This window comes from Zerene cesonia, chromosome 18, assembly GCF_012273895.1.
Source record: "Zerene cesonia ecotype Mississippi chromosome 18, Zerene_cesonia_1.1, whole genome shotgun sequence".
Taxonomy (NCBI): domain Eukaryota; kingdom Metazoa; phylum Arthropoda; class Insecta; order Lepidoptera; family Pieridae; genus Zerene; species Zerene cesonia.
This window is the reverse complement of record NC_052119.1, coordinates 2,682,616-2,754,704: the sequence shown is the minus strand read 5'-3', so window position 1 is coordinate 2,754,704 and position 72,089 is coordinate 2,682,616. Positions and strand designations below refer to the sequence as shown.

Below are 72,089 nucleotides of genomic sequence, written 5' to 3'. Positions count from 1 at the left end.
TCATAATTAAAAAACATTTTTTAAACAAATTACTTCATTTACGTTACAACAGTTACTAGGTTACAACTAGATAAATATTTTATTTATAAGTTCTAGTTATAAGAATTAAAATGCATAATTGCAAGAAGGGTACGAATTTCAACGCCTTTTAAGAGTGTAACGTTTATAATTGCAAACGTACCTCATAATTGTGCACTCCGTAGGTGTATGTTGTACTAAAATAACATTGAAATGGTTCTAACGAGGCATATAATATGAACGTTAAAGTGCCTACTGACTAGTAGAGTGACTTGTACAAAATCGCTCTTCCTGATCGAATAAGTAATGTGTGTGAGGTAATCGGGAAAAGCATACCTACGCTAGAAACTATTTCCGTGTTCCATAAGTCTTGTTTCCACACATGTTGGTAGCTTTTTTCTAAGTAATCGAATATTATGTAATATAAATCAGTGAAACTGAGTGATATACCTTTCAATGCACCTTTTGAATGTTTACTTAAATAACTAGTAAATTAGTAGTAGTAGTTAATTAATTACTGATCATTATATTATTATTGAGACATAACAATAAGGATATTTGGAAAAATTCTATCGATCCGATACTATCTTCGGAGCCACTTAAAATTTGTAAAATGATTATATTCCACGATTTACAATTTATTATTAATATTTATGATTTTCCTACATTTAGTAGGTACCTAATAGAATCATAAAAGACCGAACATCCTATGAAAAGCTTATATTTTTTACTAAACTAGGCTACAATTTCATTCATAAAAAATTAACACTAAAAAGCGTGCTAATCAGTTCCACTGTATTATTTTTCCCACGGTTTTTGAATTTGAAACACTAAAGAGTAAGGAGCATCAACGCAATATTGCGATAAACAGTAAAAATAAGTACTTAAATAAACCAAATTATAATTGTTCTACAGTGCCAAGCAAAATGAGGTAATATAGTTAATGTGACCAATGTGACCTTATCTTTTCACGCTTCTATGAGTATCGATGGAAACAATTATTTATGATCTTAAAATTCATTGGCTTAAAACGGTAGGCTAGTGCATTCTTATACAAAACGACTGTGAAGTGGAAATCCAATTTACATTTTATACATTCACCTAGATACTTTTAGGGTCAAAGGTTAAGAGATGCTTGATGTTTTTATATGAGTTTTTTTATTACAAAAGCTTATTTGTGTTGTTCGTTGAACCGTTTATATCAGAGGAATATTTACAATATTCGCCAAGTGTTTAATTGGTTTTGCTCACCACTTATTTATGACGATCAATCAATCAAAAACTCTTTATTGTGCATATTTATAAGAAGAGTAAAAACAAGAAAATAAATAAGTCAGAAGAGCACAACAGGCGATCTTATCGCTTGAGCAACGATGTCTTCCAGACAACCTGGTGGACAAGAAAAAGCAGTGTATATTAATGAAAAACAGGGACTGTATATGCCTTAACACAAGTAATTCTATTTTAAAATGAAATGAAAAAATACCAGTCTAAACAGATCAAATGATATTTTAAGGCAAGTTCTTACCATTCATTATTTCAGTAGCATTCTAAAGATTGTTGCATGTCTAGCTAATCAAAAAACAAACAATTATACTTAATTCCGTTACTTTTATTTGATTATGTCTTACTATTACGTAGATATTACGTGTGTGACCGCGGTTTCCGTTTGTATACTTTGTCTCGCCATATACGTGTTTAGTTCTGCGCTGATTATGTCACATGAAACATTATTTAAAACTAAGATATAAGAGTATACGATACAAAAAAGCTTAAAAAAGAGTTTCTCATAAAGTAATTTTCCATTTAAACACGTTAGTTATACCTTATATTCTTGTCTGTCTATTACCATTAGTAGATATCGGCATTTGATTTATTATGATTAATAGTAAATCATTAGATTCATCAACGTATTATCACAGTGTTATTGACGCTATTCTTAAGAGTAGTACCCATTATGCATGTTAAAAAAGAAGAAATAGTTGTTAAAAATAACATTCATAAAATGAATCTATATAAATAAGTTTTATAATTATTTATTTGAAAATATTATAAATAATTGATTTATTTTTAATTATATATATTCCTTGACCTCTATATAATTATTTTCATCCTAAGTCAATAATATTACTTAAATTTTGACTTTTAAAAATTCATAATTTTATCCATAAGTAGATAAATGTTATACGTGATGGTGTGACGATAATCTGGGCAATAGTAATGAAGAGGGATGGAAATATTTTAGAAACATTTCATCCGATAGTTATAGTAAAAGTTGAGAGATTTTTTAGCAATAATTAAGTAGCTCTTTGTTGCGAGATATACCCATTATCAAACTATTAGTTACGTGTATTTGTAACACATAGTTGCGTTTGTATAATCTGCGTATTATGTATTTGGCTAACCTTTGTAACCTCCGGCCTACAATCATCCGAATATTCATTAAAAATGTGCATTTTTATCGAAAACCACCATGTCAGTTTTGAAACTGTGTCAAAGGTGAGGAGAAAGTTTGGGGTTACCGTAAATAATGAGGATTTGTATTTCGTATTGCAATACGTGACTTATCTGTGAAGTTTTACGATTTTGGTCACGTCTTCTATGAATTGTTTAGGGCTAATTGGATGGGTCGCCTCGTAAGTCATCAGAGTTTTGTGTCATGATACGAAAATCATTCCTTGTAAGAGCTTTGAAAGGTTGCAAAAGCTCATTTGTTTGTGGTTATTAATTTGCTTCGTGAGATAGTTGCTTTTGATGAAGCATATGGTGAAGCTGTAAAATCTAAAATAAATACAACGAATATTTTCCTCTTAAAAAGACTTTATTTTAGAAACACTCCTTCCGAAGGCTTTCCGCCCGTGGCTTCCACCGCGTAATCAAAGAAAAAAAAAAACGAAAACAATCGAAAATGCAGTCCGAGGCACCTGCATATTTCCCGTTCTATTAGGAGTTCCGACATAAAAAACTCTATGTTATTTTACGTCTCAATCTATCTCTAGCTTAGTAGCTTTGCTTTTGCTCCTTTCAATATGAATGTTATGTTTGATAATTTTTCTGATTGCAGCGGTATTTGGTGCGTAAAATTTATTTGTAAAAATATCATAATTTTTACAAATTTATTATATTAATTTTTACAAATAATTTTAAATGTAATTGCTATTATGTAAAGCTTTCTACTGGTTACTCTTATTTTTTCTGGTAAGTATAGACTGACTTTTCAACACATTTTACATAGAGTGAAAGCTAGATCATGTTCGTAAATCAACGCCTATGTCATAAAAGTTGGTAATAGTGGCTATCCGAGGTTACATAATGCTTTTAGAACTTATAAAATATGTGAAAAATGTTTTGCAATATTTTCTCTTTTCGGATTATGTTTATATTATATTGCGTTATAAGTTTTCTGAGATGAATCCTTCACTCGTTTCCTATTAAGAAAAAAGTGCACTGTAACATATTATAACATTTTCACTATTCATTAACAACTAAATGATGCTTTTTAAAGCTTTTGGAGAATGATATCCTTTAACGTAATTTCTAAAAAATGAAAGAGTCGACTTAAGACTTCCATGTCGTAATATGATCATCTAAGATAATTATCAAATTGGGCACGCAACTAATATTGTGGTTTACCGATTAAAAAAAAAGAAACACCATGCATTGCGTATAGCCATAATTTTGTGAAGTTACGTCGATAGTATTAAGATGTCCATAGATTGAGTAATAGTAGGGAACTAGACGTTGCCTCCGGGTGCGCTCAATTTTTAAATTCTCCATAACCTTTTTATCTTCAAAATAGTGGAATTCAGGCACAGACAGTCAGTATTTATACATAAGCTACATCTTTGCCTAGTACAAACAGAATCCGTCCTGTGGTTTTCGCGTGATGGAGTAACAAACATACATTCATACATTCTTACATACTTACTTATTAATAGCCTTAGTAGGTTTGAGAACGGAAAAAATATGCAGCTTCCAGCATTGGAAATTTTATTGTAAATTTATGCATAATTATTTTATAATATTGTGATAAATATGTATATGGATGCTACTATAAGTTAAACTTTCGGGTCATCTTTTAGGAAATGTGAAATGTGTTTTGAGAACATCAATAAGTAATGGCGAAATCTTTTATAGATGGAAATCACACTAAACTTCGTTAAATAACAATTTATCAGACATCGATTAAGGAAGAAGAGGATTTCTTTCTATATCATGTAAAATTCCAAAACCTTCATGGAGATTTAGTAAAAATATGCAAACATTTCGGCACATATATTTAAATATAACACATTGAAGTGTCAAGCGACGAATATTTTATCGCAACACAGAAATACGTAATAGGCGATTAAGCTTTCAATACACCATTTGCATTAACCATTCAAGTGAGGATGTAATGTTTTCGTGTTACACATCGTATAGTAAGTGTTGCAATCGATCTATCAATGATATCATATGAATAAAATACTACATTTATGAAAAACTTGCTTTGTATATATTTATATACTTTTACAAGAATTTAATAATATGATCTTTCCTATTTTCTAATTACATAAAAAAACAAACATCTTTATTGTTATAAATTAATGTTTTAGTAGAATATTGCAATTGAAATATGAAATGGAAAATAGTTATTTTTTTTATTTATCTTACTCAGATACCTATTGTTGATATTAAAGGAATTACACACAGCAAACACTAATTCCACGGATACAAGATAATAGCATAAACATTACAATACCTGCTCAACCTGAGGCAGTCAGGAAAACGTTATGACTGAAGGAAGCTATTACTTCGTAAATTATCTAGCTGTACTATGACATTAAACCTATTTTATTTTTGCAGTTACTACAAAACATGTTTTTTATTTCAGTTGTAGCTCAGGTAAGGTTTAATAAAAAATACAAATTATTGTTTAAAAAGGGACTGATAAAGCAAATACAGGTTACTGCCTTGTAGGTAAATCGGCTATATAAGATTAAGTCACGTTTCCTTGTAATTGAAGAAATATCTCAGGCATTTAATGAAGTTACCTCTCTCGTCCAGTATTGTTCCTTTCTTATTGTTATTTCTATCTTTATATTCCATGTCATAAAACATCTAACATATTTCATAAAAAAGCGACAAGCTGTTAATGTGGATGCATTACAAAGCTGTACAATTTGCAAACTTGTAATTGACAAAGGGTGTTACTAGCAACGATCTGTGAACAGAAACGTAATAAATCTTTTATCTTACGAACATTGCGGTTTCTTAACTCATCCCTGTGAATAGTGACGAAATCTAGAGCATGACATCAATTCGCATCTACATTATGTCAACTGAAGCGACTCTTGTGTTGGTAACGAATTTGAAAGCTCGCGTTTGAGTGATTTCTTGTCACGTTCGTAAGACGTATGGTGGTGATAGATAGTTGAAATGTGAATTTCGTATCAGTTACTTGCGGAATTTATATTTGTTAATTGCAGTATATTTTGTATATTACGTAGGTTTACAACTTTTATAGAGTCACGATCTTTTCAATCGTATGTTTTATAATCTATCATTACTAAGACGATATGTACATTGGTTAAAACATCGACCAGTCATGAAGATGTGAAATGTTTAATCATGTGGTATATGAATGAAACTTTCGTCGTTTTGTATTGCTTTACAATATGTAATTTATTTAATTATTTCCTGCAGTGTTAAATTATAACGCACTTTCTACTCTCTGATGTTGCTTTCGCGTATCAGACAGTTATTAAGAGTACAGAGGTAGTACTTATATTTCACGCCATTGAAGTGACTCATCACAATATTATAATAATACTAGCTGCGCCCCGCGGTTTCACCCGCGTAAGTCCGTATCCCGTAGGAATATCGGGATAAAAAGTTGCCAGCATGTTATTCCAGTTGTCCAGCTGTCTACGTAACAAATTTTATTGCAATCGGTTCAGCAGTCTTTGCGTGAAAGAGCAACAAACATACACACATCAACAAACTTTCGTATTTATAATATAAGTAGGATATATAGAATCAATTTGATCTTACGTATTCAATATCTCAATGTTTTCAGTTCAAAGAAACCCGGAACAAATAGATTATGATGTTAATGCATTTATGAGCACATAAATGTAATCGTGACATACGTTTTTAAATGAGGTAATTTAATATAAGGAAGTGAAACATGATAAAAAATAGAGCGGTGTAAACTGTCAAATATGTCGGAGTATGTAAATCATTATTAGACTTTGTTACATTTCAATACCATGATTTATAATCATACTTGACGTATCTTATAGGATAGTTATCAATCACATGTTATACCTTATTTTTTTACGTACACAAGAGCATGCATGTAAGTTCAAATACATAACTTTTAAATACAGCCAAAATAAATTGTTATACTCTAAAATTTGGTTAATGAGTTAGTGTATTATCGTTAGTGTATTAAGCGTAATGTCTTTTTTCTAAAAGCGAGATAATTTTTATTTATTTTTTTATATATTATGCAATAATAGTAAAAAAATGTGATCATGAATAAAAAATATTTTCTTATTCACAGTTATATCATACAGTTACCTAAGAAAATGTTTTTATATTATTTGGGTCACATATCGTGTAGCATAATAATAACTTTGTCTCATCACTTAAATCAGCTTTCACTAAACACTGCCTCAAGCAGAAAGAAAAAAAAAATTAAATATCAAGAACTGACCTAACTGACTAAAAATTGACCTTTATGCCTTTGCTTGATTAACATTTTTCCCATGTCATATAAAAGGTTTATGGGCGTATCAAAACAAATATTTTGTGTTATATAACGCGTAGCATTATGTATATTATATAAGACCTGTGTGATCAACGATTTATTGTTTTACAACAAAGCCCTTCCGGCACGGGAATCTGAATAATTGATTGTTAATTAAATATAATGTAAAATGTACTGACAATGTTTATCAATAACTATGTTGTTTATATTAAACGTGTAGCTTCAGAAATAACTATTTAATTAGACAATTGATGCTTGTTAAATAGAATGTATAAAAATACAAATCCATTTTAAATAGTCGATGACTAGTGTAAATCATACAAATGTAATAAAGTTTCTATTTTACCCTTGGGACTGTCTGTATCGTACATGCATTTCCGTAATTACAGCTATGATTATCATTTTAATAAACGATAATTTTATAATTGCAATGGTTGTAAGATTCTCCTTTTATTTTTCTTTTTTTTTTATATTTATCGTCACTTTGGAATGCAAAGATGACAATATTGGGATAAAGAATTCCGATTCAAATGAAAATGGAAGATGAATCCCTGATTGTGGGATTTTTAAATTTAGTTTTTGTAAATTGATTTCTTACACAGTTTATTAAAATTGGTGCAGTTTATATCCTGAAATGTCACGACCAATCAATGAAAAGTAATACTTTGGAAAAATTTTATAATAGTATATAAGACTATTTCCATACAAATACAACTTCAATCTTGAAGTACAAACTAAATAAAATGAAATCAATGAACAAAATACGATAACATGTAAATGAGCTTTCTAAAGTCCTCTCACGGAAGTACGGGAAGGCTCATTTCTCACGATTTTCCACGCAAATTGAAATATATTCTAAGCAATGACAATATCATTTACGTATAACTGTTATTTACGTTAATAGATAAATGATTATGGAATTACCACGCGCAACTTTTACAGTATTTTTAGACTAGTTAGTAGTAGAAGAATGTCATCATCATCATCAGCCCATATTTGTTCCCACTGCTGGGACACAGGCCTCCTATGAGGGTTCAGGTCATAATCCACCACGCTGGCCAAGTGCGGGTTGGCAGATGTCGCATGTCGTCGAACTATTGATTCTTGGACATGCCGGTTTCCTCACGATGTTTTCCTTCACCGTTTTAAGCAGTGGAGATGTTATCCACATGTGCAGATAAATTGAAAAATCAATTTATTTCCTGCACGCTCGGCCCGGTCTCGAACCTCGGCTTGTCGATTTTGAAGTCCGAGGTTCTCACCACTGAGCCACCACTGCTTTTGAGCCACCACTGCTTTAGTAGAAGAATGTACCAAAGTTTATATCGCAAAAAATACTTTCATTATATCATACATTTGTTTGCCATTTCAGTTAATGGTGGTCTTCATTCATTGAACTTTATTTATCTGACGTTTTGATAAATTAAATGGTACTTACTTTCGAATAAAGTATAAACTTCAGAAGTAAAGAATATTCTATTAATGTTAGGCAAAGTTTTTCAAGTTATCGAAATATATTTATTACTTGCGGTCCGCCTCGTCTTAACCCATGTTTAACACCCATTAAGTTGCGGTTGGAGACCGGGCGAGCGTGCAGGAAATAAAACGATTTTTTAAATTTATCTGCACATGGGGATAACATCACCCCTGCTTAAAACGGTGAAGGAAAACATTGTGAGGAAACCGGCATGTCCAATAATCAAAAGTTTGACATCATGTGACATCTGTCAACCCGCCCTTGGCCAGCGTGGTGGATTATGGCCTGAACCCTCATAGGAGGCCCGTGTCGCAGCAGTGGGAACATGTATGAGTTGATGATGAAGATGATGATGATGAGGATGATGATGATAACCTTCCTTGTGCCTTACAAAAAGAAAACAACGGCAACACATAGGGCGATTAAACATTATTTGTAAATAAAACAAGCCAAGATGAAAATAGTTCAGCGGAAAATAGAAATGTAGTGGTGTTTAGACATAATTAAACTTAAACTTACTTTACAAATGAAAGAGGGTTACCCAACTTTTTGCTTGCACTTCATTTATTCCCAGCCTTAGGAAAATTTACATTGTTACGAAGTGTCTTAACTTTATCAGTGCCAATTTCTTAACAACTAAAGATAACATATTTTCCAAGACCCTTACATAAACATACTTGAATTATTGACCACATATCAGCATAGCACACCCAAAATAAACCCAGAGTATATTTACAATATGTGTTGTTTATATTGCGAAAAACTTAAACATCCATCTAACACAATAAATAGTTTGGAATTTTACACCGGTATTAACAATGCAGTCATCGTTGTTGCAATACATGCTTGTTATCAATTCATCGCAAGCCCATCAAAGCATAACGTTCTTTCAATGTTGAAAATTACACAGTTTCATAGTTCAATGCAACCTTGAATAGTTTCAAATACGACTTGGAATTAAAATAACAATGAAGCGTTACCAAATAAATATTTATGTTTATTCGACTGCTAACCCTTTGGTCATGCATTTCTTAATGTTTATTGGGTCAAGCCGAACAATGAATATTTTTTATTGATATTTAGTGAAAGCTTCTCTCTAGATTACTTAATACAAAAAGCGACGGTGCAACAATAAACAGTTTTTTATTCATATCACGAATTAGCATGCTACTGTATATCTTTCGTACGGAAAGTGGGGGAAACGCGGGCCTGTTTCTTTTTCCTCACCCTTTTTAGTTAATTTCTTCATTCCAGTCTTCCGTTCTTTTCTTATTCCTTACTCTATACAGGCCGGCAGAGCATTTGCAGGAGCATAACCTTTGCGAAAGTTCATGGGCGGTGGTGATCGCTTGCCATCAGGCGAACCACCAGCTCAGTTGCCCGCAATGAAATACAAAAAGACAATAATAGCTGATTTTTTGCCTTAACAAAAAAAAAAATTGAAATGTAGGTATATAGGTTTTAAATAAATATAACTCAACACGTACTCCATATATATATGGAGTACATGTATATATACTCCATCCGATTCACACTTCACGAAAGAAATATCATGATTTCCAACGGGCAACAGGAATTTAACAAACATTGTCCATCTGAGTACATAGAGGTGTAATGTTTGTCATGATCTCCAAACCAATTATGAACTGCTTTCTTTTTATTTTGCTCACTCATGCAGGTTTGCTAATATTTGCAAAAGCGTTTTGTTAGCACTTTCAATGCAGCTAGCTAGCATGCTAATTTAAATTATAAGTATATTGTACATTGTTAGTTTTAAAATGACTTTAAAGCAAGCTTACGGTGTAAAATTAAGGTAAAATAGTGTTGTTTTGACTCAGTTTGGTAATAGTTATAAAATAGTCTATACAAAGCTAAAAAAAATTTAAGGAAGTTTTTATTTTGAAAACCAAATCAAATATTAATAATCATAACGGATTTTGTTTTTGAGCAGTACGTCCGTTGAATTTCTTAATGTGTGGAAATTTAAATTTTAAATTTTTAAATCTTAACGAATATTTACTAAAAAACGATATCGAGACAAATATATTAAATAGCTTCAACACAGTTTCCTTCACATTAATCTTCATATTACATAATACAAAATGAAGTCTTAAGTGATTCTTGGACACCGTATTATCTGTTCTAATTTATCGAATGTTATATAATAAATATTATGTCTTCCGATGATCTTTCATTATTCCAAAAGCCAATTAATGTTTATTTATCTATTTGTAACACAGGTCAATTACGCCACAAAGTGAATTACAATGTGGATGTTAAATAATAATTGCCCTGTGAATGATTTTAGCGATTAATGTATTTTTAAAAAGAACAATACATTCTCAGTATTAAGTTCTTTATTCCCAAGGCTCCCTTCTAGATAATCGTAGAAGATACAAAGAGGTTACATACTTGGTTTAGTTTGAAGTATCATTAGGTACGAGTAAATATTATCAGTCAGTCATGGGGTATTTAATTTCACATTATTATAATTGTCTCAAAAACAAAAGATGTGTCGTTACAACATTCTGTTGATACTTACACCTAAAGAGGTTTTGGTTTGTAATTTTTTTTAATAAAACAATAAGAAATTATAAGAACAGGCAATTCTCACATGATTATGATATAGGATATAGTATTGTTCCTTTTACGTACGAAATCACGTTCAAACCGATTACTAAAGCATTAGCTGACTACTGATGGGAAAATTTGTTTAACATTTATTTCTTGTAATATTACTTATCGGAACAATTGAATAGAGTCATATATCTCGACTAGTTCCCATGAGATTTAATAAAGATCACGAATGACTTTTCGGAAGTTTGTTAGAATACAGGCGTGTACGTGGCTATTGTGCAACTATTTTGCAATCATTATAGCGCTTCCCAGCGCTTTTAATACGACAGCTATTATTCATATCACAACAGTTACAGCGCTCCAGCCGATTGTTAGTTACAAAATGCAGGGTAAGTATAGGTCATGCAGATCCGAATGCCGCGAAGATCACGCCTAACCGTTCAAGAAATACTTCAATTCTACTCATGTAAGGTTAAAAGGTCGTGTCTAATTTAACTAGCCCTGGGGCCTTCAAGATTACTCATGCATGTATTGTATAGTGATCATATTATGCTATTGAACGTTATGGTTTAATCTGTTAACCTTAATTATAAGATTCATAAAAACCCTGAGGTAAATTTACGTTGATTAAGTGGCTTTTTTGTCTATTTATGTTTTATAGTAGATTTTATTACAATACAATTTTGTGCAACATAAAAGACACAAAGAAATTTTGATTTCCCTATAATAAGGATGGATTTGAATATAATAAGATAATAACATTGTTATTGAATCTCCAAAATATCTAACGATAAACGCCTCCTACATTTACGTACAATGATTAATTATGATGTATATGTTATAACATTTTCTACTTTGATCAAGGATTCATAAGCGTATGTATTGTTTTGTGCTCGTTATTCAGTTATTTCTTAATCATCTTGAATGCAGTTATACAGATTTTTTGTTTATTTTAGAACGTTTTAGCACCATTGTCTTATTATTTATAATACTATCTACCGTAATATTTTGAGATCATTATTGTGTGTGTCTAAATCCTGATGATTCGAAATGTTAAAATAATTATGTTTAATAAACATAAATTTATGTACCTTTCGTGTTTCAGTTTTGTAGAATTCAACCTGATTAGTCAAATTATAATTAAATTGTAAACAATTGAAAATTAAAAATATTAAGAAAAAACGCTTCGGTGCTTTTATGCAGAAACAAATTTAATAAGGTTAAAGCAATACAAGCAAAAGCAAACTTATTTTGAATTAGTTGCAATTTCATAGTTTTGCACCGTGCAGGTTTAATATTAATTCCCTCAACGAAATGCTACGATTATCATTGTATAAGTTAATTGGTAATTCGTGACTTGCTACATTAATATCTTTATAAAGTTCCGTTTTATTTTGACAGTGGCAAATATTAATTACTGACGCGATTGCGGAATGACTCGTGCCTAGAAATTCGTTATGCATTTTTTTTTTTTGGTGCTATCTTGTAACCTTGAACTAATTATCCAATAGCTTTCTAATAGCTCAAATTAAGTTCGATTTCGATTTTATTTTAAGGTTAAATGAAATCTTATTGCTAACATAAGTATGTAAATATCGATCGAAATTTCGCATTACAGGATGCGTTACCTATAAATTGAATCAATATGGATAGGTTTCGTAGGTTTTAATTAAACACGGAAGATATGTATCGCAATAAGACATACCTCTTTTAACATGAAAGTGGAAGACCGATTAAGGACTGCACTCAGTACATGTCTGAATCGGAAAGTAACACGATACGCTCTATACTCGTTGATGGAACGATCTAGTGGGCATACATATCGATATAAAAATTAAATATTTTTTTGCCACATACCTTTCTGTTACGGTCATAGGATAATATTATTTTTGTTGTTGTAGTAGAGTCCTTTAGAGGTGAAAAGTTTGTTTATAAGCGAATCTATGGAGATAATACGCTTGTATAAATAGAGTACTTTTTATCAGATCATCTGTTAGTATTGATTCTGATAAAACTGTGCTTCAATCATTTGTGCAACACTGTGTATCATATGATTTATGGTTAGAAATCATTTTAAATAAATAGTTGATGACATATACGTATCTAATGTTGTAAAAAAATGTTATACTGTCTCGTTTTCGAAATCCACGAAGTACAAAAACTTGTACTTCAAGCGAGCGAAACCGTGGGCGGAAAGCTCATGTTAAATAAACATTAACATTTCACATTTTCTTTATAAATATTTAAATAATTTATAATACTGATTTTGTGTACACCTTCACTAAAATGTTTCTATAGTTAACGTCATTTTAAATTCATATATTAAGAGACATTATATTTTGACGATTCCTAATTAATGAACTATTTGACCATTTCATGACAAAGTAGTTTAATTATACAAACACGGCATTAAATACCGTAAGCATAGACAAAAAGCCAATTAATATTAACGTAGAAAGTATACCCGGCTGTCCATTTGATTGATGTAATAACAGCTAATTACAGACAGGTGTCCTTGACCTCAACTAAACAATGGCGTTCAGATCTATAGATCGATGAGTATCTATGAGAATGGGCATACAAAAAATTATGAGTATAGAGTTGTACAAATTGTACGTAATAGCTTACTCATAACAATGTATAATTGAGGCAGAGCTATACAAGGATGTCTCAATAAGTCGACTTTTTTTATTTTTATTTTTTTTATGTCATAGTCGGCAGTGGAGGGCTACCACCGCCCATGAACATTTGGAGAGGTATAAGGTCGATTCCAGACATAACGCCTCTTCAAATGGATTGCCGACTTCAAAGGTATTAGGAAAGAATTGGCGAGAGGAATAAAGGAAAGGAATGGGAAGGGTAGGGAAAAGGATATGGACTTCTTCGGGAATATAAAAAATATGAACATAGGAATTGACAAAATACAGGAACCAAGCGCCCTGTTGTTTATAATTGGGAATGAAAATGTTCCCGAGAGGACATAATTTTAATGTCATACATAGAAATTAAATATATAAAAATAATACATAACATACATAATTATATATGCTATGTATAATACATACATAGTTAAGCGAAACCGTAAAACACTTTCGCTTAACGGTTAATAAACATTCTGAAATAGCTATTAAACATATTTTTGCTTTAATTGAGAAATATACGCCGTGAAATCACCAAAGTAAATCAATTACTACATAGCAATTCATATGAGCGTAATTACAAGCACATTACAAGCGGTACATCTAACTGTTGAACTATTGTATTTTATATTCTATTCAGTACAAATATTGAGGGCCATTCATCAAATGATGGCACAATATTCACTAACAGTATTTTGATATTGAATTAACAGCCGTACCGTAATGTTGATTTATATGTTCCTGGCATTTGTCTATTATGCCGTCCACTATAGTTTTCATTTCTGATTCTTGTTTCTTTATTCCATTCAGTTTTTTTTGTACTGTTCATCAATTTTGCAACAATATAGAAATCTACATAATATTACCATAATTTTTTTGTGTAATCCAATAAGTATTACCTTTCATTAGCAGATCAAATACAAAAAAGGGCCACTATTATTACAAGAACTTTTGGAGTTGTTAACTGATTCACGAGTTGTTCGGAATTAGGACAAGTGTTTGGAAGTGAAGTGTCCCATTGACATAAAAGAACCAGAAATAAATTTATCTTACAGTTAGATACATCTTCCTAATTTAAATAGTAGGGTTGCCACATTAATGGAGCAAAACAAATTATGTAGGTTTTGGCGATTAATTGCTCATGAAAGAAGCATACTGCTACTACTTTTCCTTTGTCATCTACATCAATTTAGAATCTATAAAATTATTATAAAAAATAGTCTACGACAAAACCACAAACCTAAGGACAAAATTAAGAATTAATGACTTCATGCATACATGACAATCGGCTAAAAAATATTTTATTGAAGAATTATCTATAAGTTCAGGCTTGCAATTAAGTTGTCCTGTCAATATTCTGGTAACAGAACGGGCAACTAGCCATGGCGGTTGTACACCTGATAAGAAGCGTTCACCCCCGCCTGATCATGGGCAGTGGTGAACGCTGTAAGTAAGTATAGCAGTTAAGGGATAAGGGATAAGGATAGGAATGACGACGGTAAAAAAGGTATGGAGTGGTAAGGGTGAGAAAAAGGAAATGGTTATTCGGCTCTCTTATTGTACGACACACAGTGGCATTCGCATAAAACTATTTAACGCCGATCTTCTGTAGGAGTTTGATCTCCGGTACTTACTGGCCCAATCCGTGCTGCTGAAGCAAACATTTTGTATCGATATTCTTTTTTGCCGACTGTATTCAGAAGCAACCCTATGTAGACGCGTTATTTATGCAATATTTCTTGACCAAACAATGACTCAGTGCACGTTTTCTGTTTGATTGCTTGTGCGAACATTGACACCGCGAAGTTTATTGCACTCGTTTGTAAATATATGCGAACTTTGGTTTATTGTCCCACTTTTTAAATCCATTGATTATTAATGATTTATCGTTAGGATAAAGAATAGAAAGATAAATTTCAGTTGATAAAGCAATGAACAAGGCAATTTATATTTTTTTAATGTAAAACTCCTAAATAGATATCGAACATTATGAAATTATAATATGTAGGTAATTCATAAAAGTCCACAAAAAATCAAAATTTGTTTTTTTTTTAATTTTTCATTTTTATATAAAATCTTGATGAAAGCAACGTCCAAGTGATCACGAACGCAAAGCGTTGAACGTGGTGTCAAGTTATCAAACAAAACTTCCGACAATTGTTAAAAATGTGTCGAAAAGTCACTGTTCACACGTCTGTATCAATTCTTCCGAGATACATTACGGAAGTGTACAATACGTAACTGGTTATGTCGAGATTCTTTTGGAGATTTATCTTAAGACTCAATTTACATACAGTTAACGCCTTAGCATAATAAGGTGGGTAGCGTAACTAATCACAATAATGGATGATACGTACCTTATGGTATGTTGCTAGTGCGGCTTTGACAGTCGCTTGTTATAATAATTGTTTTGCATACGACTTACGCGACGTGTTCAAGGTTGGGAACAGCAATAACTTTATACAATTTTATTATACTGCATACTACTATAACTTTGTTATAAACAAGATATGACTTTAAGATCGTATTAGTAAAAATAAATAAGATACTTGTACGGGGGGTGTTGGAGCCAAAGCACACATAATACGCGAGGATAAACATATCCCAAGTACCTAATAAGGTAAAACTACAAAAGAATGTAAAAAGAAGGAATGCATGTAGTGGAGAATAGAAAATGAAGCACTCCTTATATAGGTGGAATTAAATATTACTAACCATGCAGTTCCAAATGGAAATAAATTTTTTCCTTAATTAGATATTTTAAACATTTATATTTTTATTTACACATTTATATCTTTTCATTCACGAACCAACCACATAGGCTTGTCATAAGATCTGTTTTCGTTTTTTTTTTAACGTGTTTAAAAATATCCTTGAAATATTCCACAATTAAAAAGCTATTCAGGGAACAGCTGAGTAGGTGCACAATATTCAATGTTCTGTGATCGTTGTTTACTTTGTGCTTTATGCTTTTGTCCGCCATTGCACAAGAAATTGTGAAAATATTCCTATTCAAATTGCGTTTAGTGAAGTTGCGAAAAAAAATGTAAGTTCGTAATTAGTTGTGGCTCGTGTTGTAATTCCATTGTCACGATGCGACGCTCTCTGCTGCATAATGCTGAGCGTGATCTGTTATTGGTTAACATCCAAATATTGTTTTTCTTTGTACCAGTAAATTTATTTCAAAATTGAAATACATAACATACGTAGTTTAGGTTTGGAGCACATACGATATTCATATTCATAAAGGAAAAGAGCTGATTAGTCCGATCAGCATCAATTTTTTTATACCGTACATAAGATATGACTAATACAATACTACTCTTATTTATGATAACCATAAACATGTAAAAACTTATATTTAATTAAACAGACTAGGAAATATCTAGTAATAATAAAACAACTGGGGCTATTTTGAAATAGATTTCAATCCGATAGTTAGTTATAAAAATTTATCTGATGCCTTTTACTTTTATTTAACACCTTCCTTGATAAAGATTGAACGCGTGATATTAAAAATCGTTATTATTTATCGATGCTATCGTTATAATCGAATAAAATGAATCCATGAAAAGAGAATGATTTAATACTTCCTGTTGACAAAATGTTATGGAATTTTGTAATATTGGGCTCTGTTTCTTTTTTTCAATTAAAAATAACCTAAAAATTGAAATATTTTATGATTCATGGATCAATGGATATTAAGAAATAAGCAATTTATTTGGTTCTTTGTTGTAGACGTATTAGTTAAATTATGCTCAATAATGGAGTTATTTTAAAGGAAATCTTTCTGGTTTAATATCATAACCATTATAACAGGTAGAGAAAACTTCATACCCTAGACGTAAAGGAAAATTTGAGACATCACTCATAAGTTATTACATTATTGACAATTTTTTTTATTACAGTTGAACGTTATCACTACTTACAGTGGCTTAACGTCCCAAATGGATGGCAAACTATAAGGGATATGAAGGATTTATGAGCGGAATAAAGGAAAGGATTGTAAAGGATAAATAGTAGAATACGGCTTCTCCACACACCGTTCGAAACATAGTAGCATTCTCATGCTATAGGTAGTTATTATTTTCAATAGTGTCATGAATAAATGCGATTTCCCTTATTTAAACGCTTGTTTTTAGGGCAACGACGTGAAACCGTGACTCGTTTTAAGAATAATTTATTAAGACACGAATTTGTATTGAAGGATGCGATTATTAGATCCGATGTTTGAATTCATGACCAAGCTGCATGAAAATATGTTTGTATAAGAACATATATGAATTTAATACATTGTTAAATCTTATGTTTCATGTACATTTAATTAGTTATTAATGCTACTTTGTTAGTGTTCAAGGTTGTAAAGTTAATTAAACTTGTGCACAGATTATATCTCTTTTAGTTATATATGAGAAATCTTCTGATACAAGATTGTTTATTAATATTTCATAAGGAACAATGATTACTTGTAACAATTAAATACTGGTTTTAGGCGAACGTTTGTAGATTTCCCTTCAAGATATTTGTATGCATATCTTTTATCTATGCGATAATATGTGATTTATTTTAAGTACTTAAACCACAGTTTTTTACGTTTTTAGTTGTAAGTCCTTTAGGGAATTTTTTATAAAAACACACACACTTAACAATATTAATAAGTAAGAAACTGTGTTCATAAAAAAGTACTAAGCAAAAATTAAAAAAATGAGATGTAATAAGGAAATTAAATAGGTTTATAGCGGACACTACATAACATAGAAGTAAGAACCCAAATGATCTTACATAAATTGCCTCATCTAAACTAGGTTTGCAACGCAAATTACCCGCATACAAGCCATTAAGTGATTTATTTACATGCGTATGATAATGTACTTTGAGACGCTACATAGATTGATGATAGGAGAAAATTTTACGGAAGAGATGAGCTTAAGGAAGAATTCAACACAAGCACAGTTACGCGGCAATCTGTAAAAGCAATTACAAAATATTATATAAGTAATGGAAGGAGATAGTTGCGCGCCTTGAGATAGCATCTAGATTCTTTGCAACGCATACAAAAGGTGAACTCGTTCCATCTATTTGTCTAGTTAGGTAAACCGGTCTCAGTACTTTGATTTGCACTTTCAGTCTATGTAGGTTGATGTTAATAATATGTATGTGAGCTTTCGTAGTTCAAGGACGCCATATATAACATTGCTTACCTGATAACCAATGAATTTACTACAACTGTTCACGCGAAAACATCTAAACATACGTATACGACAGATTCACTGGCACAGTTTAATGACACAACTATTATGTTTACAAAGGCGTTATCGATAGGTGACCTTTTTTTTATTTTTAACCGATACGTAATATACGATCGATTGTATGTCTTTTAATATTAATATCAAAATAAAAAATACAACCGCATAATTGCACTGCGAAAGAGGCCTATATATTTTAATAACAATATTGTCCTACATTTTTTACGATAACTGTAATGTTTCATCGTTAATACAGCAAATAAATTACAGATGTATAAATATTTGTCACGAAATTGTGTAAGCCTTATTACTGCCATATACTTGTATGTAAGAAATTGTCATTACATTTAAGCAATAGCAATTTAGATACAATTTCTTAATAATTGTGATCGGCGTGTAAGGTTCCCTTGAAATCGAATTTCTAAATGAACTTCTCATGTTGCTTTTTAGGTCATTTTATTTTTATTTCACACAATGAAGGTAAGCCGTTTTTTATTTATAACGCTTTATTTAAACAACAAGAATGTGACTATGCATTTGGATTTCATTTAATTTTTGCATTCAACCTCGAATATCTCTACTCTGTACTCTTGAATGAATGACTGTGCGTTCATTATAATATATTAATAAGTACAATTTGCACATTACGTGAATACATTCTATATGTTTCTTTGTCTTGCACGCAAAAACTGCTTATCGGAACTATATGGAATTTGGGACAAATATAGATTATTATAGACCAGATTAGCACACAGGCTACTTTAACCGGGTACCACCCGAGTGACGCCGTGAGTTCCAGCATTTTATAATAAATATAATTTTAATTTTAAAATCCTCAGGTCCCCGGAATAAACATTTGCGTCGCGTGAACGGAATATCTCGATTTTCGATGTAGATCCGAATCGATTACATAACCGCGCATCGTGTCGTGTCCAATGCCCATAATAATGTATGGAAGTTTCACTTTCGCATAAGATACAGTTTCACCGCCAGTCGTATGTATTGTTCATTTTTGCACACGTTTAAACGTATTGAATTTATGTACGAAATTAAAAGATGATAATTAATGGCGGCACCTATTTTTTTATCATCAAAATATATCCTAAGATTCAGAGCTAAACTGGGATATTAAATATTAACGAATAATATGCAACGGCAGTTAATTTTTTTGTAATATTTCATTTTTTTTACTCTTATTATCAAATCTGAAAACTATTTGAACATCTCAAAATATTTATAACTAACATTGTGTCAGTATTTAACACAAACGGAAAACCAGTAGGTCGATATTGACATAAGCAATTCGGAACGAGTAACCGATTGCAATTCTTTAACGATTTTAGTGGGCTGATCGAATTCCGATGCTTTATACGGATATTTTACGATATTGTTGTAAGCATTGGATTATATGCATGAGTGAGTGGCTTGTTTATCTGTGTTTATTTCCGTCAATATTGACACTCATAAATTATTCAATTTACATTACGTATGTGGTATGCAATGGTTTCGATATATCGGTTTAATAACTTTCGATGAAGACGATTCTATTATTGAGTGCACAAAACGTATGTTATGCTTGATAAAGCATACAACTAGTTTGTGGTTTAATGGAAAGTTTATATCAAGAGCAAATTGTTACTTCAGGCTAGACAAGAGCAAAGTCAGCAAAGAAAGTCGTTAGACTTCAACGGGTAATTACATAACATAATATTTTATTAACATTAAGTATTCACTTCGTTTCATTTCCGTAATTTATGTGCATAATGATTAATATTATATATTATTTATTTTATTATATTGTATCATTTAAATGGTTTCATTTTGCAACGCTATAATTATTGTGTGCCCTGATTCACTTTATTTTCTTAATAAATACTCATAATCCCTCTATTTTATATAAATGGTCTGTGTTATTGTCATATTTAATTTTTATAATAATCGCCGTAACATTTATAGATATTATTTCATAGTGAAAACTGCTTTCTGAACATACAAATTGTAATAGGGAAACATGATTTAATGAAAATAGAATAATCTCTGACTGTTCAGATAATTAAAAATATGCTTGTGATATAAATTTGCAAGAAAAGAACGCATAACTTATTATTTCATATAAAATTTAAAGTTCTGCAACTTCTGTATTACACCATTTTGTATTGAACTTGTTATAGTAATTATTATTAAGTCCCCATTAAAAAAATAATTTCATAACTCTTCCGGCGTTAGTCGTTATCATATTAATATCTGAATAGATAAGATACAAGATCAATAAACAAACGCTAAAGATCTTTGAACTTATGGCTTTTAAAATCGATTGTTATCATTTTAATTACTTAGAGCTTGTTAATACAATGTCGATGATCTGCAACGTCAAATTAAAGGTCAGACTGGATGTAGAATTTACCTTGACCTAGTTAAATACATAAATGCCAATCCATCACGATTTTACTCGTTTGAATTAGACGATATTATGCAGAGAAAGTGTTGATTCTGTAGTAATTTCAAAAATATCCACGCTATTATACTTCATATCACTGAGGCAAAGATGTCAAAGTTGCATTGAACAATTTGACATCTGATATCGAGTATCGGGTGTATATTATTGGGTGATTGACTTCGACTAAATGCCATTAGACCAAGGTCTTTTAATATTTTACACGACAGTAATTGTTCTAGGTCTTTGCTGCATTTTGAATAGTTTTTTGTTTAGTTAATATTTATTCGATATACAATATAAACTACACAGCTACATACTAAAGCTCTATAGGTTTATGGTATCTTCTACTGCCGAGTAAAATGTGAGGTGCTTGTTCTAATCGTGGTTCTCATTCATAAATGAGTATTAAGATTATTAGGCATAGTTACTAGTCGTTTCGATATTCAATTGTAATATGAATAGGGTTTGCGAAATTGGATAAAGGTTAGTCGTTTATACTATAATACAAGCCACTAGGTTAAAGAAAGCAAAATAATGTTGCGAAACTTTTTAATATCGGTCAGCTTGTTGATCATTATTATTACGTTAGGCCTAGTGTCTGACAACGGAAGGCTAGTAGAAATTTTTTAGTCGGAACGAATGCCTACGCAATATTTGATTGCTTTAAATGTTTTTTATGACTTAAAATTTTTTTAACAAAGGAAAGTAGTATAGTTATTATTTTAGAAGAAAATAGGAACATATTTTAGTTTAACGTTGTATTCGAAAAGTTTTTGTTTGTACAATGTATGAACGATTTCTTATGTGTTCAATAATAAATATAAAATTAGGTACGTTTAACTAAAGTAGAATATAAGATTTACGAAATTACCAAAAAAGCAAATGAAATATTAAATGAGTTTTTTTTTATAAGGTTATACAAATGACGTTGTACATCCGCGTGTTATAGGGTAAGTTATAAGAATAACAATCTTATAAATAATTTAAGGTTTCAAGTTTGGCACGTTTACACAACAAATTAAGATTTAAAACCATAACTATAGTTGCGAAAAATTAAGAGTTTAATTTGTCCTAAAATGATGCGAAGTTATGAGGATCAAAGGCGCCTACAATTTTTTAAATAATAAGCGGTATATTGAGAAATATGTAAGAACGTTGGAGATTATGAAGGCAAGCGTTGAAATGTATGAAGCAATGTACTAGTTTTGGATTAGTACTAAAAATTTCTCGCAAGTGGTTACGTGCGTGAGTAATTGAATCTTTTGCCCTCCTGCGACCTTTTAGTGCTTTAATTTTAGAGTATAATGTAACTAAGTTAGTAATAACATTAAAATTGTTAATAGTTTTACTTGTAATAAGTAACTATTTATTCTATTGTATGGTATTAAGTAATGAAGAATGATTTATTTGCCTCTTTGTATATCTAATTATTATCCCTAACATTAATTATTATTAAAAAAGTGTTAGCCATTTATGTATAACATTCATCCTATGATGCGTAATGGAGGTAATTGGTCATAATCAAATATGAAGCAAATAAGAATTCGAAATACACTAAAATAATTTCTAAATGCAAATTTTCATAAATGCAGAAACACGGAACAATGCTTATCGTATCTTTTAACATTTCCGTATGTTTGCGGTTAGTTTGGTTGTTATTCAATGCAAACAAAATACTAAGTTATTTAATCAGTGCTGAAAACGTAAGCAGTTATCCTGACATAAAGAAAGAAATATTAGTATGCAGTTTTACACGCGAAAATTAAATCAATACAGTATAAACACAAATCTCTATATTGCTGTATCAATTCTAACAGAATAAATGAAAAAGAAATTTATGAAAAAATTTCAATTCCATTCAAACAGTTGAAATAGGTTATAAGATTATAAATCATTAGATATGAAGTTGTTAGAACAGTTAAACAATAATTACATTTAAAATATATTGAAATATTTTTAATCTCCTATTTTCCTTCTATTATTATACATATTATCGTCGTCGTTATATATATTATCGTGTGTGAAACGAAATAGAGATATTAATGGCTGTAAGTGTAGATCAACATGGCTAAACTAAAGTCCAAAAGAATGGAATCTGTACTATCAACATATAACTCTAATTGGGTAGGTCTATCTCTAATTGTTGTTTTCCTGTTTTCATAGTAATTCTTTTTTTATAACCTTGTTACTTGTAACTCGTATGTGTTCTTAACACAAAAGCTTTGCGCAGTAATTAAAGATCTAAGATACTATTATGTCACAATGAAAGATAATGCATTACAATTATTATGAGGCGACCATCGTAACGGCCTTAGGTATAAGGACATGAGACAACAATCAAAAACTTTAATTATATAATTTAGCATTAATGTTTGGCCTTTGCTGTGTTTATTTGCTTGTCTGCTAATGTTACTATAATATAGTATTTTGATTTTTCTAGCTTAAAGCAATATTTTTACTACTTCGTAAATATATTTTAACTTCGGATCAGAAAATTTATTTAAAAAGTCCTGGTTTAAAGAGTTGCTGTAGACATCAATTTGTATTTTTTTGCAATATATGCTTGACATCGATCAAATAATTGTAATATGTATTCAATAGTTATTAGTGATGCAATTGTGCAGAGTCGTAGACACCTTGATGTAACTTATTGGTATTCTTGTACATCATCATAGTACAACAAATACATACATTATGATGGAGATCAAATTGTATCATATCAAGAACCTATTGTTTTGTAAGTGGCGAGTTGATTGAATGAAACTATGAAGCTAATTTTGTTATAACTGTGTTGCAAACTAAATCGAATAATATCAGTTCAAGGTCCTTCTAAAATTTGCAGCTAAACCACTTTTCTTGTTGAGTCATTGCAACTAGCTGCGCTATGGCGTCAATTAATAATCATGTCAATCTTTGTTACAAATTGATATTTGATATGTAAATTTAATTAAAAAGTACTTAACCAACAATGCAAACATAAAAGTATTCAGTTTTAAAATGCCTTTACAATTTTAGATTTAAATTTTTAAGAACGTAAAATATTACAAATGGTGAACATTTGTCATGGTTCTTATCATTGATCTATAGAAAGCTGCGTTATTTCTGAGTGGTATATAAATGTGGCATATTTTAGGTTTTATGTCAGATAAAGGAAGGCGGAGCCAGGGTGTGCGGCGATTCAATAGAATAGCCATACAGTCACTTTCTATGGTTTTTATCTTTCAAGATCTATAGATATGAAATGTGCATTGACCATTGTTCGTCAAATACGATATGAATAACTTTGATGAATTTGCATGTTGACAGATATGACATGATCTACATACAATGACATGCCGACGTTAATATTTAGACAAAATACCCAGTGGTTATGTACTGGGTATATACGCAGGTCACGTTTCAATTCTAGTATGGGTACGCAATTTTTAAGATACTACACCTTTGTGTTATGTAGTAAAAAAGAAAGTAAATTAATTGAAAAAAATACATATCTACATAAATACTTGAATGAGTAATTTAGAATTGCGGTACAGTATAAAAACAAATTAATAAATTGAATGTATTGCAAGATGATAATACAATAGTGACAATAAAGGGAAATATATTTTATTAAACTTATAACCCTATTAAAATACAGAAGAAATTTTATCCGGATATACTGAGAAACTACCATCGACTTAACAATGAACGCCATATTTTTCTCTCTAAGCGCATTGACACAGTTAGAACAACTAAAGCCTGGGAAATTAAGCCGACATGTTTGATGACAATGCTATTGCAGTGCCGTACAATTTTGTTGAAGGCCACAAAACGAATTGTTCTTACCGATTATACTATTCGGGACAATAGTACCCGAGGTGATAATTTTCTATTACATTTCATACGCTTAATAGTTTGTCAAATTGCAGTGATTGTCTCGCGTTGGTAACATCATGTCACGAGTTCTATATGTATTGCAAAAGCTATATAGACAACCTAAATCCATACAATTCTCTAAACAAGCATTTAAAAATAAATAAATAACTATCTGACTCTGTAAACGCTGTTCTGCTTTACTCTTATCATTTACGGGTATGTAAAATGACTGATTCTCAGACCTACCTAATATGCATACAAATTTGTAAGGAATAAGGTAACAAATATTGTGACACGAGACTTTTATATACATATAAAAAAACATATTTCCTTTCTTTAAATGTTTATGGAAATTTCATACGCAACATTTTAAATAGTTATTGTAATAAATTCTAATTAATCTACATATTTGAAATAAGCCTTGAAAGTTCTAATTCCTAACTTTTAGTCTAGCAAAGTCTTTGTTTCTACGTTTTAATTGCAATGCCGAAGTTTATTAATTGTTAAAATTAAGTATATTATAATTTATAATATACCCCCACTTATTGTAGGTAAAGGCTAGACTAAGAACAAATTAAGATAGCTTCTCGCCAAGAATATGTATATAAGAAAGGAAAAGATTCATGTTTTCAGATTTCATAATTTTCCTTATTAGCCTTTTATTATGCCACTAAACAAGACCAAATTTTTACCAGAACACATTTTTGTGCGTCAGAAACAAACTGCTTGTATTATCTTGATGTAATTTTCTTAGAACCGTAATTGCCATATAAGCTAGCTGAATTCCTGATTAGGTATTAAGAATTTCCGGAGAGCCTTTGCATGAAGGACATAAGTGGTCATCAATATTGTATGTTTTAATTACGTGAATATTTATTTCCTCGTTTGCACTTGCGTTGCCACATCCTGACTAATGCATTAAATGTTTTCATATCAATAGCCTTTTATCTCTCTCCCACGCAATACTACGATTACACATCTTGCTTAACGATAATATTGTGTACATAATTGTTATGCCCATACTAATCTGACACCTCATCTATTGTAGTAAAATAAATCATAATCAATTTACTATGTTATTTTCTACTGTTCTTGAGCAAGTTTCTTTTTTAATTAACTATACTGAAAAAAAAAATATGTATAGAGACATATTATTAGATACATTTCTTGGTAGCAGTTTTAACAAACTGACGTAAATTTATCGAGGTACAAAATTCGTGGGAATAATATTGAAGGCATAAAAGTTTTTATGTCCACAAAATCAGCACTGATAGCGCAGCCTTGTACACTATAGAAAACAAACTTATTTGCCTTTTAAATCCGTGTAATGTTAACCAATACAGAGCACTTAAGCACAGATACTTTTCAGCAAGACCGTTTGCGACATAGCTGGCAACACTGACACACGTTGCATTGTGATCGGATGTTGCAACAAAGTGTCATACATTCAGTTCCGACATCGTTCCTTGAAGACCTTTGGTGATGATTGTTCGACGATCATACGTGTTCGTATTTTGACATATTATAGGACCAAAATGCTGGTGTGAAATCAGTAATCACATTATGCCCGAGCAATGAACGCTATGTACAGAATGGGTATAAGTTGTAAGGACAAAATTTATTACTTACACTTTACTGTTTATTGTTGATTTGTGAGCAACATGGTTGATAATCGCATTATGGTACGACAAAATCTAATGTTTTTTGTCGAAGTGATCATAGACTAATTATCTACAAATTGAAAAACACATAAATGTATTTGCTTTTCAAAGACACTTTCGATTTTCGAACTTTCACTTTATCTGTATGTAGGGGCAATGACCCCAGCTTTGACGTAAGCCCTTTCATTAGAGGACACCATAGTACCGAAAGCCTTTATTTCTAATAACTTTTACGACTTCATATATAGCCGGCTTTGCCATAAAACCGATTATATCGTTCAATGTGAATCGTAAAATATATCGGTATAATATCGACAGCTGAATTTATTGCCACTTGGATCAATTAAGTTTAAGCGCAGCGGATTATCATAAAATGTAATGTTTAGTTTTTGCGTACGGAAAAATTTTAAGAACTGTATTATGTATTGGGACAGTTACGACTCCTTTATTTATTTTTAATCATCATTCTTCTGCAATTATCACTGGGGTCCAAAACAAATTTCCGAATGTTAATCGAATTACAGTAAAGCTTACAAAAAAGTCCAGACTGGCATTTACATGTAATGTTACAGATTTATAGAAAAAATAATATAAACATTAACTAGTTGGAAACTGAAAACGTGTGAGTAATTATCGCTGATGGTAAAACCGACGGCCTTAATTTAATTGTAAATGCTATAATTCAGCAAAACAATTTTATAATGTGTCAGCTCTGGGTCGCGTTCTTGATCCCTAACCGTCTAGGTACTAACTACACTTTGGACGCAATTTTCATCAACATTGCTGTATAATTTTGTTGTATATTATGTGACTTGTTAGGGAGATGAAGAGACGAAGTTTGTACGTGTAAATCCGGTGGATGCGCTAAAGTAAATTAAGCCATTATGCTGCACTATGATCTTCATTAAATTTGTTTATATTAAATCGATTTGACCATCTTATGCAAAACTTAACAAAAAATTTGTTTCAATAAATTACCCATAAACACCCACAGTCCTAGATTGTACCATGTAAATTTTTCTATACGCGTGTACATATCGTACTAAATTGAATATTTATATCTATCATTACCCAAAAACTACATTGATTATTTATTTTATAATTGAATTTTAGTAACAATAACAGTATGTCTTGTGTTTTGTTTAAAGCCGTTTTTGTTAAAAATGACTGGAAAGAATTTTGAATTGAAAAGTATTATTTAGAGCATTTACATTAAGAGCTAACACAATTATTATATTAATGCTTCGATCATCACTAAATGTTAAAAAAAAATGCAGATACAAATCGAACGCATCGCAACCATCTCAATTATATAAATCATGCACAATCTAATGTATGTAAAGTGACCATAAATGGGTTTAAAGTTCCAATTACTGTAATTACCTTTACACTCTCACTTTATAAAAAATTAAGTATTCGCCACTAAAACTGATTAGCCTTAATATATAGCATTTATGTAATCTCGATGACTACATGACATAAGTGTAACAGTCAATCGATAATAGTTACACATAATGAAATGTATGATAATTCCATGCAATCATTTCTTTGAAAATACAATATATTATTGCACAGAATTATCGAAACAAATATTGCCAATAGTTGCTGCAAGTAAACCAAAAATGAAGTCGATATAAACACAATCAATATGTACGTGACTTAATTGATTTATCGATATTGGATGTTATCGATGAATCGAGTAAATAGCTCACCTGTTTAACGGTGATAATGAATCATCGTGTTGTGTTTATTACCAAATAGTAGCTTTAGTGTATTTAAATCATTTTAAATTAATTATTATTTTTTTTTATGATTGGAATTCTATATATCTATAATACTATTACAAAAGAGGCAATATACTTATGTATATTTCTTCTCTTGTATGAGGGAAACGTCAAATGTTTGAGTTGATGAAATAGTAATTTAACATTATTAAGTCTTCATTTCAAGATTTCTGTTTCATACATAAATATTTATCACTTATTTGCAATATGTAGGTAAGGATATTACAAGCAAATTAAAGCTTTGGAACTGTATATGCAAACAAAACCGCATTTACCATACATATGCACGAAGGGTTCTTAAGTTGTAAACGTCAGTCAGTATATAAATATTGAATTCAAGATCCGCCCAAGGGTAACGAACTGAAAGACTAAACCGCATTACGAAGCAAAAAGTAATTTCGCATAGCAGTTACAAATTTAAACAGCTTTTCCTTAAAATTCAAATTTGATGGCATCGAAAATTTTAAAAGGCAATTTTCATCGAAATTATAATTATCAATCTCTTTAAAAAATTACGTTTTTGAGATGTAGAGATGAGAAGTTTGATTAAGGAACGCAAAAAACATTGTAGATTAAGTTCATAAATCATTTTATGCATTATCTCGTTATAAGTAGGTATTATTTTCAAAATTTTAATAACATTCACAGGAACAATTAATATTTCAGGATACACTGACGTGTATAAGTCATTGACTGTGATTTCTTTATGCAATCAAAACTGCATGCAATAAATAATAAAGAAGCTTTCAGTTTTTACGTAATTTTAATAACAATGTGAATTCTTTAGGGTCAGATGTTAACAAATTTTGAATAAATCACGTAATCGAAGTAAATTTTTAAGGCGCTTTATCCGATGTGAAAATTGATGGCAATAAATTTTATGTGACAAGTGATGACCCGGAGCAATAAAATTGCGTTTAAAAGAGATTGAAATCGTTATATTATAGGTGCATTAAAATATTCCGTTTTATAATTTCCCTTTATAACTTTTTTATAAAGAGAAATGTATTATTTTATTTTTAAAATTCCAATAAATATGTATGCTGTCAGTGACGAGTTCTATTTTAGGACACACCATGTATAAGGGGATAAAAATCATTGACATTTTCGAAAAGTTCTGAAGAACATTGAACACACTTTTAGACATGTTTAATTAGAATTGCTAAAGCTCTAAATAATTTTCGGCTAATGTATTCTTAGGAAGTGAGGGGTTCCGTTCCATAAAGACAGATTGAACAATGCTTTAAAAATTAACTAGCTGTGAGCATTACCTTGGCTTCCATTGTTGGTTACCGGTTAAAGCAATTAGGCAACGCTAGGAACGAGGGAAAACCTTGGCTGGTGAAAACTTAACTATGCGTAATTTGCTCACTGTTATACATTATGTTACAAATTTGTAGCACACAATATTTTGTAGTAAATTTATGTTAATGTAGCCTTCAATTTTGATGATCACATCAGCTTGGACTAGGCTGCGGTTTTCTTTTAAATATGTACGTAAACTTTAGGTCGATAATTAAATAAACTGTTACAACTTACAAATCATAGTATCATTTTAGAGACGTTTCAAACGTTTTTTTAGGTTTAAAATTACAAATTACTTAAGTCACTATGCTATCCACTAACAACATTAGTCTTTTTATGAAAGTTCCTTTAATCTTAGTCAAGTGAATGATGACCCGGAAAAATAAATAAAATTTTATATAATACATACAATTTGTATGTTAAAAAACAACCTTTATAAAATACTCCATAAATATTAAATGGAAAATGATAGTTGAACGATTTCAACGAACAGTTTAACAGCTAATAGGCCATAAAGTCGCCGTAATATAGTATAACGGGTGGCTTTCAGTGGGTCATTGTCATTGGCAGCACTCGCGACAGATTTCGTTCGCGTGAAATTAACTTGCGCTTTAGTAATTCTTGCAAATTTAACCCCTTTGCGACACTTTGTGCAATTATTTTTTACGATCGTAATGGCTTATTGTTAAATGTTTTTAAATATTATGACGTCTATGGGTAGTATTCATTTTAGGTTTTTGTCTTCATATCATATTTTTCAATAAAGGCATTATGAATTAATAACAAAACAATATTATAAATAAATTACTACTCCTTAAGGAAAAAAAACAAATATACAAATTATGTATGAATGAAATAATGTACATTAGGCAATTAAATTATTAATAATTTTTTAGTTTATTAATTTTACTTTGAAAAAATTAATTAATAATTTGTAATAATATAACTATATCCGTACCATCGATCTTTTCGCTTTTCTCCTTAACAGGAACAGCTGTTATTGCAGAAATCAGAAGAAACGAGGCCACAATCCTGACACTGACACTCATTTTTGCAATGGTTTTTTAGAGTTCTTTTTTGTTTTGTTTTTTTTTTTATTATTCTCTTTTAATGTTAGTACACGAAGACGCAACTATATTCCGCGGGATGCCGGTAACATTTGCGTCGACACCAGCGAGCAACAGCGTCGGTTGTCAACTGTGGGTTACACCAGTATGCGCCGACTTTCTATCAGCTGGCGGAGTGCGGACGCAATGTTGCACCCGCGTCGGCGATATACTGTTATCAATTATCGTACATTCTTTGTTTACGGGAAATTGAAGTAATTGTTCTGGGAGTTTGCGGATTTGATTTCTTTGTTAGATATTTAGCCTTTTATCTTTATATACCTTACGACAAAAAGAAAAGAGCTTTTCCAGGTACGGAAATGAAGTACATGGAAATAAATGATTTTCATAAAATATGGGATAACTATAATATTTATAAAAATTTAACAAGGGAAACATACAATAAAATTATTGGTGATGATTTTTGTGTAATTTCATATACTTATCAAATTGTAATTTATTAAGCGCCTGCGATACCAAAAATCTCAAATACCGGAAGGAGAAAATAATTATAAAATCTGAATTATAAATAACATGATATCAAAATTGTAGATATCACATAATGCATTTTCTAAAGAACAATTAAATGTAAATCCGATGGTTAATAAGTAATAAAATTTTCATAATACTTCACAAATTACAATAAAAATCATAACTGTTTATTTCATTTTATATTTTTATACAATTTATACCTAAATAATGTGGATATGACTTGGTAGCACATAGGCGTTGAAAAGAAATAGAGCGTGCATTCAATGTTTGGAAAAACATCTTTAACCTGATTTTCATGGTTTAATGATCAATGAATATTGAATTTATCATGAAATATTCATAAAAAAGTCTATTTATGATATCTTATGAGTTTTATAATGTTACTATATCAATTTAAGATCGTTTTTGGTGCATGAGCGTGAAAAAAGTTAGAATATCAATGAATGTAAGCTTTGTTTTTCATATTTAACTCAATTAAAGCAATCATAAGAGTTAAGAACACTTAAATTATTCGATCTGAATATGTTTCTATATACAATAGATGGATACTTAGATATATTTATGGCGGTGCAAAAAAATTAAATTGTAATATTTTAATTAGTTTATTATAATAGTTGTGTAAAATGTTAGTAACTACTCACTTATCACGTCTAAAAAATATATACTTTTTGTAGCCTATAGAATCCCATAAGGATTTATCTTCCTAATGATAGAATAATTTCGAATTGTTCATCGATTATGTGATTTTTCACGTCCTGGCTTTGTATTCATAATGTATTTCAGATTCCGTAAACGTTGCGGTGAACATTCTATATTTTTAGGCATTGAAATAAATGATAACAACCTTAAAATGATTATTGTAAATTTGAAATTCAAGTTTCAAATGTTTTTTGTTAATTTTATCGTCGGCCATGTTCATGGCATATTTTACACACCCTTTAAAACATACTGTTTGGTGTGTAAAAGTTGGACAAAAAATGTTGTATAAAGAAATTTAAGCTATTTCCACACGAAGGATCCGCCTTATTATAGAAATTTAAAAGCGAGTAAAATTTCATACATTTATATATATAGCTATTATAGTATAGCTCCTATCATCATCGTTATAATCAATTTAAAAAAACCATTGCCTGCACATACTATTTACAATTATATAAGTATTATCACATATTAATGTACTAACTGTCATTACAGACTAATGATCTGATTATGACCTCAGAGATAATCAGATCATTATAAGACCTACATATACTTTTAATAACTTTATTAGACATTGACTTTGTTCTGCTGAAATTTTTAGATATCTTTAATTCTAATCTTTGTTTTCATGTTACTAAAATCTTTATTTAAATCAAGACAATTTGATACTTAGCGGCTCGGCGCTACGGAGTCGCTTGCAACACAGAATAATTGTCCATATCGACGGAAGGAGCTTGATGAAATACTTCAACTATGAAATATGAAGGCCATTAGCCGATCCGATTTAAACAATGAAAGTACGTTAATTGCTTAAATAATTGTCACTATAATATGCTAGCGATATTTAAAAATAATACCTGATAATATTTGACAGCTATAATCACATACCTTATGATGACCAACCGTCATATTTAATTATATAAAGTATCTTATAACTCAATATTGTTACAGTTCAAACAGAAAATAATTAAATGAGCAAACACACACTAGAATGTTACCAAATTATTTTATTTAATTAAAAAAATCTAAATACGCCATCTAAGGGCGAGTGCTTTATTTTATTTAAAAAAGCGCCATCTATGGTCGAGTGGCTTTGCACGTACACCATAGACTATAGAACTAAGACTATAATAGATGGCGTGTTCAATATTTAATCTTATTGTGTATGACGCCATCTACATTTTGTAATTGGAAATATGTGCAAGAAATGTAATTTAGAAAGTATATCAGTATATACTTTATTCGATAGATGTCACTTATACAAGATGCATTTACTATCGGAAGTATTATCACAGAATAACAAGTATAAGGAGTATTGTGATGAATTATTTTTTTAATTATATACTAGCTGCTCTCCCAACCACGTCCGGGTAGACATTGCTTTTGTTATCTTACACAGTTGTTATCCTGATTGAAAGGGAGACGAATGCAACAAATACTAGATATATTGAAGGCTTATCTTAAAGCAAATTTTATCCCAAACTATGGGTTTGGTACGTCTTCGTCGTTCTTTACTTAACAAATACTGAATACCTACAGGATTAATTATTTATAGCATTGATGTTTATATCCTTTAGTTGTTATAACAAAATTAAATATAGAAATAGTTTAATAGATGTAAGAATAGTTAATAAATAGCAAAATGTACACAACTCGTTTTATTTATATTTTTGTACAGGATAAGTTAATAAATTGTATGTAGGTTCATTTATCTAGTATAACAGAAGGAAAAATACAATAAAATTAAAAAAGTTTGATGTAATATAGGTAGCCCGAAGTAAATTTAATTTGTAAATATTCGTAAATTGCCAAGTACCATCTTCCATGACTCATATTATGATATATTTATTAATATTTAGATAGATTCAATTAAATAAAGGAAAAACATTTTATCAAAAAACAGTATATTAACTTTTTATGTATAGGTACATCAGATTGTGTAGTAGATGTAATTTATGATTTTTAAAGGACCATTATGAACAAAAACAAAAGAGATATCAAAATCAGTGAATTTATTTCATTGCAATCAATTTTCAGATGTAATACCGAAATATCAATATTATTAAAATATATTTACATTGTCATAACTCACATGGTATCAGTTCATTGATGTAAAAACTAACGGCACGTTTATAAGTACATTTAAATAAACATAAATAAGCGACTTAATAAATACACTAAAAGTCTTTCTTTTCTAAAACGGCAATTGCCGGCTAGTAATACTAGTGTAGATTTATTTATAGGATAGGCTTAATACTTCTCAAGATAATTTCACAGCAAAATCGAAACAGAAAACAAAATAAATTAAGATAGAGACGACGACAGATAGGTACACAGAAACAGAGGAACTAAATTAAACTTAAGTACTAGTTCAATAAATTAAAATCACTAACTAGAGAATACTAAATATCACAGAGCGAGTACCCATTACTTAATCAACAAAACGTTTCGTCGAGCAACTCAGTATAACACGTCAGAGAGCGAACACTTACATCTAACAATAAATAAGTACAAGCGACAATACATCACAAACAATAAATTATACAAAAAGTCTATCCTTGACTCGACTTTTTATTCTTCGGCCGCTTATTGCTCTTTTCTCTCAGCTTCGCGTGGAAATCTGCGCATTTCCTATCTTTCTTGTTGAGTGGGCATTTGAATTCCGAATACCAATTATTGAGTAAGTTACCATAGCCCCTGAACGCAATGTAGTCGTTTTTGAGACACTGCGTCGCGTCCACTTTCATGGCCAATGAGTCCAATTTCATCTTGCCCTTATCGAACGCCGGCACGGGCATGTTCACTGCCACCATGTTCTCAGTTATTTCAGCGATGGTGCTGTAAAGCCGGTCTAACGTGTCGGCTAACAGTTTTCCTCGGGTTGCGACGTAGGTGTTAAACGGATCGTCGGATAGGTCGACTTGTACGTTGCGTAGCCTTTTGAAGATCACTTCGTATTCTCGCAACGATTTGTATAGCTTCGGCATCAGATAGGTAAACTGTAACAAAAGAAAACAATGATTAGATTTACATTCATAAAGTCAAGACATTACAATTTCTATTATTCAATTGTGTTAATAATGCTATATTGGAAAGATGGGTCTTAAATGTGGTGTAATAATACGTGCGTCTCTATAAAGCCCTTTATCGTGAATATTTAACGACGTGGCTAATTGGTGTCGAGGCTATATGATCCAGTGTCTTGATCCGTGTAACTATTGGAATGGCATTATTCAGTTACAAACAATATGCCGGCATAAGTGGCTTTAATATAAACAAAAAGCTCCAACGAGATTATAATTTATTGATTTGTTTAAAGTATTGTTCAATCAGCACACAGTTTATATTTATTTAATAGAATTTATGGTTTATCTTGGATATTGGAAATTATTTTCTGTCTTTCTATAACAATTAGGTACCTACCTAATAAAATACTGTAAGAATATCCTCAACGTTCGATATTGTTGATATTTAAGGAAAATTCCTACAGTTTATTAAATTGTATTTTTTCTTATGTTCACTCAAGATTTTAAGGTTATGAAACCAACAGAATTATAAGATCGATGAATGACATAAGCTTCATAACCGTTAATCGTTTATAGATTAGGAAGGACAAGCATTCAACAATTTATAATACTGCAATTAACTAGTACCAGATTTACATCATCACGATGGATTGTTTATAAGGCATTTATTCAACACACCGCTATCTGTATGATATAAGTTATGCAATATAACAAAGAAATTGATTGTTTAAAGTCGTAGTTGTAGTTGGCGTATTAGATAAGTTCTAAGACACTGCTTTACCGCCTAAATGTTCGTGAAAGCTTTCACATAAAGGTGCATAAATCAACGGTCCTACGACAATATTACTCACAGTAGGCACGAGTCCTTACAACAATGATGGATGTCCGACAAAACTCGGTTTACAGGACCAACCGGTTACGCCAATTGTTGCATATTACATTGTTTTTATCGTTAGTACAAGGCAGATATTTGCCTTTTTATTGCTACTGGACAATTTTCCTGAGTTGAAGCAATCACTGTATAATAATTTTAAAGTAATGATAGGTTTCTATCTAAATACATTAATAATATCTATTATTTATTGATAATATAATTAGGTTTTAATAATGGAGTTACAATTTAATATCAAAATATTTAGTGTCGTCTGTTCAGGAATGCGGCAAATTAACTGTTTTCCTTTTACCAGATCAAGTTCAATACATAATTGTAACGTATGCGACACGGTGTTGACTAATACGTTATGTCATGGTCTGAAAATCGTGTCGAATTTCCGTGAGTAACGTTTCAGGAAAACAGTCTGCCTGAACGAAGCCATGAATGAAATCATCTCATTGAGCATTCTAAGAACGGGATAACTCAATGGCCACTAGACGAAGCGCCGCTTTTAATTAATTATATTTCGTCTGAATCATTCATGAATTGTGATTCACGATTCTTGGCCCAGCTTTGAACGAAATTTAAAGGGCTATTAACGAGCGATTCTAAAATTGATCTTTAATCTTTTACGGTTCATAAAACTGCCACGATGAGGGCATTGTGAGGGAAGAAATTGTCGAGTGCCATAATAAAAGCGCCGAGGCCTGAGAGCAAATATGGCGAGGTATAAAGCTGAAAACCCGACAATGAGCAGTATTTTCGCATTAAAGAGCTGAGCTTAACCTGTGAAACGTGTCGGAGACAAACGCGTTGCGCCGGAATCGTAAGTCCACATTAGTCTCACTTGGACAAATAATGTGTTTTTAACATTTCGTGTTGTTTTGTTAAATCGTAAATACTGAACAAACATTTAGACGTATGAGCGGCTCTCGGGCTCTGTCACCGTGAAAGCGTTCCGTGTTAACATCTGTGGAATGTCTGCCCTTTAGTCTTTGCTCGCTGAAATATATAATCCTTATTTACGACGCGATTACTTAGTCCTTTATGTAGAAGAACGGAGAACGCGTAAACCAAGCCTTAGTTTCTAAGTGAATTCTAATATTTTATGCGCATGCTGCTTACTGTGATTTATTTAAAGCTTAATTTAATCATCGATATTATACTCGAGGTTTATCCATACATTGATTCAGTCACGGCTCTAGTTTAACATCTCATTTAAGCGGTATTTAATTTTTAAATTGTCAATAAGTCAACTAAGACCCAAACGATGCTGAGATCACTTGAATTCTAACGCTTTCCTTTGCCCAAAGTTAAATATTTAAATTTCTTAAGTGGGCATGCATTGACGAACTGTCGAAACATACACAAGAATTATTTAATATTCATTGACATTTATACTGGGCGACTCGACACTGGCATGCTAGAAAACGATTTTGTCGATGGTGCGCGAGGCAGAAAGCTCTTGTGTGTAAGGACATCGGACACTGTATGCTCACATTCATTGTCTCGTGTCGCATTTACTTTTGTGTACTAATTAGTGGGTGTCCAATATGAATACGTAATAGAAAGTCGCGGTCCAGATGTGTGCTCGGTAAATAATAAAAGCTTTGAAAGATCCGTTACAATGCGTTTGTCGATATTTTAAAAGCGGAGGTGTTACGATGAATATTTAAAGAAAAACTCATTTACCGCTATTGCACCTAAGCTTTTTAATTATCGTGGAAGCCGTTTGCAAATAAAAGGTTTATTGACACAATCAATTTGTCGGTGTGAGTCAAGATTGTTTGCTTTCTTTTATACCACTGTTGAGACTTAAGGCGTTACTTATTTACAAATTTTGTAATTTTATTCGATCGAAAATTGGATAAATGTGATATGGCCAGGGTTATTTACTAATCAGAAATTTAGATATAAATATAAAAATATTGTAAAGATTCGATAATTATACCAAATTTTAAATAAATCTGCATCAGTGTCATGACAAAAAGAAATCACTAACAACGTTGTAATGAGTTTCGCAAGATAGATGGTATTTTAAAGTATCTCTTTTCAACTTAAATAAGTTGTTTGGCATTTACAGATCGCGTGCGTGGCCGGTCGGTATCCATCTATGCAAATTTCCACGAAAGCCTTAATTGGATACTTTGACTGTGCTCTTACTGTGCTTACACAAAAGCTTCAGAATTATTTGCCACCAGTCTAACGTGAACTTTTTCCCTCGCTTATTATGGTATTTCAACAATAAGATCGAACATTTATTTGTAGTCATTATTCATTGGGTATGAACACTACCTTACTTTTGTTCTTAATTATTTACTTACGTTAATACGTTTTCTATTTTTAATCGAATATTGTAAGTAATAAAATACGAGACTAAAAAACTATCTTTGAAAATTTGTTAAAAAAGATTTAAAATACGAAACTCGATGGACAAAATTAATGGTTTATATTTCTAGTTATTGCCCTTAAGTACAATGTGAAGTAAATAAACGGGGTACAAAGACCGCCACATGTAATTTGGCCCGACGAAACCTCATTTAAGTTGCAACGGTACAGCCTCGAGCCGAGCTAATATACAAGGGATTCTTTGTCTCAAATAAGGCAAAAATAAATTAAAAATCATGTAAAAACAGTGAGAAAACAAAAAGAGTAATGGGCTGGACCACCACACCCTCGAGACGCGAAATGAGCGGGCTAGGGTAATTATACTGTCAGAGTGCTTAAAGCTCACTTCAAATATTTATCTCGTCTTTCAAGGTTTAGCCCTAATCACAATTTGTGACAGAATATTAATACAGTTTAGTAAATACCTATCTACTACGTAATATCAGTAGATATCGATGTTTGGTTAATTTAAAAGTACATACCTTTCGTTCTGAAATCGATTTCCCAAATTTCCTCGACGATCTGTACTCGTGGAAATGTATGTCCACAAAATTTACAGCTGGCAGCCAAGACGGCATACCGTCCCGATATTCTTTTGTTTCGTTCAATACTTTCTTATCTTGATCGAAGAACCTTTTCGTGTTCCTTAACTTGTGTTTGATTTTTCTAGTCGCGATTTTATAATTCTCTACACTGAGGTTTTTTGGTCGTTTCAGCGATGCTGACATATCTTTGGTAAGTTGCGCCATGTTTTCTGACTGTCTTTGATGGCGTTTCTTATGAGGCAGGCTGGCACTTTCAGTCGGCATTATACACATGGCTATTATAACAACTACGGATGCAGCCACCAATAGCCTTTTGGGAAAACCTGTAACAAGGAAGTCATATATGAGTGCTAACGTCATTTGCAAGCTAGATTTTCAATTTTTAAATGTAAATGAACTCATTATAAAGTTGAAGGTCGAAAGAACTTAGTGCCATCTCGTACACTTAAATATTTCTGTTCGACAAAGCCGTCGCAGACACGAGCGCTGCATAACTACGACCGCGCAGGAGTCACATACAAAATAATAACCTCCGTGATTTTAGTGAACGCACTCCTACGACCATAACATGATGTGCATAAACCCGTAGCTTCGTACAATCTTCATCTCCAGGCGACTTTCTCACCGACCATTAGCTGGTTGGGACACGCACGTAATTTTTTTCAACAGTTGCGCCTCCGGTGAACGAGTTTTTATCGTAATAAATTTTGAATACGAAGTCAGTGGGAGCGTCACTTGCATTGTGGAATTGCTCAAAAATGGCAAGCACTATTCTTTCGATTTATCGTTTGACTGTTATTGAGGGTTTTGATGTTTGCGCCGACTCATAAAACATATTTTATGTTCGAACACTGACTCGTAATTCTGCAAGCGACGTTTTCAAACTTTTTAAGAGATAAGCCCGTGCTATGTTAGGCTTTGTAAGCCATGTGCTAAAACATAGAAAGTTACCATTGGATGTGCTATATGCACACAAGCATGTTTTGTAAATATGCATATTGCTCTCAATGAATACACTATAACATTCAAGTAAATGGCTACGAGTATTTATTCTGAATTGTAAATAGTGTTTCTTCAAACAATGTATGCGGTGAATTCCAAATGAAAAATTCTCCGTAAAATAATTGCTTATATGTAACATTACGTGTGTCTAGTAACGAGAACTGCGATTAAAATGTAAAAGGTTATTATTAAATCTAACACATAATACAGGAACTGGCGCTACCTATTACATTTGTTACGTCAAACGATGATAAGCGGAGGTTTATGGTCAGTGAATCATTAGGTCAATCGGTGTCGTTGACAATCGAATGTGTGTTAAGTCAATACAGCCTTACGATAAAAACGGGAGCCGCGAATCGTTTTATTTGTTCAAATCGACCAGCAGAGAATAGAACTTTTTTAGTGTGTGGCCATTGTTTGTGACCACTGATTTCTATATCACAGATTGTGCCCGACAAACAATGCTTACCTATATTACAACGAAAACTGATGCTATGGTTCTGACGTGATTTTCCGTGGGGATTTCCCAACTGGTTTTATAGATAACCGCGATATTGTTAGTAAATTGTTTGGAAAAATAAAGAGTAGCTTCGACAGAGGCAATAAAAATATATGTACATTATAGGATATGTTTAAAAAATATGTATCATATTTTGTGTCTTAAAGTTTTGCTGTCAATTAAGTACTTTGATCTGCCGGCGCGTTTGTTGTACATTCCCACACGAATTGCTCGCTCAGCTAAACCAAACTCTTTCTTAATTCGTATTGTCAACATTCAAAACTGATCGACCAATTGATTCTTAATAATAACAATGCATTTGAACACGTACTCAATTAAATTTTAATATTAAGCAATGGTTTGGATTTTTTTTTATGTTGAAAATTTCAAATTAAATTAATATAGATTGATTATTTTGGAAAACATTATAAACCTATTTACTATTAAACGCACATCGTTATTTAAATCCTGTAACGTATATATTTCATTTAAGTTGTAAATGTCACACGATAAGTAAACAAACACATTTGATTATAATTACGATACCAATGATTTTTATCTACCCACATCAATTATTATTTATTTAATATTGTTTTGACAAATGACACCAAAACAAGCTTTCACACACCAGTTAAAAAGACATCCATGAACAACGCATTGATGTAGCTCCTTTAGCCAAGTCCATATTCATATGAATAATTTTCCGATCGAAATTTTTCGCGATGATAATTCACAAAACACACGATACACAAGTCACTGGGGGTTTATTCTGTCACAGGACCATTACTGAGTTACGTGTTATCAACGAGAGAGCGTGCGAGACCGGCGCGCGGGCAATCGTCGCTCGTTGAATGAGCACCGAAATGCGGCACCGTACATGAAATAGCCACTCAAACTATGCGAAAACCCTTACGCCCGCCGGAAAGCGAACTCCGACCCCGTCAGAGACATCCTTCTAACGTAATTATTCGCCGCCCACGTGCATTCGTATATTCTAATCGCATTTATAACGATACACATTTGATTTCATAATTCCAAATGGATATTAAATCACAATCTAAATTACGTCATAGACATTACTCACCTAATAGGATTATTTCACTTGAGAAAAGCAAACATTTCGGATGTTTTAAAACTTATATCGAACGGTTTTAAAGAAATTGCTAGCGTGTGGACTGATTATTTAAATGTGGTAAATTATTATACTAAACAAATTTACATAATTTATCATCTCCACGCCATTCGCTTTCTAAATCTTGTGCAAGTGAACAATTATTCGGTTAGACCTCGACGCTGATTCATCGATGAGTCTATCCTAAAGTTACTTTTTATCGGACGTTAGTCGCGGGCGAGCACGTGTGCGACATTTTTTACTTAACGTCAAGCAAAATAATGATTATCGAACGAAATAATCACGGGTGATATAATAACTACCATAACATCCGCGTGGTATGTACGCAATTAGTATTATGAGTCTCAAACCTAATTAAAAAACTAATATAATGGAAAAGGGTTAAGTGTTATATTTTTAATCCTTAAATAAATTTTAGAAATAACAGTAAGGCTTAATTGTTTTTTGGTGAAAATTCTATGAATGTATAATATTAGAAAAAGTATAATGTTACGGAAATTAAATACAATTCTGGTCTACGAATATTATTTTAAAGCCCTATCGGATAATTGATGCTTAAATTTATTTACAACGCCATTAAATTCCGTAGTTAATTTCATTTTACGTAAACTAAGTACAGATTAACACATTTGCGGAGATTACGTTCAAGCCTTATCGATAGCAGTGAGCAGTCGTCATCGACAAACACATATCATTCATCTATTAGCTTGTAATGATCGTTTCGTTCTTATTGGCACGTTTTGTTATCGAAGCACACGTTTTGACGTTTTACATATTTTAAGTTTAATGGGCACAGATACAATAACATTACATAGACAATTGCCATATTAAAATTTCAGCGACGTCCACGGAGAACATATCAACCTGCTAAAAGGACATTCACACGTAAGTCCATTCTTTTATATACAATTTAAATAATCTTCGATTATCCTAAGGAACAACATCGTGATTTATTTAGCTGTTCGACTCTTAAATATTCTCTTCAAATTATAAAACAAATATTTGGCTTAGAGGTGCACAATAAAAGTAGCTTTCGTTTTCTTTTTACTGCGCGGTCTTAAACGATGCGAACACGACGCAAAAGAACAAACTTGAACAAACTAACTTTAAAAACAAAAAAAAGTATTGAAGTATGGGAAAGATAGTCGACCAGATTCTCCTACGTAGACGCCAGAACGATTGTTGTGATACAATATTCATAAAAATTACACATGCAATAAAATAACCCTTGTATTGTTTGACCTACTACTTTTTTTCTTGATAGTCTTCAAGAAACATTACTTGTATGTGGTTTATGCTATAAACATTGAACGGGCACTTGGTTTATTTACATTGACACGTTTTTTTGTCCCGCGGTTAACAAGGAGATGCCATTGTACTCGAATGCTTATTGATAGTGTCAATAGAAGATTATAATGTCCATGATTAATAACACTTCCCGAAAGTTTTACTTTTGTACTTTTTCTAAACGGAAGGAATGTAGATTAGTAGGTTATGTGGTAATCTCAAGATATAAGTAACAAGGTGTGATTGTACTGGTGCTTTAGAGGTATCGCATGTATCCTTTCATATGAAGCTTCGTTATTTGTTACAAATTGATTAATAACGGGTAGACACAGCGTTTTTACGATAACACAAAAGAGATTCCCATCGTCATTCCATCTTGTGACATGATGACACAGCTTTCGTCAATTAGTAGTTTTTATGTGAAAATGAGTTTGTAATTAGCTTAAGTAGAGGCTTTCCGGTCGGCGATTGTGTTCTGTGCATTTACTCAAACGAATCGTCAGGTTTTTACGGAGTGTTGTGTCGTGAATATAAAATGTTATCTGTTGAAAGTAATAATGGTTAATTGTTGACTGAAGGCATCTTTTGATTGCCGATGGATGGAGATTGAATACTGACGACTGAAGACAGTGCTTGCGAATCTTTTAACGTCCTATAGTTACATAGGAATTATGGTGCAATTATAAGAACAATGACCCTACTACGTGACTGATTGACTTGCTTTTTCATAAAAAGAAGAGTAAATGACGTGCGAATAGGTTATCTAAGGTAAAAACCAATGAGGAGATCCGCAATGTTCAAAAGAGTCACGATGCACGACTGAATGTAAAATGCTTCGATATTAGATGGTTCTACTTAACTAAAGAATTAAGTTCCACAATGTGTTGTTTCATCGATGAGTCACGGATTTCCCAAATTTTCGCGAAAACCACGTCACGATGGAAAGCGTCTGAAAACCTACAAGAGCGGTATCGAGTCTCGGATGGGATATTTCTTGTTATTACTCATAAATTTATATGAGCTCGTTAATGTATATTAATTTTCTGTTTTGATTGGGTTAAAGAGGACACCTGATAGTATACTTATATAGATATAATTGACAGGAAGTTCTGGTATTTATCCATCTATTTGTTTACCTAAAATTGTATTAAATGCAACCAAAGATAATTTTAGTTCGTTTAAATTTACCGTAAACCAAACACGGCTTCCGCGGCCGCTAAAACTAAATAGCATTGTTGCCGCAATATAAATCAAAGCCAGCTTGCACACTATTGTGAAGCTCCATCTGTTACCCACTTACACCACAGACTAGGCAAGTGACAAAAAAAATGCAACTGAAAGTAATTGTATGTGAAATGTTTGTATATACTTTATGATACTGTGTTATTGTTTGTTAATGTTGAGTTTTGAGGATGACGCTTATTTTTGTTTATTTAATATTGTAAAACGATAGTTTTTCTGTACGTGTATGATTAAAGTCTTGAACGGCGGAATTGCTTTGAATGAAATTTTGATGTTAGTAATATATCGGTCCAAAAATAATGTTTTTTGTTACAGGAAACGTTCATCGGGGATAGAATTTGTATAATCACATTATCCTCATGGCGTCTTTTCCTGGATTTAATAATAATTGAAAGAATTTATATCTTAATATTGTTGGATAAAATATATGTTGTTATAGTTGTAATATTAAATATTCAGTAGGTACTTGCGCGTGCGCAATGAAGTTTCAGGTACAGTTTTTATTGATAATTTCCCTTGCTGAATGCGAAATAGGTCATAATTATGATCTCATTATTTTTGTAGATAAAAGCTGTTATTATGACAAAGATATTTCGTTTATTTACTGATTAACAAAAATAAAAAAAATATATACCGTAAGATGTCCTTGCCGGCGCTTTCTTCAATGAACATCCAATGCACAATGCACAATTATCTATCATCTTTGATGTTACAATTATATCACAGTTGTAAATACTCTTTGGCACGATGACACAGTAATCTGTATCTAATATCACTGGCACATAAACACAAAAAAAAGGATGAATAAATAATAAATAATTGAAAGTTGTCTACGACTTTCGGACCGCGTTGAGGGCTCTGTGCGGTTACGCTCAGATCGCCGCGTTACGTGTAATGTATGTCCTGAACGGATTTCCACGGCTTTTATGTAGTTGGCCGGCGCTCCTGTGATAAAGGGTGCAAAAAACCGATTGTTTGCAGAGGGCCCGCCATTACGTCACAGATACGACGTCGCGCGCGATCAGAGCGTAAACGGGCATATGTTATTACGCAATCCGCTGTTCAAATAAATTGATACATGTGTTCCCTAACCGGATCCTGGATAGATGTGTGAAAATTGAAATTGGTGCAAATATTATTTATAGCTATAAGCTGCGTCACGTATTCTATTAATACCTACACTACACTTAATAAAAAAAAAAATACATTTTTTTTACGTAGTTTATGTTATAAACATTTAGCATCTGAGTAAGGTCTCTCATAAGTGTTTTATCTAAGTGTATATATTTAATCGTTTAAAAATATTAAGAAATCTTAAGCGACCTTTCCCAATAATATATAAACCCAAAGAGTGAACGTTAAAGTATCCTGTTCTTATTTCATTTTGTTTATTCAATAGATTCGGCATTGAAAAACGAACTAACATGTATATTCACACTCGCCATGTAGTAAGTAAAACGCAGATTAAAAATAGTCTTGATGCGAGCATTATGCTTTTAATCGTCTCCACATACATCTTTCAATATTAATAATGGCTGAATCCTTGATACGTACTTAACACACGACGATTAAAATTAACCACAGTTTATAATAGATTTTTGACAGCTACAGAGCGAAACTCATTCGCAATTTCAACGGGGGAGTTGCTTATTCTATCATCCCGCCTCCGAGAGAGTTCCGCCTCTCGATTTAAATCCCAAAATAGTCCTGTTTGATTGGCCGCTTCGTGTAATCTCTTCGCCTATTACGTACAGATGATGCTGGAACTTCAAACTTATCAAATTTAAGCAAATTACGCGCCAGTCATCAGGGTTACAGGAAAATAGGTCAATCTGTTTACTGATTTCGCTGTAATTATAAATATATACTGGTATGATTTATATAGTTTAGTAATTAAATAAGAAAACTTATGAGAGCGCCTTGGTGTTAGGCTGAATTGAAGGTCGAAATAGAATACACAATCGCGTAAAAACATACTTTATAGCATTAACTGAACTCATCAACGTGATGGCTGTGTAGCACTTTTAAAATCGAAAATTCATTTCAAGAAAATAAAACTAAAAATATGTATCTACGAAAATAAATGGTAATGTCTTTACTATCTACTTTTAGAATAACATCGGAATTAATGAATATTAGACGATAGATGGGCAGACGTTAAGTAGTATAATGATCGAACAATTCAACTTCTATTAAAGGAATTTTTATTAGAAATTCTATCTAAGTAACTAAATTCAAAATATTTTTTTAGTATTATACAATATACATAAGTTTATTTCTTAATTATTGCAAAGCAAAAAACAAATTTCTTTAATTGAATTACGGTAATTGCCCACTTTTTATGACAGATAATAAACCATTCAATGTTCATAATCGCTTACAATCAATACACATTTAACTGGCATCACGGAGACACAGTTTCCAACGTAATAATTATTACGTATCGATACGCAATTAATAGAGACAAAAGAAACAATTACGTTGTGTTCTTGTCACACCGTACTGTAATTCTGCGCTTTAATTAATACGTGACTAATACTATAAAAAGTTTCATTTGCAACTTCCCTGTTTAATGTTAAATTATCTCTAAATTTATCCCATGACCTAAACGAATTTGTATGTACTAACATACAAATTCGTTACGCAAATTGAATGATTATTAATTTTCCTAACATAAATATTACGAGTTAAAGAAGGAAAACCATACCGATACCTCAAATTGACCATTCGTACTATTTTTATTTGTTTTTTCTATTTAAATAATTGTGTGAATGGACTATGACATGAAATTATTTTCCTCGTTTCGATATTATTTATAAATACGCAAGACGGTGTAAATAGCGGACACGCTATCGTCACAATCGTAGGCTAAATAAAAAATGGGAAATTAGAAAAATCTAAGGTATATAAAGAAGAATAATCGGTGGGGTTATTTGAATATCCTTGATACACGTGGTTTCAGAGAAACTGCTCGAGGATGGCCCGACGAAAAACCCCGCTGAAACATTTGTATACTCATTATGCAAATCCGCAATTCTATTATGATGCTGTCATATCCGATCTTACGTGGCATTCTCACATTTAACGCTCTCGTAGGCACGTATACTGAATCTTGGAATCTTGGACGTACCAATCAACGTACCGCATCCATTTATTTCAATAACAACTGCGTTTTGGGAACGGTGTTTCAGTCCTTTAAATGTGGAAAATTTTGAGAGCTGAGGCTCATTTCTATTCTTACTGAGAGGCTTATTTCATACATATTATATTATAGGCACCGGGCACATGGTACATATTTTTTTTAATTTAACTGATCCAAATAGGAAATTAAGTACCCAAGGAAAAATGGCGTGATACAAATATATGTTTTAGGATGAAATATTTTCATTTGTTAAGTAAGAGAAGGACATAAGAAAATTTAAGTCATTAGAAATCACATTCAGCTTTTTATATATTTTTTGCGGATTCCGTGTTACACTTTGAAGGAATGGATGACTAAATATTATATTTTTTATCGGAAATCGGTAGCGGTACATTTCTAAACATGGTATGGTTGAAATGTAAGGACGAGGTACTTTCCATTAAAGTGTGTCTTCTGTGGATTGTACTTAATTGAGTTATAAATTTTCAAAACAATTTAATTAGATATAATGAAAAAAAAAAATATTTACATGCTTAGGTAATCACTGTTACATAAAATGTTATTTGAAAGTTTTACTGTAATGTTTAATACATTGTATTTAATCCTTGCCTGAATGTAAAATTACATATTTGTCACTTTTAACTATAATTGTTTAATAAAGATATAATGGTAGCTTACATTTCAAGGGAGAGCTAAGATTTTTACGAGGTCAAATTAAACACGTAAGAGTTTAACAATGCCGCATAAAGTATGTAATTCGGTTATGATTTATAAAAATGCCTCCGATGACTAACCACATCTTAGATATTTAAGACCTTAGGCGTTCCGAGAACGATACGAGACGCAGGTATGAGAATATAAAGGAAATACCATCACATTCTTTCCTTCGTTCCTTTTGGTACTATTTTTGAAACGTCTAATTTGAAAAATGAACGTCAAAATTTGATAGTTTTAATCTTATTTGATAGGAGGAAAACTTCGTTGCGTGTTTTGGTATGTAGTTATTTAATAGATATTTGATTCCTGAAAGATTCGATTGTATACCTTATTTAAAACAAATGACGTTGCTGTACTTCATATTCAAAAAGCAATACATAATAAAGAAATAATTATTTAACAAGCAATCAAATTAATACTTTTTTATTTCAGCTTTACCAGAAATGTCTGTGAATTTTTACCATGTAACGCCATTAGGTATCTTTGTAGAATTGTAATACAACGTAGATTAATTTCCATGTTGGATTAGACATGGAAAATAATAGGTCTATTAAAATGGGACGAGAAACATGTAAAATTATGATGAAATAAAACCATGCAGTTGAGAAACAATACATAAACAAAGGTTGATTTGAATATAAAAATGTAGTACAATAATAATTATTCTAATCTTGTTCCTGAGGAATTGTTTAAATCACGATTAGTGAAACGCGTCTATTACACTACCGGAAAAACTGGAAAGGTATATCGTTTTTTTCCAATTAAATGCTATTCATATGCGGTGCAACGATCCCACGGATTGCTTTGTTTATTGCTTACAATTCTGCGATAATACACTTCAGTGTCACGGTCATTGCAGTTATATGTGTAACAAATGATCAGCCCCATTTTAGTTTCCCAGAGGAAAAAAAGAACCGGTCAAGTGCATACGCATCTCGTGCTGCATATAAGATTATGTTTATATGTACGTGAATATGTTTAAGCATCCGATTGAGAGTTAAGATCCATATACATTGTATTTTGAACATAAAACTACTAATATTATAAATGCGAAAGTTTGTACGGATGTGTGTGTGTGTTTGTTGCTCTTTCACGCAAAAACTACTGAACTGATTGCAATAAAATTTGGTACTTGGTAGATAGCTGGACAACTGGAATAACATAAAGGCCACTTTTTATCCCGATATTCCTACGGGATACGGACTTACGCGGGTGAAACCGCGGGGCGCAGCTAGTATACGATAATTATAATTTATACCAGTTTTTAGTCACCCTAAATAAATAAATATTAATTAAATTGTGTAGCATCAATTTAGTTTTTAAATTCCTTAAAGTAATCAATATTCTGATAATAACAAGCGATGAATAAACGACAAAAAAATCGTTCATTTCAACACCCTAAAATTTGTAGCAAACGAATACGAAAATACAAAAGAAAGACTGCAAAACACATTAATGCTGCTGAGAAAAAATGCTAATTCCATATGATAAGGCTAATGATTGTTGCCCACTCACTTGGCCTGTATTTCCTGTTCCCCAGTTACATAAAATTGCACGCCAACACAAATTCCAACATTTTTACTATACCCTATTGTAATCAGAAATTGATTCCGAGATTCGCATTAAATAGCGGTAATTGTCTAGTATCTAATACTTTTTTGCGCGCAACATTCATTAAAGATTGTCTTTCTCAAGACTGTATGGTACTTGTGGAGTTCCATGTAGATTCTCTAACTAATTATTGTAAATAAACTAAATATTGAAAGAAAAAAAATTAGAAATCTATACAAGCTAAGAAGTACAATTACTACTTACTTTGTGTAGTTTTCGGTAATTTTGAAAAAAAAGAGAAAATATGATCTCGAGGCGGGATTCGAACCCGCGTCTTTTTGCCATACCGTAGCAACGACTTGCTTCACGGTCACCCGTGATCCGTGATTTTTCTATTCTTTCAAATTTCTCATTTATAAAGCATTTCAATGCTATAAAACTATATAATTTAAGTATGATATATATAAATTAAATTATGTAGTTTTCGTTTTCATCTACTTCACTATTTTAAGAATCTATATTATTATAAATAGGGTTCAATAGGTTGTTGTAGGTTGTTGAATTTCGGTATGTATAAGAGGACGATCTCGACAGAACACAGTGGAGTTTATTCAGTAGTCCACTATCGAAGTATGAATCCGACATAACCCAGTGCGCAAGTGCGTAAAAGAATTCTCCATTATAAAAAGTATTTTTCACACATTCTCGTTTTTCAATGAACATTGAATTTAAAACTATCAGCCATATTCCAGTTATAAATTATAAGCCTGCGTCTATTTCGCTACAATTCTCCAAAATCTATCTTGGATCTTAATAAAGTTTGTCCGTCGAAAATTATGAATAAAACAAACAGTGAAACGGACATAAGTCATTGTTGAAATGGGAATTCTCAAGTTCCTATAATACACGATGCACGATAAATATTTATTTATCTATTAGAAAAATTACTTACGTTTCATACTGTTATGACCTTCCTCGAGTAAACTGATTCATATCTTAAACTTAACTGCAGTATTATTACGTGTATACTGTTAATTTTAATAACGTCATTGTGGGTATTTTTGTAGTTTTAATGGTTAAATAGAAATAATAGAAAAATACAATTCTGAATTCTTCATAATTGTACAGAGAAACACTTATTAGATATAAAAATAATGTTTCGAATATTAAACCTAAGTTAATTAAGTAGATGAAATATTTGATATAGTAAAAAGTAAATTTTTCATTACTCATTAATTATATAAATCTTAACATTTATTGTCATAACCATAATTCTATTTTAAACTAATCGACGTAACAGAATATTTGCTAACGAGCAAACCCAAATTGGGTGACAGCCGAAACAATAAATATTCAAAAAATATCATAATATTATAACAATGTTTTTTCAGGTTACTTGTGTTTAGCAATATTTCTTTTATTTATAACTTTCGTTTTTCGTATATAATATTTCAAAGAATCAATTTGTTTAGATTTCATTAAAAAGTACTGTTTATATCATTAGTTTGTTAATGCCACTTTGCAAAGTTTGAATAAACATCCTACTGCTTTTGTTAGTGTGAAGTACTTACTTCACAAATTATTATCCCATGTTCTATAAACACAGCAGATGCTACTATGCACATGGTATTCATATATGTATATAAATTTCGATTAAAATTATTAAATAATTTAAAAGGATAAAATTATACTGCAGAAGTCATTACTTCTTCGATTCTTCGATCTTGCAAATTAAAACAAAGTTATAGCAGTTTTGTAGATACCTATGTAGTACCTCAAAATTGATAAAAAAAAACGTATGTTTCACTGAAGCGATTAGCCATTAAGAGCACCTTATAAAATTAACATATATAAGTATATATTCCTATCGACCACGTTCACTAATCTGAATCAAGCACGCAGGCACACGCAGAAGATTTTTTGTTTGTATTTTTAATAACGAATAAGCTATAAGTTGCAATGATGATGCTTAGTATGTATTGACAAGGAAATATATAGTTTCTGTAAAGAGTTTATAAAAGCGAAGCATTGTTGTATTTAAAAAATTATTTCATTATTTTGATGGCGCTTGGATCTGACCCTCTTATCACAGTTTGAATAACATGCTAATTATGGCTTTACTTAGCTAAATACTAAAAGGAATATACACTATATCTGTCTAAATCTATGCTTGATTAACTTCCACGTAGTTGAATGATCTCTATTTGCCTTCACTCCCCATTTTTTGTTTGAGTTACTTGTCAATTTTAAACAGCAATTCACTAAGAAGGTGCCTCCTTCTTGTAACGTGCCATTACACAGTCTTAGTTGATCCCTATGACATCATAAACATTAAAAATTATGATTTGTACTTATAAACAAGCGTGATAATGAATCATTATATATTAGATCATTATTTTAAAATTATGATAGTCGCAAAAACTACCGGTGAGTGAACGCTTACAGGAAGTGTATCGAGTCAGTATTAGTACGGTGGTAACTGATAACATTTTTATCCGAGATTCTGAATTCTTTGTAAAGCATTAGTATGTTATGCGAACTGTAATTAAAGTCATACAAAATATTGTTAATATATTTAGTTGTTAGCTGTCCGTCCGCGACCTCATTCGTATTGGCTATAAGCTTTTGTACTTCATGGATTTTGGAAGTGGCAGTTTGATCGTTTTTATGATTTTAGGTGCGTATTTCTCGTGAACTATATATTTAAGCATTAAAGCTATTTAGAAAATGTCTACTTCATTTTTAAGACAACAATGTTCACATATATTTTATTTTTTTCGCACGGTTACATATAAAAAATATTTTTTTTAAACAAAATGTACACTATAAGTCGAACCTAATATCGCTTTATATTTTGTATCGTAACCAATATATTATACATATTGGTTGCGATAAAAAATGATCAATGACACTTGTGACATACACTTGTGATTAATAGGTTGTAGTATCATATGAACTAAATTTGTATATCTACATCACTTTTTTCTTTGTCTTTTGTGCACTTTTCTTTGCCAAAAGGATTCAAGCCAATATAATAATGTGTTTAAGCAAAATTCATACTATTATTGATGCAAATTTAAAGCAACGCTTCTTAGCTTTACAATTTAATTAATTTTGCTTACTTGGATAAGGTGAATGTCTGACATTAAAGAGAATCGTTAATGCCTACATTATAATTCCACTAACATTATAAACATGAAAGTTTGTAAGATTGTATGGATGTATGTTTGTTTCTATTCCACGCGAAAACAGGTGATCGAAACGATAATACAGACATTTGATACAGCGATTACAGTCTGGATTATTACATAGTTAGGCTGCTTTTACGCGATTATCACACGTTATATCATAAATTTTGGATACTCGGAAAGGTATGTTTATTACTCAATCACGTGAAAATTACTGAAAGAACTTACAACTTGACGGAGTTGCAGCTTATGAGCTATGTATCAGAAGAACACGTACCCTATGGAAACGCTAGCTCTTGTTCGTGGCTTAGCGAGACGTAACAGTTTGAAGAGTGATAACGTAAAGACTTATAAATATATGGTAGCGGGGAAGGTCTATTATATAATATATTTCTGGAACTAGTGTAAAAAAGTGCAGAATCCATATTTCTTTCTCATCATCATCAGACCATACATGTGTCCCAGCAGTGGGCACAGACCTCTTAAGACCATAATCCATCACGCTGGCCAAATGCGGGTTGGCAGATGTCACATGTCATCGAACTTTAGATTCTTGGACATGTTGTTTTCCTTCACCGTTTTAAGTAACATTTTTTTCTACAACACTTAAATGCCAGGAGGGGATATGTTACAGGTAATTGTAAAGTTTTAAAAATTATCTTACTATTAGTGATGTTTGTATTCTGAGATTCCGTTTATACTTTAATATTTTGGTATGAAAATCTCGTGTTCCGACATAATTATCATTATGAAAAGCTACTTCCATTCTCTACACATTACTCATTTATTATACCCGTCGGAATCGATAAAAATACGAAGAAGTACAATAAGGTACACGGCATGATATAGCTTTTCATCTATACCCACTCAGGAGACCCGGCAGGTCAATAATATTATTTTATTGAAATTGTCAACAAATTCAATCATCATTACGAAACTTCTGTGCAATAACCTTTAAGGTTTATTTAACTACGACATGTGTAAATTTGGCTTCTTGATTACTTGTTTGTTTGACAATGTTTTGTGACGATGATGTAAAACAAAATATGCGTTAATTTTAGACACCAATAAATGTTTACGACCGTTTAGCGACGCCTTATTGAATTAAGAAATGGCATTGGCTTAAAGCCTGAGCTTTAGAGCGGACGGTGACAATATGTGAATGTTATTTGCCTATTGCATAATAATGCCAATTCGCTTAAAAAAGTCAAATAATACAGTATTTTTGAGATTAATATGCCTCAAAAATCGATACATTCAAAATCATTAAAATAAAAAATAAATATTGAATTAGATCACCATTTGTTTACACAAAATTTAAAACTTGTATAGTAAATGGTTTACCAAATAGTGCAAGTGCATTTTCGCAAGTTTCACTAACAAAAAAATCAAGACTGTCAGAAGCTTGCGTAAAAAGCACTTGACGTATATATTAACAACAATTTACATGTACAAATTTTAAAACAAAACATAAAATAATTTGTAAAATTTGCAAGTGATTTCATTCATAAAGGTTACGAGGACGATGTTACGCCTGTCTGTACAATGACTATGTCAAAGTAATTATTCGCATAAATCATTAGATATAAAGGTGTCGGATGATTAATATCATGTCAACACGTCAATCGTTGATGATATGTGGACCCTTGTCACCTGCGTTCGATAAAAATTAACCTACCTTGATACCGCCTACGTGAGGCATGGAAATCACTGGGTCACTGTGAGCTACTTTGTAAAAAGAGTCGGCTACGCTAGATCTTTGACTCATAATTTCATACGATCTGTGGGCGAACAACACGCAAGGTCGATGTACTCTTTGCGGTACCTTTATTTGCATGAATGTTGTTCTCTATAAAAAAATGACACGAATAGTCTCGTCTGCTGGTGCGAATCAGTATCAAGGTCAGACTGCTCTCTCCTTTACTAGGTAAGTATAACGCCTAAAATCAAATGCTTATGATTAATTGTATATTGTGATTAAGATAAGTGTCGTTTGAGTGCTTTCCTGTGTTGGTGGAGAAAGCTCGTTACCGTAATCAAAGGATTTAGGATACGTTTGAAAAATAGACGTTACCATAAACATCTGAAGTTGAACATATTAATATTGAAACGATAATATACCATCAACAATTTTTGTCAATTCTTTATTTAAAGGTTTTGAATTTGCGCGTAAATAAAGTGTAAGCGTGAATTGCTGAAATAAGGCTTTTATACGACTGCGTCTAAATGGATATTAGAGTAAAATAACGACCATAATATTGTTATTTCTAAAATGTTTGCTTGTCTTTTATTTACTTCGTCGTTCGCGAATTGCGTAAAAGATTATTATTGCCGAATTATTTACTAGTACGAGTATATCGTCATTTGCACGTCTATGTAATTTAAGCAGAACTTCAAAACGTTTGATGCAAGTTTTCTTCGAATATATACTTTTACCTTATTTGATTTATGTTGTACAATATTTGTCCAAACATTGCTCAAAACTACACGCTATGACACGCTTAGAAATTATGGATTGCTCAAAAATAATTTTACATCCTTCTTATTATTTTATATTATTAATTATCTATGAGTCAGGTTACAACTTTTTTAAATGCAATAACAGAATGAAAGTGTTAAAATGTATTGTAAAATTAGACAACATTGCCATTGCCTTTAAAAGTGGTAGCAAATAAATTACATTGTTTGGCGCGCTAGGGATGTCATATATTTTATTTATCTGGTTATTTACCCTATACTATGAATGTTTCTCGACTTAAAGATTTGCATCGCTATTTTTGCTTAAACTTGTTGATTTTACATTTTTTTATATTAGGCTATTTTAGCTTAGAATTATTTATATGCATATATTTGTTATATTCATATAATAAGTGAGTAACCAACGTTAAATCTTGTATTTACTAGAAGTTTACAGACATTAAAACACTTCAATCACTGATACATCGGTCTTTGAATGTAATCTATTGACAGTGACATAAATATTTGCCCCAGTCGTCGTCGGGATTCTAGCCTTACTGGGCTTCTTTTAACAGCAATTAAACGATATTATGTTGTCGTCGCTGTAAATGAGTATTGTAATCATGTTATCGGCACATCAAGGGTTTACATTCTGATATGAGATATTAAAACAATACCTATACATAATACATAAACATAATATAGGCAATATTACATTCAGGTGTCCTGCTTTTAGCAGGTAGGTACTTACCGTAATAATTCAAGAAAAACGGTCACCTTGTAAAAATTCAATCGCAATCAGCAATTAAGGTGAGGAACATAGCTGTATATTTATCCGTATGAAGCATTGGAGTCAGTCCGCGCTGATTTCCACCGCTGATTCATGCGCGTCGGAACCAAGTTTTCGTCACATATAACCTCTATTTACACAATGTTACATGATCTTGTCTGTTCTACTCAATCAGACGGTACTTTCACGCTGTCACTCCCACGCGGCCAGATACTAGAAATCCGCATCTAATGTGTTTAATCAAGGACAATGGTTATTTTTATACGAGTAGGTGAGTTAAGTTCAATTTGCTGGTTGGTAAGAACTTATTTTTAGTGATGTTTTCTGTTACTATCGTAAGGGCGGCCTATAGTATTTGATCGGTAATATTCTCTTACGTGTATCTTTATTTACATATTGTGATAAAAATACGAAGCTTGGTATTGGTATATAAAAAAAAAAACATTTTAAATGTCACTACATCTACAAGATTACAAGCAATTTAGAAATGATGTTGCGATTTAAAAATTGTTTCAATATGGAAAGGTGTGAGACAATTTGTGTAAAGTGTCAAAAGACAATAAACATAAATAACAAGACTAAACGGCAACCAAATACAGGAAGTTGGCGATTTGTAGCGGGTTCCATAAGCACCAAATGTAGTGTTTCCGCAACAGATTAATTGACCATTCGTTTGGATAATCCAATTAAAACGAACGAATAAAGCTCCCGCTAAGTATGTATAATTTTTGTCGTTTATGTCCAAACATAATCAGTGAGATCAAATTCACTTATTTGGTAAAATGAGTCAGGAGCAAATTTAAATTGAGAACGTCACCATAGATTAAAACAACGTTCCAAAGAAATAAAAAGTGCTTAAGACTCCGCGTTAATTCGCATGATTAAAAAGGAAAAAAAGCTAAGCCGCCTTCGCCACTGTTTTGGGGACGTCGCTTAATAACCAAGGTCAAAATCTTCGATCAAAACTTTTACTAATATATTTGGATTATTCACATTCACAAGGGCTTGATCTACTAGTCACCATAATATTTATAACATGAATCATTAGATGAAATTTTAAGATGGCTGGACCTACAGAGCCCACGCGTATTAGTAATTCACACAGGTTTACCAATTAATAAATCCGTAGGTGGCATATTACTATCATTAAACACCGTGTGCAATATCAACACATTTTTTTGCAATTATAGAGTATTTATCGTGTTCCTAATACCTATAAATTATTCAAAGAAGCATTGTAAGTTCAGCCTATTTTATTAATTGAGTTAATCTAGCACAGCACTGACCGCGAGCAATAAATGATAAGACATTGGAATTCACTTGTAATTACTTTTGCAAAGGAAAGGAAAATTTTGCATACGATGAAAAACTATTTTATTGTCACAGAGGTAATAATTATTATACAATATACATAAAAAACTTAAAAGGATCGAGAATATTGAAGGAATAACTTTTATTGTATTGTTATATAAAGGCTTTCAGAGAATTTATTTATTTTTAGATTGATATTCGGGTGTGTGATGTATCATTTAAGCGGGATAGAAAACCAGTTAATTAATTGGAGGACAAACTATCGCGTCCAACCATGTCATTCTTTATCAAGTTTCAAGGAAGTTTCAAGGAAGTTTCAAGGAAGTTCAAGGATCATATAAAAGCTATATATTCCATCAAAATAGAGAGTAAGTTTGCTATTACAAATAAATAAAATATATTAACACAAAAAATCATGTGGTCAAATAATATAACAACCAGATCCTTAATCAATTAAGATAGATGTACACTCTTGCGCGTGTACAGAAAACATTACCCGATTAGCGCATAATTTTGTCTATCGTGAGCAATACGATTACAGCTCACCTGTCACGTTACCACTTGGTGACGTTTGCGTGACGTTATGAAATGCCGCCCGCCTACCTATTTGTCTATGAATCAGTGATAGGCGCCAAAAATGGTTCGGTTACGACAGATAAAGAGTTGGTGTACGCACCGCGCCGCAAGTATACATTATGCATCCGGCATTATGTGTAACTACGGTATCTATGATGCAATGTTTGAACTGATACACAACTATATAGTATTTGTTCAATAGAATGATGTTCTCCCCTTTTTTTATGACTAGCTGTCTAGCAGATATAGGGGAAAACTGTCGCGCGAGGCCGGGAAATATAGTAAATATATGTAAGGTAGTGATAAATACTTAAGTTTAGTAAATAATTATCATAATCGTAGCTTTATTGCGTAAAAGGAAAAAAAAAATCCGAAACCTCAATTTTAATCTGGAAGCTAAAAAAATTAGATAATTATATATAACAACTAGATTTAGCCCGCGCCCCCTCTTATAATTATTTATAATTTTTACCACTTACTGGCACAAAATAAATTATTATTATTATAATATATACAACACAAATTATCACCAGGTTCGAAATACTTATACTTATAATAAACGTTAAATATAAAAAAGTAAACATTTTTAAGCCTAACATTTGAAAGGTACACGTATGGTATTGTATTCTTTCAACAATGACAATCTAGTCCAACGTTTACAGCCAATTAAAAATGTGTTCCAAGAGCATTTGTCATGTAATGTATTAAATCGGTAATGGCTCCTTACGATAGTGTCAACTTACGCCTTGCAGCTTCCGTTAAGAGGTGTCTAGACGTTTCGAACGCCCACGACGAAGCCTGACCCGCATTGCAATTTAGTAGACTACTGGGCGACGAAAACTTGATTTGAGGTTATAATTTCTTCTTTGATGAGCTAATTGCAATAGTTATTTTTAAATGCGGAATATTTTATCATTTTATTCTTAGTTATCACCAGTGTAGTCAAAGGAAATTCCATTGGAAATGAGATGATATAATATATATCTATATAACTCTCTAGTATCCTATCTTGAAATAAAGAAAATCGTATCATTAAATTTGCTCCAATGCAAAGTGAATAATAGACACAAAAAAACAAATCCACACACTTCCTCATTTATAGTTTAGTAAGAATATAAGTAGAAAGCGCTTGGATACATAAAAATTTCTGTGATTATAACATTGTAGTAGAAACGTATCATGTGTATAATATAAACAGCACGTATACATCATATTCATAAGTGTTAAGTTTAGTGTATTAAACATAAAATTCACACGAATTGGTTTTCTGGTTTGCAAATATTTTAAATATTTTTTGTTATTTTCTTTCTCTTTGTAATTTTAGTTTGTTTCTCTCTGATCTAAACATCTGTTGCCTTTTATGTTTCTTATCAGTTCGCGGGTGGGGCTGGTGACTTGTACCCCAGGTTCTTTTGAAAGCTATTTCAAGCACCAGTCTCTCACAACACTAGACATTAAGCTATCCATATACTAAATGTAATGTTTTGTTGTACAGAGACAAATAAAGTAATATTTTATTTATTACTTATAAACAATATGTCGCATTCACATAAAAAAGATCTTAATGTCGTTTTTTTTTTATCTTTCCACATCAATACATTTTATTTTGATTGATTTTGCATTATGATTTGTAAATATTAAATAATAAGGAATCTAAAAGGTAGAACCGCTGGTATTTAGATACTTTTTAATGGATAATCTTAAAACATAAATAGATTATAATAATATGTTTACTATTGTAAAAAAGTTATTGTTCTAAGTTATGGGAGTACATTCCAACCTAGTAATTTTACTATCCGTTCATTGAAGTCTAGGCTAAATTTAACATAAAACATCAATAAAGTACTAGATAAGTGATGACAAGGAACTAAATATTAGAGAAATCAAGTAATACTGCGTTGCACATTTTACTGCACATCAACTTACAGCTGTTACAAGTTCTATGACATATTTGGGTCAATTCAAATACAGTGTTTATTATTTATCAACAATATATTAATAACGAATAACCCGTTACAATTGAATTCGTACATGAAATTATGAGATATGAGGTTAATGAAATGATGGGTAGGTAATTTCGAGGTTAGCGAATTCTTTTTATGTTGTAAAAATTGTGCGTATAAAAATGTATACGTGTGTGTGTGTATAAAGAAACAATTCTATTCTATACATTTGTTCAACGAGCGATCGTTCTTAAAATCGATATTTCCGTAAACAGTAACGGAACAGCCGCAGACTTCGCTGGCATTGTAGTCAATCAGGTAGCGAGAATCCTATTTATTTTCATAGCTGTCTCCGCACTATGCCGATTGTTCACTTTAAGTGAATATTCCGACGCTTCGTATGAATGAGGGGACGGGACTCGCCAGCTTTCGATTTAACTCGTGATGAATAGACCATAACTCGACACCGCAATAAGTACATAAGCCGGTTATTACTTGTTTAATGCGGAAATATGTTTCTTATGCCAGTTGGAGCTTTCGTAGACTATATTAATGGGTGCGAGAGTCACTTTTTTCTAATTGTCGCCTACCGCCCAAGCTTTTCGAGCTAAATGGACCTTTTTACGTAAAAATAATGTAAAGTAATGCCGCGTTTATTTCATTAGGAATCTCAGACTGCAAAATTATACTTAACAACATATTACTAATATGAGATTAAAAATAATATATAAGCAATTTCAACATAAATATATTTACATTTAAAGCGATAGTTTTCTTACAAATGATATTTTGAAAAGAAAGTTAATTTTATTTAGAAAGTAAGATAGTTATATAACATAATGAACAAACTAATGTATAATCCTCACGTTGAATTAAACATAAGACAGCACTTTCTTAGTTTATATTGTCGTCATGCTTAGTCATAATAACCTTAATAATATGAATCAAACAATCTTGAATTAAAACATAAATAAGGTAATTAGATTTTTTATATCATCACTGGTTGTCATACTGTTGGGAAAGCCTTGACACGATGGAATATCCAGTGTGCCGAACATTTCTTTGAATCAATATCTTTTCAAATAAAAACTTACAAGGAAAATTGGAAAGATATTATAGGGTCTCAATTTATATGCACCTGCAGCCCTATTCATGTAAAAATCTACAAGACCTGCGATTAGACCAACAGAGCAGTTAAAATATCGTCTGTTGGAGACAAAACTAATAGTTCACGAATATATTATCTCCTAGTAACATCTAGTTGCATAACTTAATAAGCGTCGTGATTTTATTATTTAATTAATTCGCAAATGTTTAAACCGTATAAATTTCAATGTGAGTTAGTTTTATATATAATTGCAGGAACTTGTGGAAACTGTGCTTGCGTGAGTGTGGTGTTTAAAATGGTCATACTTTCAGACAAATTCTAAACGATTTTATATGATCAGATTACCACTTTAATGTAAATACACTACGCTGGATAATATAAAAATCGAGTCGATTGATAGAGAGGAGAAGTATTAGACGAAGAATTATCGAAGAAATAAGTGTAACATTATGATACAAAATAGCTTAGACATGACGGCAATATTTCTAAATTGGTAACAATTATTTTATTTGCTTTGAAGTGAAGAACGTGTCTACCTACGTATAAACTTTGTCATAGGAACTGGAGCGTAACATTGTGTTTGCTGTGCTCTTAATAATTAATTAGCCCACAGGTCACGATTGCTTATTTTCAATGAACTTTAGCTATAGAGGTTTCACAGTCCATGTCAATTTTGGTTAAATTCTAGCGTTATACTTGTTTAGATATATTTATGCTTTCAAATAAATCCGAGTATACACACATAAGTATACGAGTAGATTTGCCTAAAAAATATAAGAAACAATTATAAGATACAACTTGGTAATATAAGAAACAAATTGATCATGGTGTATTCGTTATACTTGACTCATAAGGCGAATATTAATGTACAAATCAAACTTTTCAGCAACAGTTTATACTTATAATAATAATTATGAAAATAATACTTTTGCACTATAATTTATGCTCTATGGAAGTCTTTTATTATCTGTATTTCACGGACCATCAACAATTTTCTCCGGGTTGTTCGTGAATAACCCGAACGTAGGCCGCTGCACCCAGCCTACATCCGATCGCAATCTCGCATGCCCCCGCTGAGTTGCAACAGTCCTCCGCATTTCAATACTATCATATTGTATTGTCCCAGCGTTAGATCTTAATTTTACGTAAATCTTAAACTGTTTTAGTTACATTAGTCACACATTTATCATACAACTGAGTGTGCTGTGCGCTTCCACCCGCGGAAAAACCACGAAACAAGTATTTCTATAGCTTATTTGTTATTTGGTTTATAAGCTAAAGTACTGCTAAATCCATTCACTGCTTGAAGGAGCTACAAACTTTCATTTATATCATTAGTATGAAATATATTATAAATTATAAAAAATACCAAAAATTAAATTTCCTCCATTGCAATTTCGTTTATGGTGATCATAGACATGACTTGTCAACATATTTTATTTAACAGTTTGAATTGAAACAGCAATATATATAATATAAGTTTTGCTTAGCAATTTAATTTGAAATTTCCCTTCGTTCATTAAATTTATTCGAATGCACATGGTCTGGAATGAAGTTGAATTTGTGGTGTAGCGTAGTGAGAGTATTTTTGTAAAATACCTCACAAATACATGACAGAGTATTATGGATCCCTACCTTTATTAAACAGACTATTTTAAACATCTTCAATCACAAAAACAGTGCATTAAGACCTACTTCAAACATGACTTACTGTTTTATTATCTGCTAATGTTGTACGCTTACTAAATAAATAAATGAAAAAGTATAAAATCTGGCCATAGGGTGTAGTCCCCAGTGTACAGTTCAAATATTTGGCGTTAATCGCACGCGAACACTTGGGTAAGCATGCCGAATTGCGTCACAGAGCGTAGTTTGACGCGTTTCGAAGTGCGAATGCGAATTGGCTTGAGTATGCAGCCGCAACTTTTTGCGATACATTTCTAGGAATTTTCAGACGCCTATTTTATATTATTAGGCGTGGCTTTGTTGATAAATTTTGCGTCACTTTATCAGTATTCGATACACGGATGTAAACGACTGTGCTCAAGAAGTTTCATTGAGGAATGCTTAGAACTTACCAATGAGGTACTTGTTTTATTGCCATATTATAGTATTGATGTTTTTTTTAACTGACTTTCCCAAAAACAGAGAAAGTTTTTTTTAGGTTTATTCCTCAAACTATGTGGGTTTTCAACAATTTGGAATAATTCTTTTAGTGTTTGATAGGGAATTGTTGTCATTTGGTCCCATTTAAGAATTGAGTGTACCTTCCGACCCAGACACGTTAGTGAATTTCTTTGTAAAAAATAATTATGTTGTTAAATACGATAACAAACAAATATTGACGAAAATGTTGTGAATTAAGAGGTAAGTAGGTTCGGTAAGGTAGATTTTTTATAGCATTAAATTGCTTATACATTTCAGAAATATGAATAAAAAAAATTGCATCGTCCCGACTAGTGCTTGATTATTTTTTTAATATTAAGTGTAGTTCTTTCGTTCTTTCCCTGATCCATCAAATAATTATACTATAATATAATATATTTGTTGATGTCTAAATTATATTTTGACTCCTGCTTTGATGTAGGTTTGTGAGAGCAGGAGCAGCTCAGTGGTGAAAACCACTACTTCAAACTAATCGAGTCAGGGGTTCGAGACCAGGCGAGCGTGTAAGATATAAATTGATTTTCACATTATCCATTTCACCAGTGCTCGAAGTTCACCACTTCAAAATTTCTTTATATAGTGAGGAAAGCGGCAAATCCAAAGTTTGACGATATGTGACATTTGCCAACCCAAGTAGGGCCAAAGTGATGGATGATAGCCGGAACTATCATAGGAGGCTTTTTTGAAAGTGGAGAATGCTTTTATACATCCCAAGACCTTCGGGGAAAGGGGGAAAGGGTCCTGGGTTATTTCAGCCTCCCAATGCAATTGTAGACTACCATCCATAAAGCAGTTTTCGTGGTTTACCACGGGACCACGGGTGCTTGACGGAATTCGTTCGCGAACTCAGTCACAGAATCGATGTAAATTATTAAAGTACATCCCAAATAAATCATTTTTATTTGGTTTAAATTAAAATGTCAAAAAATCATACTCATAAAACTTTAATAAAAAATCAAAATCAATATTTAACAATAATTACATATCATGTTAGTCAGGTAATTACACCTAAAAGATAGTTCACACGTCTAAAATTGACGTACATACTATTTTTAGAACATGAAGTACGAACACCTCACTGTGGATTATCGTACTGATAACATATCACTTTGAACTAAAATACAAATAAACAGTCATCTCCACGTCGTGACGTAGTTTTGGACAAATACATAGTATTTATCATCACTAGACTGTAATTTAAAAAAGGTCTTTGTAGAATTTTCTAAGTCTCTTTTGATTGGTTCTAATATATTCAATTATGTTATGATTTTAATATAATATTGTGAAATTGGTCACGATCTGAACACTTGTCAACCGTCAAATGCTAGGTAAGTCGATTTAATTAATGGAGATTAAAAGATGGCGTTTCAGATGTAACAATTAAATAATTATATTATATAAATATTTATTTTTATTGTATTTTATACAATTTATCCACAAACACACAGAGAGTAAACTGAGTTTTAAAATCATAAAATTTTCCTTACTTGGATAAATAATTATTGAACTTGACTAATCAATGTCGGTACAACATATTCTTCAAACTTGGTCGTTTGGTTATATCAATAAAGATAATTCTAGATATTATGTGCAATACAAATAAATATATTCAAGGGAAATATGTTTCTGGCGCCATGATAAAAGATAAATATATTTATTCAAACTTATAAACGTAAATAAATTCACAATGCGTGCTTCATAGCGGCTCTATCCAAGAATTGGGCTGCCGTCACCGATATATTATTAATGGACTCCTAGTATAAATTATTCAGAAATGTCTTTGAAAGATTTTGCCCGACTTACATTTATCAGTTGAAATGTTACCTTAGCCTGCACTAGTAAATTGTTGAAATACATTTTTCGAATATTCGTTTATGTCAAGCTATTAATGACCTAAAATGTAATCCAATTAAAATTCTGATCTTGTTTAAATAGCTTATATCCAAATGTCTCAGGAATGAGGCTTAGTACGATAAATAACGTCATGTAATTAGTACCAAAATTTAATAAGTTTATGGAAGACATCTGAGCGGGATTAGTATTTTGGGAAAGTTTCATGCGTAAAGAGAAAATGTGGGAAAAATAATTTGAAACATAATTTTAATAGGTAATTAGAGTTGATTGTGGACCAACAGAGTAAATAGTGAACAAAAAATTAATATGTATTACCAAATGTATCACCTACCAAGAATTCAACGAGAGCAACCAGACAACAATTGGGTACATCTATATTTGTAAAATTATTATGTAGTTGTATAAGTGTATACAAGTAGTGACTTGTATGGAGATAAATAAATGGTTTTATTTTTATATGTTTATTTATTAATGAAACATTTCTGGTTTCCGTGTGGAAAAGCGCTAACTAATTATGAATACAATATGATAATTTCTTTAGTACTGCATCAATTTTCTCTCCGATCAGGGCAGAAAAGTGAACCTTTCGGTATCCTTTTTGTGGTGCGCTTTCTTATAAGTATATTATGTTAGTAGGAATGAACTTCTACACACTTAAACTCATAAAAAGAAATATAAAAATCAGAAATAAAATTTGGATTTGTTAAAAAATATTCATTATCATTTCGTTATTATACAAAACAATCAACACCTAATATTGAAACAAATAACTATTATAGTAATTGAATTCAACCACGTAGCACAAATTCCTAGGGCACAGCGCCATGCAAGATCGTGAGTACAACGTTGTTGGTATCACTAGTAGGTACATAATAATATGTAAAACGCCGACAAACTTGCTGACAAGATGTAACAATTACTTATGTTTGTACAATATAATAAAAATAGATGTCAATGAACTCAAAACATTGCCTTATAACAATATGGTAGCGTGGCAAGCCAGTGTCTTGAACATACCGCCTGTGATGCCTGAAAAGGTATTGTAAAGTGATATACGAACACGTCATATATGAAAAGATGCTACCTTTTATTATTATTGTATTAAAAGGAATTTGCAGATAGTGATATAGCTTCGAGTCTTTCTTTAGTTGATACCCATTGCTATCGGAATTTCGGTTACGCGGGTGTTAATCTTGATTGAGACTACCCAAATGCGTAGACGATACAATATTAGGTACACTGTACAAGTTTGCGCGCTAAAACAAGTACCTACTCCCTTGTCCATAAGTCACATAGTATAGTCAAACGAAAAGCAATAAAGGAAATGAAAGTTTCTAATATTCCAAATGCATTCATTTCTTTACGTTTAAAACACTAGATCAACGAGACATATAAGATTAAATTAGTATCAAGAAATTTAACAATAGCCACGATAAAGTGATTCAAATTCGAGTATAAAAAGTAATTTCAATAATAGTTCTACCATGTAATGTGTATAAATGTAAATTCGCAACATTCATAAAATTTAAATACATCGATTGATAACTTGTGAATGTTTAATGATTCAATTAGATCTTATTAATGTCATTGGTAACAGCAGGCCTGATTGAAGTTGATAAAAAATAATGTGTTTTTAGACCCACGTGTTCAATTTTTTTCATAAAAATATAAGCCAGTATACATGTGAAAAAATTATAACATGTTATAGTTTTTGTATGATATCGTCATGGTTTACATTGATGATAAAAAAAGAATCAGTATCCCTCCCACCTTAAATATGTACTTTTTGATATAAGATTATGGTCAGATTTCTTTAGCAAATTTAATTAATTTAACACAATAAATAGCGAACATTATATATTTGAGATGTGGAGCTTAGATTGTAGATTGTAGAATTATGTTCTTTTTTTAATTTTATCATAATTCTTTTTGTTACAGTACCAAAATATACATCAATATTTAATAAAAATTATCGACATAACTTTGACTATTGACTCGGAACAAACAACAGGCTGTTAAAATACGTAATTTTATACTTCCGTAATTTGTTTAACCTACTTTAAAATGTTGGTGTCTACACATTTATTTTCAAAACATTGAATACTTTTGCGTTTGAAAAGGGCTACATACAATTTTCTTAATTATACGTTCAGTATCGTTAATATTAAATGCAAAAATCGTTGTATGCTTAAAAATAGACTGATCCTTATAGCTTTCTATGAAACTATTCACAAATATATCGCTTATTGTATAATCCAGTGCCAAAGTTTCTATTCTCACGCTTAACTACAATTTATTGCTATAATATACATTTACATGGCGACATTTCTAGCTTTGTTGGCATGTTTCTATGAATAGATGATCCTTTCGGAATGCTTGGCAATAGGTTATCTGTGATGAATATTTTCTGGATATATTCTGACTCTGTAAATTAAGTGTAATATTTCAATAAGTCGCCTCTCATTGAAAGGTCTAATGAGGATAATATTCATTCCATTGCAATTACGTAGATATATCGCTGATTTTATCCAATCTCTGTAATACTTCATTTGAATTATTATTTCTTTAATAATATAAATTTATTGCTCAGAGTTGATCAATAATTTCATATGGTATGGGACATTGCAAAAACCGATTGCATAGGTAAAGAGTTCTCTCATATTAGTGTATTTTCCACGTAAAAATTTGTAAAATATAAAATAATTTAAATAGAAAAGTGTGATATGTACAAACTTTACTTTCAACATTTATCTCCGTAAAAAATATGAGCTCTCATAAGTTTATTAAACTGGTAATTATATTATAGGGTTATCATCATCATCATCTAAAAGCAGTTATATCTTATATAACTTCTTAAGCTTTGATATTATAATCAGAGTTGAGAGGTTATTCTTATATCTTCATAAGCTTTGCGTCAGACTTCATTTTAGCTGCAAGTCGTCAAGGTAATGTTTGAGTTAAACTCAAACAGACATGCGACACCGGGCCATAGGGCCACGTTCTGCGGCCCTTTACATATAGACCGGTATTGTAACCTTAATTGGGCAACATTTAAGAAATAAATATATAAGTTTAAAGATTTCACACGGATTGTTTACACGCAAGCCGTCTATTTCTTTATATTAGTTAAACTTTTAAAATATTACAAATTCACATGGGATGGACGGAGTTATTAACTTACACTAACATCTTTACATTAAAAATGCATTGTTTTTTTATAAGCAGATCTACGACTTCTCCAGAGTACGGACTGTCTTAATTTAATAACGCGTAATGATCAACGTTGTTTTTATTTTTATTAACTTCGAAACTCAATTGAACCGTTCAAATTATAAGATTGGATAAGATAGGATTAGACCGTTGGTTAAAGGTAAATCTGTGTTATGACGTTTTAAAAGTGCTTCTAGAAAAAGTCTAATTGAATAAATAAATGATTGAGTTCAAGTTTGATATATGAATATATAAAAAAATAAGAAATTTTGATACATGTTTTTTAAAAGGTTGGAGAACTTCTTGAGAAATAAAATCGAAAACAGCTTAATTGTATGAGTATAATATAGTAGTAATAGAATTTTTTTACAACTCAAATTAAAAAAAATAAATAAATGCGTGGCATTCCAGTCATTGGGAGTTGTCTCTAAAGACTTGTAAAGAATACTAGTCTGTTTTGTTTTGTTTCATTGGATACAGCGAAAGACGAACATTTGCTAGGCATTCTAGGTATTTATATAAGCCGTTAATTAGTTGTACAAATGAGAAATGTATACAAATATGGTTTGTTACCTACAATTAGTACGTATAAGTAATGATACATTTTTGAAGAATATAACAAAAAATTGATCATGACTACGGGATTCGGGATCCGCGTCATTTTGCCAAACCGTCAATGCCTAGGCTCTCGGGCACTTTAGCCATCGTATTTCTTTCACTCGGTTTCATGTGCTTAAGGGACTTAAAACTCAAATTAAAAGTATAACAAAATTAAATATCTTAATATCAACAAAACAATACAAATGATTATCAACCATGATTCCATGAAAGTAATTCAATAAAATAAATCAAACATAAAGGAATTTTGTAAAATGAATTTTGCAATGATCGAATTTTAAAAATTATTTATTATTCTGACTTTCGTTAATTTACGGAGTTATTTGAATCTCGCTATTATCTTATCCTCGTATATGATAAATTAAAGTCTAATGCGTAAATAAATCAGCGCTAAACAACAAACAGTGTTTGACTAATTTTAAATTATAAGCCGGGCGCAATTTTTTGCCTTTCCTTCGAATTCCATTCTATCATCAGTATCTTTTGAAAAAGATCACACAATCGGTAGTTAAAAGATCATTTCTTTAATTGCAAATTCCATACGAATGTTTCACTCCTCTTAATGCCCCCATAGCCACATATGGCAATTTCATTCTTTAGTGATTCACGCAATATCGGAAGTTGGGAGTTATTTATACATTAGACTACTGACTACTCATAGAATTGCGGTTAAATCGTTTTTGGCCCATTAAATGTTATGACGATTAAAGTCTTTTAAACAATAATAAAAATTAATTGCTTTCGTAAATTATTTTTCAGTCATTTATGATCTTTTGTATATTTTAAAGTTATGCAGCATGTTTCAATTTTTATTTAAAAATGATTATACCATAATACCGAAGGCCTAATCAGGCCCGCGGTAACGGAATCCCTTTTCCTCACCCTTCTTAGCCCATTCCTTCTTTTCTGTCGTTAATCCTTTCCTTATCTCTTACTTATATATTCACTGATTGGTATTACATAATTTTATTCAATATTGAGAAGTGAATAGATAACCATAAATTTTAAAGTTATTATAGATTGTTTATTTAAAATAAACTATATCCTCAGAAAATATAAATTTGCAATATTATGACTATTCAGTGAAACAATTTAAGGAAAAAAATGATTATAGTTTTATTGTTTCTCAAAATGTAGTTGTTGACTGTCTATTCATGTTTATACGACTGAAATGATCTTTTACATAATTTTTTTTTATTTAAATACCTCATATTTAATCTCACTCTCTCATTTTCTTATTTAGTGTATGATGATTATATGATCATAATGCTATCAAAACTCTCGTACATAATGAAAACTTTGTTTCATTTATTTTACACTAGTTTATTACTAAACTGGTACTTCACCGTTAAAAGGAAAAAGTAATGCGGATAATAGTACTTAATGTGAGGTTTGATTAAATCCCCGCGACTTACTACAAGTTAATAGCAGTTCTCATTCAGTAAGCGTAGTACAAAATATGTAAGAAACATTATTAATCATATTTTAGGTTGTATTGTGGATATACTTTGAATGTGCGGATTTGTGGTACATTCTGAGTGTTGTGATGAATCTACAAATAATGGCTGTTCATAAGTAGCCTTAAAATTAAGGTTATGCCAGGGAGAATTATTAATGGGACAGAAACGTTATCTCTTGCCTACCTACCTATATTAAGTGGAATCGTCATAAAACATGTGATCGTTGTTTTCTAATATATGTGCATCTGAAGAAAAAGTACTGTTTATTTCTAGTTACTCACAGTTATTTTAAGAAACCGTATTTTATTCCTACAGCAACGAAACAACGTATTAAAAACATTAATTATCAAATTCTTGAGTATAACTTAATTAAAGTTCAATTATTTATATGAGCTAATTTCGTCCAGTAATTCAATCAACATTCTTTCTATTTCTCTTTGTGTATCCCAATATAGCTACGAACTTAAAAAACTGCAAAACAAAATACTTTCGAAATTAACGGACTCCGATGTCACCTTGACTTTTATGAGAACTTTTTCTTGCAAGAGTACCGCTCTGCTCATTAACCAATTACGCCTAATAAACGTATTTATATTATATTATTAGTCACTGACAGCCGTGTGCAAATAAATATAGTGTTGTATAATAAGGCGGTGGCAACATTAATAAACCGTAATTTGACACGACAAGTCAATTATGGGAGAACATAAACACCTAGAGCTTTGACGGAATTTCACTTGCGGCTGGCAGGTGTACCAAACAGTTTTATTTTTGAAACAAAAGCAAACAAGAACATTTTTTCTTAAATTGATTGGTCTTGAAATAAGAAAGACTTAAGGTTTGGGCATATTGATTATATCACGACCTATTTAAACGTCTCGTTGAAAGACGTTTAAATAGGTCGACGGTCAATGGTGTAGGGGGCAAGGGGCGAGGAGCGGCAGGAATGAGCCCGAGCTACATACATGTCATGACATGTATGCAGCTCGGGACACTATTTAGGGGTATATTTTAACGTTTGTGGGTACCTTATATTATTATGAGTATCTTATTAAAAGTGACGTGTAATTGCGATGTATAAATGGTACATACTATTGTGCTGTGAGAGATTGCGAATTGTAACCTCGTGTTAACAAGGATCAGCGATTTCATCATTGCAATTTTATTCAATATTTTCTATCTTTTACTACGAGTTCAGAGGCATTCGACAACTGTATGCTTTCTCTTTATATTGATGATAAATTATTTAAGGGAACATTCGTGTTTTATACATTTCTATGAAAAAAAAACATAAAATATCACTGGCACCAAAAATTTAAAAATGTTCAAATACAATGGCCTAATGTTTACTACTCTGCCAATTGGAATCCGAGCTTTGTAAATAATCATTACCAGAATAATTGTCTGTACCTACTCCTTAAAAAGACATTGTAAACAATAATAATATAAGTTTTAATATAACAAATTGTATTTATTATAATCCCTTATAAAATTTACTTACACATTAATAATTCATTGATCAGTAATTGTTGAAGTTTTAATAAATTTGCCAAGAAAATAATAATTTTTAGACATTTATAGGTTCAGTGATACTGACTTCACCTCATTAGCTTAACATCAACGCTGTGGTTTTAATAGATATATAATTATGGACATTATTAAAATGACTTCGCAAATTATACGTCGGTGACCAGCTGACTTGCCCACTTGTCGGTTATATTACCATTGCAACTGACATTATAGATTTCTTATTTCACGCATTTTGTATTTCGTAATTATGGCTTCTTTTAATATTATAATTATGCTGCAGACCTAGTAACGGGAAAGACAACGAAGAGAGCATTCAACTTGCAAATATGCAACAATATGAAATTACTTTCAATTAATGGTTATCGAGGTCTTTCTTCAAATGTGAGGTGACACACATTGAATACGTCTTAAAGTATCCACTGA

General features: G+C 31.4%; 2 protein-coding genes across 3 annotated transcripts in view; both read right to left on the bottom strand.

Annotated features, from left to right (window-relative positions):
* LOC119833736 overlaps positions 1 to 30,990 on the bottom strand; it is a 32,452-nt gene extending 1,462 nt beyond the window's left edge. The window contains exon 1 of the mRNA XM_038357895.1: positions 30,712 to 30,990. Coding sequence (XP_038213823.1) covers positions 30,712 to 30,802 — 91 coding nt within the window. The 5' untranslated portion in view covers positions 30,803 to 30,990. The remainder of the gene's footprint in view (positions 1 to 30,711) is intronic.
* Positions 30,991 to 34,374: 3,384 nt separating this feature from the next.
* Positions 34,375 to 44,905, bottom strand: LOC119834118. Of its 2 annotated transcripts, none has more exons than XM_038358407.1 (3): positions 44,680 to 44,905; positions 38,821 to 39,206; positions 34,375 to 35,049 (listed from the first exon to the last, which is right to left on the bottom strand). In XM_038358407.1, the coding sequence occupies exons 1-3, from the start codon at positions 44,744 to 44,746 to the stop codon at positions 34,603 to 34,605; spliced, it is 900 nt and encodes a 299-aa protein (XP_038214335.1). In that variant the 5' UTR covers positions 44,747 to 44,905; the 3' UTR covers positions 34,375 to 34,602. The 2 variants fall into 2 exon arrangements, with proteins under 2 accessions (XP_038214335.1, XP_038214336.1); XM_038358408.1 differs by lacking the exon at positions 44,680 to 44,905 and adding an exon at positions 41,013 to 41,268.
* Between the last annotated feature and the right edge of the window lie 27,184 nt (positions 44,906 to 72,089).

Excerpts from the sequence above, each read along its gene's own strand:
- LOC119834118 (XM_038358407.1), bottom strand. The coding sequence starts at position 44,746 with ATGATAGATAATTGTGCATTGTGCATTGGATGTTCATTGAAGAAAGCG. Across the intron at positions 39,207-44,679 it reads GCCGGCAAGGACATCTTACG|GTTTTCCCAAAAGGCTATTG; the intron begins GTATATATTTTT and ends TCCTTGTTACAG. Across the intron at positions 35,050-38,820 it reads AATCGATTTCAGAACGAAAG|TTTACCTATCTGATGCCGAA; the intron begins GTATGTACTTTT and ends CTTTTGTTACAG.